This window comes from Centropristis striata, chromosome 7 (genome assembly GCF_030273125.1).
Source record: "Centropristis striata isolate RG_2023a ecotype Rhode Island chromosome 7, C.striata_1.0, whole genome shotgun sequence".
Taxonomy (NCBI): Eukaryota; Metazoa; Chordata; class Actinopteri; order Perciformes; family Serranidae; genus Centropristis; species Centropristis striata.
Genome location: NC_081523.1, coordinates 5,077,496 through 5,148,894, shown reverse-complemented (window position 1 = coordinate 5,148,894; position 71,399 = coordinate 5,077,496). Strand labels below are relative to the sequence as shown.

Below are 71,399 nucleotides of genomic sequence, written 5' to 3'. Positions count from 1 at the left end.
AATGAGGGGGTCGCCAAAGTTTACAATGGTAAAAATGTGGGTCCCTAAAGAAAAGGGTTGGGAACCACTCTAGTCAATAGTTGGTCAATCCACAAAAACAAAGAAAAACCTTCTAGTAGTCATATATTTCACCCTAGCAGGCTGGAATATGGTTGAGTTTGTGCATGAGAAGGTGTGAGTTTGTTTTCTCTCTGAAAGTGTTAACAGAGGAAAGAGTGTCAAATAAGCTCCACTTAACGTGACAAAACGAGACTTTTATTTCATCCTTCAGCCTCTCGTGTTGTATTTCCAGCTTCAGGAAACGGTGCACTCTTTGTAGCTTCAATTGCTCTTTTCACTCACCACTGAATTGGTTTGAAGAGTCATGAATGAGTGTCAATCTGCTTCTCTCATCACATCCACAAACTCCTCTCAGCTCCGGTCTTGTTTAGTCACGATCTGTGCAATTTTGCATTTTACTCAGCACTTCTTTTCCTGTTTTTCTGATCTGTATACATCACACACACAAAGTCCGCCCTTACTGTAAGTCACTGTGTGTCTGTGACTCACTGTAGTCGCAGCGTCTCACCCGCTGACACACAGAAACTCGTCTCGTCTGCACACTATAAATGTCTTCCTGCACCACAACGTACGGTGCAATGTTTGCCTTCTCAGCCACCTTCTGAATCTGCTTCATACATATTTATTTTGCTGCAAACTGTGTGCACAGTTCTGCTCAAGTATCCAAGAAAAACTATAAAGATATGGATCTGTGGTGCTTCAGTGTGAGTGTTTTGGAAAGTTTTTAACACACAGTACAGAAATAGAGCTCAGAGCAGCCACCTTTTAGTTCTGGGTTTTGCTCACTGTCAGCACAATTACTCCAAAGTGTGCAGTTGTTGCATCACTTGACCTCAGGACCATAAACAGAAACAATATCTGATGTTGCATTATAACAGGGAAGTTGGACTCTAACCACCAGAGTGTAACACTTTATATTAGGGAACACATATTTAACATTAATTAGTTGCTTATTAGCATGCAAATAAGTAACATATTGGCTCTTAATTAGTCATTATTAAGTAGTTATTAATGCATTATTCTGCATGGCCTTATTATACAACCAGTAAGACATTAACTAAGAGTTTTCCCTCAATAACCTCAGAATTATTGCTAATTAGTAGTAAGTAAGGAAGTTATTATATATGAGTTATGATCTTAATATGCTTTACTTTGTATTGACTTTATAAGTCTCTACATGAACGAAACCGTCGAAACGCCAAATAGCTGTAAAGTCCATACAAAGTAAAGCATATTAAGATCATAACTCATATACAACACCTTCCTTACTTACTACTAATTAGCAATAATTCTGAGGTTATTGAGGGAAAACTCGTAGTTAATGTCTTACTGGTTGTATAATAAGGCATTAATAACTACTTAATAATGACTAATTAAGAGCCAATATGTTACTTATTTGCATGCTAATAAGCAACTAATTCATGTTGAGTATGTGTTGCCTAATATAAAGTGTTACCAGCTTTTTTGTTCTTCACACAACTTGGGCCTCATTTATCAAAGAATGTCTCTATGCAGAAGAAAGTTATTAAACATGCACAGACACCTGCAGGCAGTAAACAAGGATCATCTGTAATACACACATCTGGTTTTGTGTGAAGTGGCTTTTTTACAGAGAAAAATTACCCCAAAATGTCAAATATATATGGTGTGTCGTTCATTGAAAATGATATTTGTTGTGAGAAACAGAGACGTTAAGAACACAATTATAACTGACAATAATATTTAGGATGTGTTGCATTACTGTCAGCTAAACTAAAATGTTTAAATTGGGAAAATGTTGCAAAAAATGTTACAATTTAATTTTTTTAAAGCAGAATTTCTTGCTGAATCTGATTCTGTGCATGGAAAAAAGTTTTGTACTCACAGTTATAGGAAAATAAGGCTTATACATTAAGTCTGTATGTGTGCAAATGGCTGTATTTATTCATATTTGATTATGTTTAATTTGTTAATCACAGCTGAGATAATTATTCACAGTTTTTAATATACATATAGGCAACATTTCTTTGTCTTGTTTATATTAAATGCAATCTCGTCACAGGAGTGAAGTGATTGACCTGGTTTATTTTACCAAAATATTACAAAACTAAATATATATATATGTGAATTATTTTGGCTTAATTGTTTCTTTTTAAAATTTCTTTTTCAAAATCACATTATTTATATTGTCTTTAATGGCCTTTTTGATTGTTAAATGGTTATTTATCATGCAAACTTGCAAACAAAAGGTATTGTATTGTATTCAAATGAAACACTATTTATTTTCCTTTGGGGGAGAATGCATTCTGACCTTACTACTTGATTTAGGCTTTATCTTTTTGTTTGCAGGTTTGCAGGTTTGCAGGTCTGATAACACGAAGTTTCCTTTTCACTGAGAGGGTAGATTAGATAAAAACACATTGAAAACAGGGATAAAACACCAAAACCAGGGAAAAGATTAACTGAATGTGATCTGTCTCCAGAACTGCATCAAGTCTACGTTTCAGCTTTCAGCTGTAATTGCAGCTGTTTAAAACTGAACATAAAGTCTCTAAATAACCTGTTATCTCTTTCCTCTTGTTCGTGTGTGTGTGTGTGTGTGTGTGTGTGTGTGTGTGTGTGTGTGTGTGTGTGTGTACTGTAGCTGGATACAGAGGCAGCTGACATCCTCAACGACCTGCAGGTGAAGCTCAACACCTACCTGGACAACTTCAGCATGGTGTTTGCAAAGAGGTAACACACACACACACACATGCATATATACATATATATATATACATATATATATATATATATATATATAATATGAGAGAGAGAGAGAGATGTCAAATGGTGTAACCACAAAAAAATGATAAATATTAAATATTTCATCCACCAACATTGTATTTAAGTGGACTTATACATATCACTACTTAATTCTAAAAAAACATCAATTACCTTTTTTTTTTTTGGAGTATTTCTACATTTACACATTTCATCAATATTGAGCAGAACATATTCTAAAAACAACCATTTTTCAAGTTTTGACAAATTATATAAAATTTATTGCATACCATATTGTTGTAATGTAAACGTGGATTGTATTTTTTCCTCTTTGTAGTTCACATTTATTTTCCTGTATATAATCAGATTTTTATGGGGAAAAAATTACTGTTTATACCAATTGACACTGGGTTAGATCACGTCATCAATGACGTGATATATATATATATATATATATATATATATATATATATATATATATATATATATATATGCAGAATGCTCCACTCCTGTCAGCCCTGCAGAAGTTTTCTTTCTTATCTAAGTTTTTCCGTGCCTCCGTCTCGTCTCCCTGCAGTTTCCAGGCGCGTATCAACGGCTGCATGCGTCAGATGGCTGAGATCCTCTACCAGATCAAAGGCCCGCCCAACCACAACACTGCAGAGGCAGATGCTGACAACATGCTGCGGCCCCTCATGGAGTTCCTGGATGGGAAGTAAGTGAAAAGTGTGACACAGACGCAGGAACTCCTGGTGTTAGAATCAAGCAGACGACTGCAGGGGGGGTTAATCATTGTTACACATGAAACTACTGATTTCATTTTTATTATTAGCAGCAACCAGCAGCTCTAGTCCAGGGGTCTGTAACCTTTACTAAAAGAAAGTAAGAGAAAAACAGTCGCAATGGAGCCGCAAACCTTATTTTTGAGCCTTAGAATGAAGATAAAACAGCCTACTGAGTCTAAATTAGCCTGCCAACATTACTCATATACTACAGGCCAAAAGTTTGGAAGCAAGATCAAATTTGTACAAAAAAAGATCATACTTTGCAACAAAATAAACATGAATATTAAGAGTCACTTATTAGAACTATAATTATCAGGTCTTTGGGTTTGTATTGCTTAGACTTTGTGTATCCTTCTTTCTTTCATGTATAAATCTGAACTCTTGTTTTCTTTACTCAGCTGCTTCAGTTTTAGCCATTTATGTGGTAGAATTACAAAAAAAGACAAAATTATTAAAAAAAGACACAGAATTACCAAAAAAGACACAAAATTATTTTAAAAAAGACACAAAAATATCAAAAAAAGACACAAAATGACCAAAAAAACTAATTAAAGGGACCTTCCACACACAACACGGTAAAGTGTCATTCATATAAAACTCACATTAAACTTTCATATCAAGGTGAGGGCCACAAAATATCATCACGAGGGCCACAATTGGCCCGCGGGCCGCGAGTTTGAGACCCATGCAGTAGAGAGTGTTTTTAATCTGTGACCATCAGCTCTATAACTCACTCTGTTGTTTGGTCAGTCAACAAAGATTTTCTCGCCCTTTGGCGCCCAAAGTTTTCACCCTAAGAGGCTGAAATCCAAGTCCAAGGGTTTGTGTGGTTGTGTGTGGTGTGGTTGCATATACTGAAGTTGTTGCAGTTGTTCTGAACGTGTGTTTTCTGTGTGTGATCCAGTCTCAGTATCTTTGCTGACATCTGTGAGAAGACGGTGCTGAAGAGGATCCTGAAGGATCTGTGGAAGATCGTGCTGAGCAGCCTGGAGAAGACCATCGTCCTGCCTCAGAGCAACGACAGCCTGGTGAGAACAGCCTTCATCTAGACCCTGAAGCTGATACAAACCTAACTCTAAACATCAAAGAGTACACTGCAAAAAAGGTGTGTCTAAAAACAAGATAAAAACACTAAATCTGAGGGAAATGATCTTGCTGCATGGACAGATAATTTACCTTGACAAGATTTCTTAAATTAAGATTGTTAAATCTAGAAATAAGCATGTTGAACACTTAAAATAAGAAATACAATCTTAAAACAAGATAAGTAAGATAAGGTAAGTGTGTATGTGGTGAATATGGCATAGCTTGTCTACCTGCACTCTTCAATTAGTTTGTAATTGATTTTTTTTTTTAATTGTTTGTTTGTTTTTCTGTGTTTTGTTTTGTTTTTTAACTGTAATTATGTATATACATTGTGAAGCACATTGAGTCTGCCTTGTGCATGAAATGCGCTCTATAAATAAAGTTGAATTGAATTGAATTGAAATTAAAGCTTAGAGCAGAGTGCACTAACAATGATTTGTTTCTTACAAGTTAAAAAAAACTTTAGATTTGTTTTAAGAGTTAATTTCTTATTTTAAGTGTTCAACATGCTTATTTCTAGATTTAACAATCATAATTTAAGAAATCTTGTCAAGTGAAATTATCTGTCCATGCAGCAAGATCATTTCCCTCAGATTTAGTGTTTTTATCTTGTTTTTAGACACACCTTTTTTTGCAGTGTACTCCAACAATTAAAGGGTTGCATTACTAAAACATCGTCAGACTCAGAAGTGATGCAGCAGAACCAGAAATATCATTCTTCTTTGTCAAAAATCTGTCCTCTACAGCAAATAAGGTTTAAAACTAGTCCTCAATGAGAGCACAAACACAAGATCATGTTAAAACAGTCTCATTAAGGCCTGTCATGATAACCACATTTGGTTGGACGCAATATTTTTCATAATTAACAATATTATTGTCTATTTTTTGGACCATTTACTGCCACTGCTATATTGATAACAGCATGATACACCCAACCACATTAGGCCTTCTTTATTTTTTTTCTATATTATATATGTCAGATACCACTTATACACTACAGGCCAAACGTTTGGAAGAAACTTGAATTTTTTGTTCACAATGGCTTTCTTAAAAACCAGGATGGATTCTTTGGATTTTTGGATGTGTTTACTGCATGATCATACTTTATCTTTATTGAATTGAACAATTTTCCTCCATTGACCTTTCGGTATACATTGATGTTAGCAGACCATTGCTGAATAAATGTTAACAAAAGAAAAGAAGGGCTTAGTTTAAGTGTTGAGACGATTTGGAAGAGTCACAACTTCAGTGCAAAAAAAAAAAAGATAACTAACTGAAACTGTTTTTTGTGGTTACAAAACTAACTAAAATTATAGTGAAAATGCCCTTCATTTTCATCTTTGTCAACTTTTTTCATTCTTAAACCTTTTTGGTTGATATGAAATCTATTTCATCTATCTGGTTTTATGACTTAATAACCTTATTGGGGCTGAGATGGATCAGACAAAGGAAATAAAGGAAACATTTATTGTGACTTTTTTGAATCTGGCACCCAACAAATACCCCATTACAAAAACACTAAAACTGATAAAAACTAAACTAAAACTAAGCATCTTCCAAAATATAAAAACTAATTAAAACTAGTAAACTCACTCTAAAAACGAATTAAAACTAACTGATTTTGAAAACAAAAATTGACAACAAAATTAAAACTAAAACTAATGAAAAATCCAAAACTATTATAACCTTGCTGCATACCCTCAATAACTTTTGATGAACCAAGTGAGTCAATAATGTTATTACTGTGACAGGCCTAGTTTCATGATAACTAATCCATATTCTTTATTTCTTTTCTTCTGACAAACGTCTTTAAAGTCCTCACAAGTCGAGCTTTACACACTCTGAGGACACAAACTAACACACAGTTATTCAAGGGTAATATTTGTGCATGTTGTTGCCCATTCACTACTAAATCACTTACACTATGCTTATTATTGCCAATCCTTTTAGTCAATTATGGGATTTTTTTCTGTATTGATTTCCTTTTAATGTCTCGTTCAAAGTTATGTTTTTGTCCCTGTGGTAATGGAGCAGCAGAGAGGGCTGTTTTGGAAAATGACTGTGCTCTTTTTTTTGTTTTTTTTGGGTAACAACTGAAAATTGAGTGCCAAACAGCAAGTCATTACACACACAGAGACCAAAATCACATGCAATCACATTCAACATTCATGTGAATTGTTGTTTTTGTGTCTTATAATAACAAAAGCTCCTGAATTTAAAAAGCTAAATGCACTAAAACAGCTTCTACCTGCACATTACAAAAACGTTTGTGAACATGATGTTTACAGACTTTAATTTCAGATCTCAACAAAGTGTCTGCAGGTCGATTATAAAACAAGCCTGGAATAAATTAACAGACACTGTAGTAAATCTGCACATATATATACTGTGGTGGATTATGTTGGAGTATTCAGAGTATGTGCCACCAGAAACTGAATTTTAATTATTTATATTTTAATTTGAATTGCTTAACTTGAATAATTGCATTGAAAAACTGAATTTGGATCTCATAATTTGAATTTGTATTGTTCAATTTGAATCATTGCATTGAAAAACTGAATCTGAATTGTAATTGCAATCAGCCGAAACAGTATTTTTGCAGGGTTTTTTTTTTAAAAAATACATTACTCCACTGTAAAATACACTGGCACCGTGTTTGTAACAAAAATATACTGTAATATATATGCAAGCCATCACTGTAATTATTGCATTTATCTTTTGTAAATATACTTTTCCTCACTGTTAAATGTACTAAACACCATATCTCTATAACAGAAATATACTGTAATATTTAGTGGTAAAATCTTTAATTTATGCTTCATTTATAAAGTATTTTATTGTCAGTTATATGGCAAAACAGTGTTTCTTTTGATGGAAAAAACTTTTTATTTATACAGTAAAAAAATAGGAATAAAATGGCAATCTTAAACGTGAAATCAACAGTGCCAATATCATTTTATCATAATATTTTTAAAAAATTCTACCGTATTTATTACGGTAAAGTTCTGGCAACCACAGCTGCCGTTCTCTCTGCCGAATTAAACTCTTATGAGCTATTTTTGTTGTTATCATTATATTTGTACAAACAAATGTACCTTTAGTTGTACCATGCATTAAAATGAACAATAAATGAAAGAAAACAAGGGTGGTCTAATATTTTGTGAGTGTTTTATGAGTTGTTTTCTGCTGCCACCTAGTGGTGGATTCCAGCAGGTGCGGTACCTTAAAACGGATCTCTTCAGGAGTTTGTTGCTGTCTGATTCCTTCTGTAAACATGCAAATAAATGTATTCAATGACCGAATTTTGTCTGTTATAAGTATGATCCACAATGAAGCATGAAAATCTCACAATAATAGTCCTTCTAACTGTTTCTCTCTGCTCCTCCTCTCCTCCTCTCTGCAGGGCGCTCAGCTCCTCACAGCAGCTAAAGGACTGTCCAACCTCAAGGTAACACACACAGAGCCAAGAAAAAGGCTTGAATGTTATTGATGATACATTTGAAAACCTTGATTTTTGGATAATAAGTGGATAAATGTACCTTTGTGTATATTACATTTATAAAGTTTGGACACACCTTCTCATTCAATGCGTTTTTCTTTATTTTCATGACTATTTACATTGTAGATTCTCACTGAAGGCATCAAAACTATGAATGAACACATATGGAATTATGTACTTGACAAAAAAAGTGTGAAATAACTGAAAACATGTCTTGTATTTTAGATTCCTCAAAGTAACCACCCTTTGCTTACTAGAATATAAGACATGTTTTCAGTTATTTCACACTTTTTTGTGAAGTACATAATTCCACATGTGTTCATTAATAGTTTTGATGAATTTATAATGTAAATAGTCATGAAAATAAAGGAAACGCATTGAATGAGAAGGTGTGTTCAAACTTTTGGCCTGTACTGTAGTTAACGAAAACGAACGAAATAATGGAAACTAGAATTGAAAAAACATTTTCGTTAACTGAAATAAAAATAAAAACGAGAGTTTTAAAAAAAACGATAACTAACTAAAACTGTATTTTGTGGTTACAAAACTAACTAAAACTAACTAAAATTATAGTGAAAATGTCCTTCGTTTTCGTCTTTGTCAACTTTTTTCATATGTAAACCTTTTTGGTTGATATGAAATCTATTTCATCTATCTGGTTTTATGACTTAATAAACTTATTGGGGCTGAGATGGATCAGACAAAGGAAATAAAGGAAACATTTATTGTGACTTTTTTTAATCTGGCACCCAACAAATACCCCATTCCAAAAAAAATAACACTAATAAAAAACTAAATTAAAACTAAGCATTTTCCAAAAAAATAAAAACTAATTAAAACTAGCAAACTCACTCTAAAAACGAATTAAAACTAATTGAATTTGGAAACAAAAAATCACAACGAAATTAAAACTAATGAAAAATCCAAAACTATTATTATAACCTTGGGTTGGAGGTGTTAGGGAACATTCTCTGGAGGCGAACTGGTGTGTAATAAGTTTGGTGAAAAAATGTAAAGTTCTGTTCATGTATAGAGATGGAAGTACATTTAGGGAAAAATTCTGCTGCATATCTTATCCCAGTCTACAGAATTAAATGTCAGCTTTAGAGAGTCATAGCCTGAAGAATCAGAGTAAAGTAGCGAAGAATAGATCTTGAAATCAGTCCTTTGGGAGATTTGACCAGAACTATATTGTTTTCCAGCTCTGACAGTCTCATGCGGATATTATTGACTCTTTAATATTTTTTCCTGGTGACACATCTATGGAAGTAGCTTGTTGCAACTTCAGTAGTTGTTGTAGTTAGGAGGTTGCATCAAACTGTAACTTGAAGACTTGATAAAAGAAGTTAAATTGAGTTATAGAAAAGAAATTCAAGATATTTTCCACTCCTTTAACCCTTTGATGCACAACATGGGTCTGAAGTGGCCCGACTGAGTTTTTATATTCTATATCTTTGTAATAAATTATGTCATCATTCAGTATTCCAGGTTTTCCCTCAATTAACTTGTTTTTGATCATCATACATCCTAATTTTATGTTTTCATTTCTTACTTTTTGAATAAAAACCCTTTTTGTATCACTACGCTTCTAATGCACAACATGGGTCAAAATTTCATTATGGGGTATTGTGTGTATAATTTTAAGGAAAAATGAATTTAATCAATTTTGGAATAAGGCTGTAACATAACAAAATGTGGAAAAAGTGAAGCGCTGTTAAACCCTTCCAGATATGTTTGACAAAATGATACATAAACATGTTAAATATATTAAATATACGAGTGTTTGGCCCCTCTTACTGCTAAAGTAACTATTTGAAACAAATTACTATTGTTATAGTATTACCTCATTTAATTTTAAATCAATTTTGGATGAATGAGTAATTTTTGACCCATGTGTGTAAAATTGATGTAATAACACAAAAAATATTTTTCTCCATAAAGTATGAAAGGAAAAATGGATATAATGATCTGTTGTAATAAAAAAATATATTCAAAGAATACTTGGACTATTCAATTCATAAAATAAATTGATTTAAAAAGATAGAGCAAAGAAACACACAGCAGCATTAAATAACATGAGAAATGAATGAGAAGGCGTTTATATGTTGTGCATCAAAGGGTTAACAAGCTGTTCTGGAGCTTCTCACACAGAAGAAGAAAACACTAAATATCAAAACTTCACCGAACAACAAAGAGCTGAATTTTTTTAATGTGTTGAGAGAGTTTGTCTGATGTGTGTGATCTGTGGTTGCTGCAGGGAGGAGGAGAAGCCAAAACTTTGACGCCCAAACAGTGTGTGATCATCGACGCGGGGCTGGAGACCATCAAGGTGGGTGGAGATCTGCACAAACACCAGTCAGACAGGAAACAATGTGGGAAATATCAGCTGCATATGAGACATTTATACCATTCAGACAATTAGTGAAAATTTGTTGTGTTTTTTCTGTAACATTCATCTCTGGCAGCTTCCAACAAGACAAACTGACTTCTAACAGTTTGTCAAAAGGAAAAATGTTTTCTTAATGCCGGATACTTTTTCCACTTTTTCAACATTGACACCAGCTTTGACATGCTGTTTATGATTATTATTATTATTATTATTATTATTATTTATTTTATTTTTATTTTTATTTTTATTTTTACTTTTACTTTTACTTTTATTTTTATTTTTATTTTTACTTTTACTTTTACTTTTATTTTTATTTTTATTTTTATTTTTATTTTTATTTTTATTTTTAGGCCCCGAGCACTAACAGTGTGAGGACCCTATTGAAATTGGTCCGTTTATTATTATACCGGCAAATGAATCGTGTTTCTGAGGGCTTTATCATATTCCAAAACTCACCAAACTTGGGAAAAAATTTAATCCCATTAAAAATATTTACGTATTTCATTGGTTTCAGAAATGGGCGTGGCAAAATGTTTCACCTTCACCACGTTTGTTGTGTTTTCTTTCAGCAATACTTCCACGCAGGAGGAAACGGCCTGAAGAAAGCGTTTGTGGAGAAAAGTCCTGAGCTGGCTTCGCTGCGTTACGCTCTCTCCCTCTACTCCCAGAGCACCGACGCTCTCATCAAGACCTTCGTCACCACACAGCACTCACAAGGTGATCACACACACACACACACACACACACACACACACACACACACACACACATACACACACACACACCAATGTTATTAAATTAACGAAAACTAGAATTGAAAAAACATTTTCGTTCACAGAGATAAAAATAAAAACGAGAGTTTTTCAAAAAACGATAACTAACTGAAACTGTGTTTTGTGGTTACAAAACTAACTAAAATTATAGTGAAAATGTCCTTCGTTTTCGTCTTTGTCAACTTTTTTCATACGTAAACCTTTTTCAGACAAAGGAAATAAAGGAAACATTTATTGTGACTTTTTTTAATCTGGCACCCAACAAATACCCCATTACAAAAAAACTAACACTAACACTAAAACTAATACAAAATAAACTAAAACTAAGCATTTTCTAAAAAATAAAAATGTATTAAAACTAGCAAACTCACTCTAAAAACTCATTAAAACTAACTGAATTTGAAAACAAAAAATCACAACGGAATTAAAACTAAAACTAATGAAAAATCCAAAACTATTATAACCTTGATACACACACACACACACACACACACACACACTGAACATATATCATGTAATATATATTTTCTGTGGTTCTTAAAGTGTCTTAAACCTTTCTGCTCTTTCCTCCCAGTGCATGATGGGATGGGCATCAGAATCACCGGCAATGAGAAGATTCGACCTGACAGAGGTGAGTCTGCAACTCTCTGAAATACAAAAACCATCAAGCTTCTTTGTGTCGTTCCATGTAGAAAAATGCACCTCAGTGAGATCTGAGGGAACACACAAATATTTGAGGTTTATGAAACTATATTAAAACCTTCTAAATACTTCAGTGGACCTCACCTGTCACCTTAAAGTTGCTTTCATCTGTTGACTTACAGAGTTGTAGAAAAGTTTGCATATTTCTGTAATGTAGAGACATTTCTTAAGCATTGCAGAGTTTTCAGTTGCACCCTATAATTTAAAAAAAAGTGACTAAAATTTTCAAATTTTGGCATTTTTTCCTTGTGCAGCAAAGCACATGCTTAGTTCTGTGTTAGTAGGGTTTTAAAATGATACTGTAAAGAAGAAGGTTGCATCAGAAACTAACTATAAAGTGTAAGATATGGTGATGTGTCTCTGAGTTTTTAGTCTGTTCAAAGCTGAGCTGTAAGATAAGAAAGGCGGGTCGCTGCAGCAGCAACAAGAACAAGATAAGAATAAAAAAGCTGCTGTTAATGGTGTTAATGTGTGCTGTGGTGGTTTTGTTGTGCAGGCGCGGGGATAGAGAAGCCCATCGGAGAGGCCATGCTGCAGGTCGACATGATGCTCGGGAAGGAGCGCAAAGTCGGCGTCAGAGGTGAGACTCTGAGGAAGAGCCTCATGTTTGAACTGAAAACATAAAACTAGTTGGTGTTCAGACGGCCTGCTGGCCTGGTTTAGTGACAATAAGAGGGTTTCTCAGCAGTTTGTAGAACAGAAGTGCTCGTCATCCAATCACAGTAGCACATTAGCCGGCCGCAGTAGCCGTTCGGTTACATTAGCCGGTCACATTAGCTGGTCACATTAGCCGGTAGGTTACAATAGCCGGTCGGTTACATTAGCCAGTCACATAAGCCAGCCGGTTACAATAGCCGGTCGGTTACATTAGCCAGTCACATAAGCCAGCCGGTTACATTAGCCGGTCACATTAGCCAGTCAGTTACATTAGCCGGTCACATTAGCTGGTCGCATTAGCCAGCCGGTCACGATAGCTGGTCACATTAGCCAGCCGGTTACATAAGCCGGTCGCATTAGCCAGTCAGTTACATTAGCCGGTCACATTAGCCGGTCGGTTACAATAGCCGGTCGGTTACATTAGCCGGTCACATTAGCCGGTCGGTTACATTAGCCGGTCGGTTACATTAGCCGGTCACATTAGCCAGCCGGTTACATTAGCCGGTCACATTAGCCAGCCGGTCACATTAGCCAGCCGGTTACATTAGCCGGTCTCATTAGCCGCTCAGTTACATTAGCCGGTCACATTAGCTGGTCACATTAGCCAGCCGGTCACAGTAGCCGGTCGCATTAGCCAGTCGCATTACCTGGTCAGTTACATTAGCCGGTCACATTAGCAGGTCAGTAGTGACGGCACAGTGTCAAGTGTCGAACTGAGGTCAACAGAAAGGCGCCATATTAACCTGCTGAAACGACGCATATTGCCACCCAGTGTTGAGGAGGACGCATTCCCATCAGTTATTCGATTTTCTCACTTACATGTAAACTGGGACAAGGACAGAAGTCCGATTAGACGCAAAAATCGATTTTTAAGCATAGCTCAATTTAAACTGTGCATGTAAATGTAGTGAGTGTGTATCACAACCTTCGAAGAGACTTGAACAGCTGTTGGCCTGTCCATGTTATAGGTAACTAGCCAATAGAATTCGGTTTGCGTGTAAGTCCAACTTCTAGAGAAGATTAAATATGAATTATTATAGAAATCAGGGCTCATTCTGACTGGGATCCTACGAGAGCTGTGTCAGTCTGAGTCCAGCGCTGCATGTCTTTACCTGTGACCTAATAAAAGGCCTGCTGCATTGAGACCAGGCTTTTTCTCCAATCTACGAACCTGAGACCTTTACAAACTTTTGAAAACGAAGCAAGATTAACAGTGAATCTCTTCCTTTCTCTCCATGCAGTTATCGCAGTGAACGACATGAAGTGGCAGACCTCCGGGATGTTCCGGCCTTTCGTTGACGTCTCCATGATCGGTCCCTTCCTGGCCGACAAGAAGCGCAAGTTCACCACGAAATCCAAGAACAACAGCTGGTCCGCCAAGTTCAACGAGGCTTTCCAGTTGTGAGTTTGAAACCTAAACTCTTACAGATTAAAACAGCTCACAGCTGAGATGTGTTCTGTGAAATTCGAGGCTGATGTTTTTATTTCCTCTCCTGCTGTGTAGCGTCCTGGGTAAAGAGTCCCCAGACTGCTACGAGCTCCAGGTGACGGTGAAGGACTACTGCTTCGGCCGGGCGGACCGGGTGGTGGGCATGGCCGTGGTTCAGCTGCGCGACGTGGCCGACAGAAAGAGCTGCGTGTGCTGGTGTCCGCTCGGGCCGCGCATCCAGACGGACGAGACGGGCCTGACGGTGATGCGTATCCTGTCCCAGCGGCCCGCCGACGAGGTGGCCAAGGAGTTCGTCAAGCTGAAATCTGAAACTCGTCCGGTGGAGGAGGGCAGATGAGCAGAGACTCGAGATCAGAGACTTGAGGTGAAACTGACATTGATCACGGTCAGGGGTTCGAGTCTGCGGGGCTACGTGTCTGTTGTTTATGAGCTCTTATCATCATCTTCGTCAGTAAACACAGACCGTTACAGCCTCTGACGTAGAGGAGACCCTTCAAAAGACACAGTAGACAGAAGCAAGATGACTCTGTGTCAGAGTTACGAAAATAAAGAAATTAAAGGGGCAAATTTTGGAAATCAAAATGTTGCAAAAAAGGAACACAAATATCCTAACTATGAGGCGGTGTAAGGATTTTATCACCAACTCTTGAGATCTTCTACTTCTAATTCTGATGACGGAGTATTTCAATCGTCTGTAGCAAAACTAAGTCTGTCGTCTGTTGGCCATCAGAGCGGCTAATCCACAGCTTTTAACCAGACACATTCACTGGAATGAGTGGACTTATGTCTATCTGACAGTATGAACACGTTTTAAAACCGAATGGACCTGAGCAGTAGACTCTGCCTGCTTTACGTGACTGTTTAATGATGATAAATAACTATGACGTGAGGTGAGGGCGAGTTGGAGGAAGTAATCCCAGATTCTTGAGCTGTTTGAGGCCTTTTGACTGCGATCTTGTGACATTGGTACCACGGTTGACTCTGGTATCCCCAAACTGTTTCCCAAAAAGTCATTAATCAGTGTCACAAAAATACATTAAAACTAGAAGGGCAATGTGAGAGCGCAGACCTCCACCAAGGCCATGCTCGATGTCAAAATGTTGACAAAAGGGAAAAATAATTTGTGTATCCGTGATTCTAATCCACTCCTAAATGTAACGGGTTCTTCTTTGGCCCGTGCTTCACCCTTTCACCAAGTTTCATGAAAATCAATCCGGTAGTTTTTCCACAATCCTGCAAACAAACTGAAATGAAAATATAACCTCCTTGGCGGAGATAATGAACAAATACAACGTTTTTAAGAAAGATTTTATTTAACTGGAAACCTATGAAGACTGTTTGGAACTTGAGCAAAAGAACAAATATGAATCAGCTTATTGGTTGCTTTTTTTTCAGCAAACAAGGCAAAAAAGAATTAAGTGCAACACACATCAGCTGCATCACGTGTCACATCTTACAGATCAATCCAGAAAGTGAATGTTTTCAAATTGCAGCGTTTCTGAAGAGATTGTGCATGTGAACGCTCATTAGAAAAATGTTTACTGAGGTTAAAAAAAAAAAAAAAAATCAAGTGAGAAGTAGGGTAATTTCCTCACAGACTTCTATACAATTGGACTTCTTTTTGCAGCCGGTCGAGTCGCCCCCTGCTGGCCATGAGAAAGAATGCAGGTTTAAGGCACTCCGGCATTGGACAAGATGCTGTTAAAATGTGTTGCCCTTTAGTAATGAACATTACAACATATAACACATTAAAAATAAAGAAAAGATGGCATACTGAGGTAGGATTTTTTAATTTAAATCTACAGTCAGCCTTAAAGAAAAGCCAGTGGGACTCATAGAAACAACACTGACCCATAAAGTAAAAGTTTTTTTTTTTCCAGAAGCAAAGAATTATGGTAGTTTAAAGTACCTGACAGACCTGTAGACTGTGGTCTGCCGAACAAAGTGCAGCTTCTTTGCACTGTTGAGAAAATGCAGCGTCAGAAGTTTTAAATTTAGCTCTTCTGTTTTTTTGTGTCAAACTACGACTGTGGACACTGTTTACCCGTCAACCTGCTCTGAATAGAAAGTTGACAACCTGTTTTTTAGGGGTTAAATAGTGAGAACACCTTTAACGGAGGACCAGAAATGAAAATTTTCATTTTATCTGTTTTAATTGAATGAGAACAAAAGTCTTTCAGCCTTGCCATGCATGCACAGTCACATCCTGCACCAATCACATGTTTATGAATATCTGATTGGTGTTTCTGCACTACAAACTTGGACCTGGGTGGAAAATAAAACATGCAGACAGGTTGTTGACTGACACACACTCTTGTATGTTTACTTATGTGCCAAGGAACGCAAGTGTTCAGCGAGCCATGTCCAGCTAGCTCTTTTCATGTATTTCGGGTTGTTTTTCGGACAGATGTGGCCATTGCAGACGTCCCGATTCTTACTGCATGTTTGCCAAAACTAGCTGCACTTTGGCTCCAAACTAGAGAGGACCTGTTTGGTAGAATGTCGAGTCTGGAAACTAGTTTAGAGTTTTGTCTTTGATTCCGCTGTATTAAACTGACAAACATTTGCCTGCAGTATCAGTTATTTTTACAATGGCCACAGCTGTACCGAGGGGACAACTGAACTCTTGCACTCTGTTTAAAACTAACTGTAAGTTTGTAAAAAATAAATAAATAAATAAAAGCCTACGACCAGAGCATGTATTTATTGTATACAGAGTCAACTAGAAATTGTGACCTTTTTTCATGTATGTACTGTGAAATATGAAGATTGATCAAATGTATGTAAAGTAGTTATCATTATTCTAATGTGACATATGTTGAATATACTTGTAACAATATTTTGTATATAAAATATTTATGAATCAATGCAGTGGGTCTTGTCCTTTGTCTGTTTACTTGCCGTATTTTCCCGAAATACTCTGGATACATCAATCAATAATCAGTGTGTTTTTATTGAATAGAACAACCCTGATCTATGAATTTGACTGCATATAAAAACATTTAAAAAAAACACATATTAGACCTTTTTCACAGCATGCATTTTAACTTAACTAAAATGTTTTCCTGCTTAAATGTCGCAGATTTGCAGCATGTCCTCCAGATAAGTTTTCTGCTTTTAATGGGGAAAAAATGCCTTGAAAATAGCATCTACACTATCATAGAGGTTGTGTAACAGGTCCAAAATCATTTTTGGGGCACCCACTTTTGTTACATGTCACTACATTTCAGTATGTAGCCACATTTTTTGCATGTGTCTGCTGAATTACAATGTAAATTGCTGTTTGGTCGTGTGAATAAACACATTAATTTAGGTGTAGGACTGGACTATATAAAACATATTTTGGATTTTTTTTTAGTCCCATACAAGCTTGGATGCAGGGCTGGAGGTAACACATTTTTGTATACTATAATTGTATTTTTTTTAATTTAACTGTAACTTAGGTGTTCTTTAAAGTAAAGTCTTTAATTGTAATTTTTTGTTATTAAAAAATATAATCTTAAATGAATAATTCTGAATTACTTTAAAATCGAACATTATTGACATGACAGTTTAGATGATGTGACGTAGTATTGGGGCCACATTTTGGGAAAAAAATGAATTACGAGATTAAAGTCGTAAATATTTAATTAATTACGAGAATAAAGTCGTAAATATTTAATTAATTACGAGAATAAAGTCGAAAATATTTAATTAATTACGAGAATAAAGTGAAAAAAAAACACAATACAAAACAAAAAACTGTTTCAGACAGTATACAATTACAATAAAAGTAATATTCCTTTTTTATGTATGTAGGTTCATGTAATAATAATTGCACTTTGGTATAAATAAAATAAAATAATAAGATTATACATCATCCGGTCAGCACAGGTGACGCAAATTAAATACACCTACGTTGCGTCACCAACAGGTGGACGTTGGATGTGGCTAACATGCTAAATGCTAACATGATCATCGTGGTTTCCCCTGCAGTGATTTACACATTCACTTAAGAACGGTTATCTCAAATCAAGCAATCTGATTGGTTGTTGGCTGCCGCATAACAACGGCGATAATCCCTTAACGACGTATCACCCGTCTGAGAAAAAAAACGTTACTGATCAAATGATACAAAGTAGTTTGACAGCTAGTCAGCTCGCTAAAATACCTAAAAGTTGTTTTTTTAAAGTTAAATATAATGGGGTTTTTTTTTTACCTGCTAGTGCTACTTAACTAAATTAAAGTATTGCCTATTTCTTTGTAAGAAAATTGCTTTATTATCATATAGCATAACTGTATCCCAATTCGGACACCGTTCGGCTAAAACTTCTATCAAAATTTAACATTAAATACTAGTATAAATGATCATGTTATGCTTCCAATTAATTAAATGGTGTGAAACTAAAGTCTCACTTTTTTTTTATCTTTCGAACCGTATATTGTTTTAACCGTATACGTTAGCCTCGGGTTTACCAGGGTCGGCTAAAGCAGCTATTCTCAACCTTGGGGTCGGGACCCCAATTGGGGTCGTGAGATTATTTCTGGGGGTCGCCAAATCATTTTGGAAGTCAGCTCTGTCTCCACTGTGTTAAAGTGTTCATGTAGTTAGTCTTTTTTGGTCATTTAATGTCTTTTTCTGGTCATTTTGTGTCTTTTTTTGGTCATTTCATGTCTTTCTTTGGTCATTTTGTGTCTTTTTTTGGTCATTTTGTTCCATTATTTGGTCATTTTGTGTCTGTTTTGGTCAATTTGTGTCTTTTTGTGGTGATTTTTTGCCATTTTGTGTCAATTTGAGTCCTTTTTTGCTTAATTTTATGTAATTTTTTGATCATTCTGTGTCTGTTTTTGATCATTTTGTGTCATTTTGTGGTCAATTTGATTCTTTTTGGGGTAATTTTGTGTCTTTTCTGACAAATCCCAAAGTATCAAGTTTCCAAGGAGTCTCTGGCTTGAAGCTGACTGTTACACACTCAGTAGGTCAGAATGGACCTTTAAACTGATAGCACAGGACTTAGATTAAAAGTAACAATAAAATATAAAGTGAGCGGGGGTCGCGGACAACATGCATGTTAAATTGGGGGTCGCGACTCAAAAAGGTTGAGAACTACTGGGCTAAAGGACGCTAACACCGGTGTTGTGTCCTTACTGGTTTCCGAACTAACTGGTGCCCGTAATGATGTGTGCAGCTGTTTTCTGCCTCATTTAGCAGATTCGTCACATATTTAATAAACATAAACAGTCATGGAAAAAAATATTAGACCACCCTTATTTTCTCCTCGCTTTCTTGTTCATTGTAATGCCTGGTACAACTAAAGGTACATTTAAGAGCTGATACGCTGAACAACGCCCCCTAGCTGTCATCTAACCTCATCACAACAAACGGCCTTTTGCTTTATTAGAAACTTTTTACTTTCAAGAAGGAGCACCACCACAGTGGGACAGAGAGGCTGAATGGACTGGTGATACTGGGACCAGAGAGGCTGAATGGACTGGTGATACTGGGACCAGAGAGGCTGAGTGGACTGGTGATACTGGGACCAGAGAGGCTGAATGGACTGGTGATACTGGGACCAGAGAGGCTGAGTGGACTGGTGATACCGGGACCAGAGAGGCTGAGTGGACTGGTGATACTGGGACCAGAGAGGCTGAGTGGACTCCTTTATACTGGGACCAGAGAGGCTTAGTGGACTGGTGATACTGGGACCGGAGAGGCTGAGTGGACTGGTGATACTGGGACCAGAGAGGCTGAGTGGACTCCTTCATACTGGGACCAGAGAGAGGCTGAGTGGACTCATTTATACTGGGACCAGAGACCGAGTGGACTGGTTATACTGGGACTGGAGGACTTAGCTCTTCAGACAGGTGAGTAGGTTGCAAAAAATGTCTGTCTTTGCCTAAATATGTGTTTTGGCTGCTGCAGCTGTGGAGTTTGCATTGTTTACATGTCAGGTTTTTTTTTTTACCTTTCTAAAGGGTGGCACTAGTGGTTGTGGATATAATGAAATGTTAGACCTTCTCACTGTTTTGCTAACTAGCATGATTAAGAACACCTTCTGGGCTTCAGGTGCAGCACCTGTTTTGTTGTCTTGCTGGGAATTAATAGGTGGAGCTGTTACATTAGTACAGCACCTGAGTCTGAGCTCATTACATTTAGTTTTTGCTTTTTTTCCTCAACAACTTAGTTGGTTTGGCAGTTTAAATAAGACAGGAGAATGTGAAGAAGATGTGTCAATGTCAATAAAAAGTATGGAGAAAGAAAAAAACGTATTCAGCCGGCAATTTAAGTTGTCAACAAATTTATTTTTTTCTTTTACAATATTTTGCATATATGAAAAGATCTTCATCAACACAATTTGTACTTTCCAGACATTTCAAGGCCATAACTGTAATCTGTTTTTCTTTCCTTAGGATTTACCAGATTGTTGCAAAAAAGTTTCTCAGTACCGCTTCCAATATATAAATACGAAAACAATGTGAATTATAGCCATTCTGTCCATCTGCCACAATCTACATTCAGTAATTGCCTGGTGAGAGTAACATGTTGTGTATTCACTGCAAATAAGTTAACATTGATATAATGTAATACTGTATCTGATAAATTTGATATAGAGAATTTAACATTTTGCTAGAATAAAATAAATATAATCTCAACCCGTTTTTTTTGGAAATAAATTAGAAATGAAGACATGAATATTCAAAGGAATGTTAACCACAAATATGAAAGTTTGTTGTTTATCAGTCAAGTTGGGAAGAGACAAAAAGATGAATAAAACTTCATTTAGATAGACCTTAATTGTTACATAGGATGTCATGTGTGTGACTAGGAGGAATGTTTAGTGTGTGTGAAGCGTGGTGGTAAATTTTCAACATTTTCTTTCTTCTTTTCAAAATGACAACAAAACGTATTCTGATATAAATTAACTAAAATGCTTGTACTGTTGCAGACCTGGCAAATATTTACGCCATATACATGGGGGGGGAGACATCTAAAGAATATATTTATTTTGTGTTTTTGTGCATAAAAAACCCTACTATTTCTCTCTTGTGCCACTTTTCTATTTCACTATTTCCTTAAGTGACCTTATACTGTGCATAGGAACATTGTCCTATTGAAACACAATCTTTCCACAAGCTGATGGACGCACACTGTTGTCTAAAATATTGTTGTGTGTTGTATCAATAACATTTATTTGGAACTAGACCAAACCATGAAAAACTGTACCAAAAAGGTGTGTGTGGGGTGTCTGCATACATCGTATTATGTGTTCCTCCATCAATTCATCATACCTGTTCACCTCACATTTGTAACTCAAACTCAAAACTCAATAAGGAAATATTGAAACCATGAGGAAACAGATGAAAATTGCACAAAATTATGTGTATATGTTTGTCAACATATGCTGCAGAGGAAAATTCAAGGAAATATTCAAACCATAAAAAACAAGCAGAGAGCAAAAGTGGACAAAATTATGCATTTAGGTGTGTCTGCATACTTTTTGCCATATCCTGTTTCCCTCCTTTTTGTTTCATAAGTGTTTCTGAACAGACAGCACATGAATGAGGTCATTGAAGATGATTGGTGGGTTAAATACTGTGTGTTTTTGGCAGCATGTTGCAGCTCTGTTCAGCTCAAGTCTCTCAGGCTGTGCGTACTAGTGGCAGCTAAACATTTCTGATCTGACGACATGGACGTGGCACGTTGTGTCATCTTGGTTATGATTGGCTGGCGGCCTCAGCTTGCACGTGGTTTTTGGACCCTCCGTTGGTCTGTGGGGACTGTAAGCGGTCCGGGAGCAGCACTTCAACACTAAAGCTGATTCTCTTGGCCTGGAAGATGCTGTAAGTGTTGTCAAATCTCAGAACGTCTGGGGAAGACAATCAGAACAGAATATTTACTACACTGACTGTGGATGTAATATTGATCTTAAAGCCTCCTGAGCCTTTGGTTACTCACACACTCCTGGGCGTTCACAGGTCAGTGATCCGTCCTCGGGGACTAAGTGTGAGTTGTAGCGCTGGGTGGGCACGACTTCCTCCATCTGACCTGCTTTCTTCCATTCGCCCTTTTTAGCCTTCATAAACACCCCAAAACCGATATCTGCACTCTCAGAGGCAAACTGCCACCTACAGAGACAGAAAAAAACATTTTTAAATAAATTACTTTTCTAATGTATTTCTGTGAATTTAATTTATTACAAAAAGTATGGCAAAATTCCAATCATGATTATTTTAGTTGACATTTATATCCTGAATATTTATCACAATTACTCATTGACTTGGAAACATCATGTCATTATTCATTTTAGTGCATTTTCCTGAACTGTGAAATATAATTCAACTAAAACACAAAAAATATATATTTAAATTAACAATATAAAAATATATAAAAAATACATTTAATTTAAATAAAATATTAATAAATTAATAAAAAATAATATTAAATTACATTAATAAAATCCACTGTCTTACTATTAGTGCATTTCCAAGCCTTCTAAAAATGACAAAAACATGGAAATATAATATATTTCCACTTTTCCAATTATTTTATAGTATAAAATAATTCATTGCATCACAATAAATTACATTAAATATGTTGTAATGCACTGCCAAACAAACTGAAAAAAAAGACCTGAATAACTTTTAACACAATTTAATATTACTGTCTCTGTGAGAAACCCTCCAACTGACCTGAGAACGCAACCCGGGAACAAGATCTCATAGTCCAGCTGCTGCGTGGATCCTCTACTGACGCTCACACACTGGTCATAGTTCACCTTCACATGGTCCCGTACGTAGTAGGAGGGGGGAACTGGGCCGACGTGGTTTATCTGCAGCAGGGATCGTGCATAAACAAAGTTATAGATATGGGTAAAAAGTTACTTATATGAAATGTTAAAAGGTCTGGGGTGGAAAGGGAGGAATGAGGAAAAAGAGAAAGACATCACTTACTGTGTCTTTGTGTCGGAATGCTTGTCATTTTACATATTTTGCACAAAAGATTTTTTTATCTCTTCAAGTTTATTCACATAAATAAAATAAATAACAAACGAATCAAATGTACTGCATAGTGCAGTACGGGAAGCAACCAACAGAGGGCAGCAGAGTGGGGAGAGTTTAATCCAGAGTGTTGTTTAAAACCAGCAGGTGAACATTTTCATCTCTATCATAAATAATGATAGACACAGCTCAGAGAGCAGTTTCAGACCTGTCTTGGAGCGTTTCTACAAGGGAAGTTCAACACCTCCAACAAACCACTTCTCTAAAAGTCTTGCAGAAATGTCGAACTTAACAGAACCGTTATTGGGAAACTGTCAACGAAAAACAGAAAAAAGATGCAGAAAGAAAGGCATAGCTAAAAGAACAAAAACACACATCGTCAAATAGTCCATGAGACGTTAAAGAGCAAAACTTCATTACATAAATTGTGCAGATTTGACAAAACCTGAAGGAGGAAAAAGTAAGAAAAATCTCACAAGATGCGTAAGGCTCCAAAGTTTAAAGGAAGCAGAACATTAATGATAAAAGTACACTTTCCTCCGCACACTCCTGATATCTTCCTACAACACTAAAAACTCAGAAAATGTTTACTATAAAACCGACAATAATGAGCCCTAAAGATGCAGAAAAAAATTCACACACAGATCAGTGTTTCATGGACCTTTACAAAAAAGTTTTTGCATTCCTAAGCGTCCATGCGTGATTCTCAAATCTTTAAGGAATAATTCACATTTTAAAAAGCCTATGTGTTTAACAAAATATAAATGCAACACTTTTGAAAAAAAACCTTTTCCTGTGCACACAAGGCTCATTTCTCCCAAATGGTGGTCACAAATTAGTTAAAATCCATGTCAGTCAGTATTTCTCCTTTCTCAAGATAATGCATCCAGCTGACAGGTGTGGCATGGCACATTTAATCCATAATCACGCTGTTCAGTCAACAATCAACACGCCACACCTGCCAGGTGGATGGACTGTTTTGGCAATGTACTCACAAACAAGGATTAAACACATTTGTGCACAAAATTTTATTTTCTGTGCATAGAAAAATGTAAGCAGGAGCATTCATATATATTTTTTTCTTCTGTTTGATTAAAAAAAATCTTTGCATTGAGACTGGAAACAAGGAAAATGGCTATCCTGCCTCTGTCCAATAGTAACAAAATCAACTGTTTGATCATTATTTTTTTTCTGATTAATTAATCTCTTATTTCTATTTGATTGTTTAGTTTCTAAACTGTCAGAAAACGGCCCTTTACAATTTTCCAGATCTTAAGGTCACATCTTTAAACTGCTTGTTGACTTGCAAACTGACAAGCTAATTTAAGTGTAAACATTATTATTAATTTATAGTTTTATAGGGAGTTACATGCTGGACTACTTCTTGGCCATGCACACTTCCTTCCTCCTGCTTCCAGTCTTTATGCTAAGCTAAACCAGTCAGCAGACTCGTAGAAAAAGGTCTCAATCTTCTCATCTAATTCTCAGCAAAAAAGCAAATAATAGCAGTTACCAAAATGCTGAACTAGTCCTTTAGTAAGTTGACCGAGTTCCAATGACCTACCCAAAGTAATACAGTACAACGTCAAGGACACACAGGTAGCTAAACTAAAAATAAAAAAAAGACAACACTTTGAGGCTGAACATCTCAATACGTTGAATCTTGAATGCAGCCGCAATGAATTTCTCTCTTCCTGTTCCTCATCTCTCCTGGGCCCAATTATTTATCTACAGAAACAAACGCACGGTCAGTTTTCTTTTCTAGATTTTTATCTTTACGTGCAACTACTCAAGCTGCATGTGTTGCTCGACACACTACGCTGCCAGGTCTGGTTTCTGCTGGTTCTATGCAGCGAGGCGGGGTGCAGCGGGGATAAAGCTTTTCTTGATCAGTTTAAATCATTTATTTCTCATCTGCAAGTTCCTGTGAATTGTCTGCAAATACAGGAAATGTCTGTCATTAACGGCTATAACTCTCACAGAAAACCATCTGGCCAACCCACAAATTGAATCCTTTTAGCATCATCTGTACACGTACAGCAGAGAGAAAGGGTATTCAGCGTGTGTGCAGCTGTATTGATTCAGTCTGCCGGTCCAGAATCGTCCTTGCATTGTCATTGACCTGCTGCGATCAAACCTGCTCATTCATGTGTAACAGGATCTTTGCCACTGCCAGTGTTGGCAGTGTTAACATTTTATAGAGAACATCTCATCCACTGTGTTCCAGTTTGAGTCTGAGTGAGACACTGCATTATTCCTGTTTAGGCAAATTATTTTCTTAATATTTTTTTTGTTTGGTCATGACAAACAGGAAAAACTGGTGGGGGCGTGCATAAAACATAGTTTGCAAGTCAAATGTAAACCCACAATGTGTCAGGTGCACAGCATGTATACTCAAAGCAGAGCTGCAAAACTACAGGAGCTACAGGATGCAAATCAGTGAAAAAAAATCATAGAGCACAGGTTTTCATCTATATATGAAACTACTCCAAAGCAAGCATACTGTCGCCTTTTATTTACTAGAGGGATGACCAGCTGTTGTTGGAATCAGACTTGTATCCATTGCAGGAATCTCTTCAGTCGTCATGCCAATAGTTCTTCAGAATAACGAGTAATTTTTGTATTTGGCAATAATTACTGTACATTATATTGACTTTTGTATCGTGATAACACAGTTATACAATTCTAGTGATTGCAAGAAATTTGCAATCAAAAGTAACCCTTCATGAATCAGTTTATATGAAGGGTTATGTCTTGCATTCAACTGTTTATGACATTGAACATTAGTTTTCTCACTTCATGTTTTTTAGCCAGATAATAATGAATAACACTACCTGAAATTGCAAGCAGGAAGTATATGAAAGTATCTGTGGTTTCAGCAAACCGCAGATACTCTGATATGAAACTTATGCCGTATGACTTATCCCATATGCTCAGTGTTTGCTATGTCAACAGACAAAAACTTCTGTCTGTGCTGTGTTCATTTTATGAATGGGTGTATTTGTGTATGTTTTTGGACACAAATGAAACAGAGCAGACAGCTTCTACTTTTCATCCTGGTTCAACTCTCAATCAAGTCAATAATATTAAAAAAATAGTAAGAAACATAAAATAATAATAATCTAAGAGTTAAAAAGGAAGAGGTCAACAGGGCAGACTTTAAAAAAAATTAAGATTTCAGTGGTTATGGAAAGGAAATTAAAGACTTCAAATGTTGACTTCCGTTACTACCATTTGCAGAAAAATGATTTGAAGGCTTGATATCAACTACACATTATAAAACCACTGATTCAAGTCTTAGATAAACTATTTTGAGTAACAGAATTCAACCTGGTTTTAAATAAAATGCCAACATCTAGTAGCAGATTACTGTTAATTTAGGACTGTCTTTAAGGTCTATCTTCATTAATAAGTCCTTTCAGCTCATTTGCAATTAATCTTCAGGCATATCTCCTCAAGAACGTGTCAATAAGCGCATATCCAAGTATTTCTAGCAGCATCTGCAACAGATACTCGTCTCCTCCAACTCATCATCAGCGCTCCTTTATAACAAAAACAGCCAGCACCCATGGGTGTGCTGATTGACTGACTCACCCTGGTCCTACAGCGAGGATCTCCATCAGGATCCGTCAGTTTTCCTCCGTATATCACCGGCAGCTCCTCTGCATCGATGTACTTCAGTAAAACCTCCTGCCAGTTCCCTGTATAAACAACAACAACAGTCATTTGGTTAGGAAGGAGGGAGCTCAAAGTGTTTTGATTGGAGTGACATTAACTCTATCGTAAGATGCTGTGTTGTTAAGTGTCTCACCCCCCAGGATATGGATCTTTTGTCTTGTGTTCTCACTCAGGAAATGCTTGACGAGGTTGTAGGCAACAGGAAAGAGTTTAGGTGCTGCAGGAGATAAAGTAAAAAGTGGTGACCAAGTGAAACTCTGTAAAAGAACAAGATAATAATAATAACAAAACAAAGATAAATACAGAAATGCAGGTTGGATGAGGGGCAAAGTTACCTTTAATGACAAACAGCCTTTTCAAGCCTTCTGGGTAGTTGTCTTCAAACATCTGGAGGATCTGATCACACAGAGAGACATGTTCTGTATTTGTAAATGGGCGACAAACCAACTGGGCAGTTTAATTTCAGTTTTACACCGTGTATCATATTACCTCTCCATATGTTTCTATAGCAGGCTTCCATAAGTGCTTCAGACCCAGACCTTCTACGTCGTAGATCATGGTGATTGCCTCGACGTTGGTGCCAAGCTGGGGACAGAAAGACGGGGTCATTTAATCTATGAAATTATACAAAATGTGTGAAATAAAATGAAAATTTGTAGTTCAGTTGATAGAGTAGGTTGGCCATTACTTATAGGGTCGTTTTAATAGTTTTTTCTTGCTTTTTGTGAATTTGACAAGGAGCCAAGAACCCTTAATTGCTTCCCAATTGTAAGTCACATTAGAGAAGTTTCAGCAGGGCATCATATGGATCTCTGTCCTGAGGTCTGGAGCTCTCTCACCCTCTGCGTCTGCAGGTTACACTCCAACCGCAGCAGCTCACAGTCTTTGATCTTGGACTTGATGAAGTCCTGCTTGGACGCAGACAGGAAGAGGCCTTTAGGGTCCACAGGTCCGATGACATCATACCAGATAGGACTGCCCTCACGGTCGTAACCACACATCCCTCCTGACAGATACTTCTCTATCACCTGCAAATCAGTCGTGCAATTGGGATATTTTAAGCATTTATTTGACAAAAATATTTCCTAAAATTACACAGAAAACACACAAAGCAGCAGCAAAGTGCAGCTCACTGCAATAAATATTTTTTTCTGCAGCAGGATGGTGTCTTTAAGTATTTGGGGCACGAAAAATCTATGGCCATGGCTTGCCACAACTTGCTGCACTTTGCCGCTGCTTGGTGTGTTTTTGCTCTAAGTACAATGAGCTTACAGTAGGTTATAGTTTATAATGTTTAGCCTGTTTTTACCTCTGGTGGACGCCAGTCGCTCAGTATTGTGTCTACTTTCATGTGTTTCCTGAACTCTATATGCTGGAAGAAAAGATGAAAAAACTATTAATCATAGTATACTACATTAAAACATGGTATTTCTTTTCTACTTCCTTGATGATAGACTGTTTGTGGTGTGGCAGATCCACATCCGCCTGCACAATGTGGAGATTTAAGTGGCTTAGGAGGTTTCAGACAGTAGATGATGTAAAACCTGCCCCATCAGCAGGAGGAGGATCAGTTATGTACCGCCGTGTGAACACATGAGCATGCAGCGGCACCCGAATGAGTTTGAAGTGTGTGGAGGGAGGAGCATCCAGCTTTGGATGAAGTAAAAGTTTTTCATGTCAAGTTCCTTTTATGTAGTTATCCTCCAACAACAGAGCTTGCAGTGAGCATTGTTAATCCTGTCCAATTGGGTCAAGTAGTGGCTAAAGAGACAGAATTTTTTTTCGGGAGTTGGAGAAAAAGCAGCTATAAGGAGAGAGAATTTATGACAGAAACATGACTTAAAATAAATGCTACTGTTGCTCTGTGAGTGCCGAATCATGGAAGTTTGACAGCTTTATAAGACGACGATATGTGACAGTATATGTCTGTCAGTATGTTGCATAGTTTTTCTGCCACTTGCTGCTTTAAGTTGGGTGGCTGTGAATCTCATGATGACATCCTGAGAACTTATTTAATCCCTTTTATCTACATTATATCTTATCTCCTTAGGCTGCTGTGATGACTCAGTTTGCCCACAGCGTACCGTTACCACACGGCTCCTCTCTAATCTGCAGCCACTCCTGAGCTGATGAACAGTCTGTGCTGGTGTTAACTGGACTTTCACACATTACGTCAGTGAAAAAGCAGGCATTGTGTCTGTACTTCTGCTTTCATTTCACTACTGCTTTTCCATAAGATCCTGATCATGTTCATACCTTTCGTATCATTGCCTCCGACTTCTGGACATTGAAGTTTCGGGCTGAAAAAGAGAAAGGAAAGTGAAAAAAGAGGCTGATTATCATAAATACAGACATCCAAGATCCATTGATGGTTATAAAATGAAGGTCTTTATCCAGAATGCATTTACTATTATAGTATATTCTATTTTTTAGAACTTCAATTGTAAAGCAAGCAAACTTAATTTTTAAAGCATATCAGTTGCAAAGTTTAGTAAGACAAAAAATATACAAAGAAGAATACATCTAATATTTTATTTAGCCTTTACTTAATTTCTCATTTAGATCAAAGATGTATTTGACAAGGGAGACCTGGCCAAGATTAGCAGCAGCACAGAGTTTCGAAAAATAACATAAAAGCACAAAGATTTAAGTAAAATTTTGAACATGTACACACACAGCATAGTTTTAAGACTCATTCAGGGTTGGTAGTCTGGAGTTTGTTTCATGGAGTAGGTGCAAAAAAAACCTCAAAGCTTTCTTTTCCAGTTCAGTTCTGACTGTCCAAGGAAATTGGAGTCTTTACAAATTATAAAGACAAAAAAAGCCATATTAAACAGCATGTTTTACATTCAAAGGTTGATATTACTAAATGTTTGATTAAATGTTTGCAAGCTTGTTTTAATTGATTTTTCAAAGTTTAATCAGGATCTGGTTTGTCCAAATGGATTATTTTTTGGCAAAGTTTTAAATGTGACATGTACATAATTAAGTGATTTTGAAGAAAAATCACAATTTTTAGCTTTGTTTTTGTTACTTTTTCTTCAGGACTGTGAGAACGTTCAAACTCTGATGATAATGCCCGTTTTTACCGTTTCTTTCTATCATAAAGGGTTGATTGATAATTCTTGTTAACACCTTCTGTGAATAAACCTGTGCAACATCCAAAAGGCCCCACTGCTCCACTCTAAAAAAATTAAAACCACTGTGTCAGTACAGAGTGGACACACAGTTCACCGTCCTAATACTCTGTCTATAAGGTGATTAGCTCTGCAGCTGACAGTCTGGTGAAGAGGCACAACAGCGCTGTTGAAGTTAAAGTGAGACTTACTCCAGTAGTGGATTACACCGTTCCTAATGCTCCCGTCTGGCACCAGAACTAGGTGGACTTAAAATTACTAAAGCACAAAGCAGATTCTGGCAAATGACCGGGCTGTATGTTATTCTGAGTAATAAGTGTTATGCTACGATTACCTCTCCGTACAGGGTAATAACAGGCTAACTACTAATAATATACACAGCACCTGGAAGATAGATAGGTACTGCATTATAATGTTGTGTGTAATTATTTAGTAGACATTTATTTTGTTTTTAAGGTGTTATAAGACCAGATTCCTTATTCTGCTACTTAATACTTCTTCTCCACCACATATTTGATGCCTTAAGTAACTTGTTACCTTACAAATTAAAATTCTTAATACAAAATACACATCAACTAATAAAACCTGTTGTATAATTATGGTTTAAGCTACCCAACAGTAATTTAAGTAATAGAAATAAGTTGTACCAGTACCAGCTGTAACTTTAAAGTGATAATTAATAAATAAACAATCATCCAAATGAATGATTTTGAATTTTTACTTTAAGTATGTTGTGAAGCTGCTACTTTTACTTAAGTAAATTTTGACTGCAGGACTTGTTACAGAGTATTTCTACATTGTGGTATTGGTACTTTTACTTAAGTAGAATATCCGAGTAATTTGTCCACGACTGTATAAGACCCAGTGTTCCTTCTCACATAACTGACAAACTGGTTTTATTTATGTAGCCCAAAATAACTAATCTTGATTTTCCTCAGGGGGCTTTCAATCAGTACGACATTCAACACGCTCTGTCCTCGATTTGGATAATAAAATAATGGATCAAGTGGAAGGAAATCTCTTGAGTCCACAAAAGACCAATTTAGAGTTCAAGTGCATTCATCTGAAACGTTATCTTAAGCTTTGATAGAGGTTCATAATGTAGCTGATACGAGGACGAACCCAGTCATCGTGTTATCTGATAACATTTCATGATACCTCCGGTCCAGGTTTAATAAAACATGCAGGGAAGGTGCATTTGTGACTCTGTTCTGGGATTTAAAATCCCAGACTTTCAGAAGGATTTAGATAACATGTATTTCAGATATGTCTTGTTATGTGACATATCAGGTGAAGGTGTCATTCCTGGAAACTCAGTTTCAATATCAGCAACCATCAGATGATGGTTTAGCCTCTGGGGGAAAGGGGCAATATTTCTCGGGTTTCGGTGTAGCTCGCAGATTTTCAAAAATGGAAAACGCATATTTGATTGATTTTTCCAACACTGTTTTTATTTATTAAAATGAAAAGCCCAATTTTGGGGCGTCCCGGTGGATCACCAGTAGATCATATACCACTAAGGCTTAGTACTTGTTGCAGTGGACCCGGTTTAGAATCTGGCTCTGAGCCCTTTCCTGCACGTCTTCCCCTTTTCACTCTGTGTCTCTGCCATTATCAAATAAAGCTGTATAATGGCCCAAAATAAAAGCTGATTTTGATCTAATTCTGTCATAAGAATTCAACTCATGACCACCTAATGTCTACAGATCCGGAGAGAACACAGATTAAAGTCAAAGAAGGCAGAAGTTGCAAAAAAAAAAAGTGTCAAACAGCATCAAGACCAAATCAAAATGTGTGCATGTGACCACGGTGTCTAAAAACATCTGCCTTGTGACTCAAACCAGACTTCAGTGGGTTTCAGAAAAAGCTGTTTCATTAAACTCTGGAACCAATCGTAGACTAAATACATTGTCCTAATGTAATCCAGTATAAAGCATAAAGTCAGCCTGAGATGATGTCATTTACCTCCGGCTTATCCTTTTATTTGTCTCTTAAGGTGGAGCTCCTCAGAGATAATTACCTTATGCTCCCTCAGAGAGAGACTTCAGAATCATGTGTTTGCTTGGTTCTGTTAAGAGGAGGAGGGTCATTGGCCTTTGAGTGCAGAAGGCTCCTCTTCTGTTATCTGATGGAAACAAGTTCTAACTGACTAGACAACTCTGTGATCTCTGTTACTTTTCCCACAACATGAGGAGAAATATAAAACCTAGACACAATAGAGGAACACCCTGGGGACCTTATGGCCATACACCTTGCTCTAAAAGAAACTACTAGAATTACAATAATCTCAGGATGTAAAGGAGCCACATATAGGTCTCTGAGACGTTTTGTAGTCACTATGGGTGGTGGGCGTGTCTACAGAAGTGGGTGATAATGATAGCGTCTTTATCTGGTTCTATTCAGCTTTTCACCTGGTTTTCAGCATTGACACAGAGAGGGGCTGAGCCTGGGGGCAAATATCTTCTGTTGACTGCACTTACACACGCTGAATTACGATAAGATACCGATTGTGCTTGTGGAAAATAAATGGTTAAACATATCAAGAAGTGGAACTGAATTATTGGATGTGCATTGCAGTGTTTCTCCCAGTGTTTAGTCCCTCATTAGCGAAAAAGCCTCCTTTTCCTGTCTAGATTGTTCTAAGGTCAATGGTTCACTGTGTACCACCTCAGGCTTCACATGAATGAACTGAGCTGTCCTCCCACAGCTTGAATGGTAATCTTTACATTCATGTTGAAAGGAAAATAACTTGAAACACTCAGAGCGTACACTGACCACACAGACACCTCATTGTCCGTGTTCGGGGCTGTGACGCTGACCTTTAGTAAGGCTTCGTTAGAGCCAACAATACGCCTTCACTGCAACTTCTTATGAAATGATTTTGGAGGAAACTTTGAGGGAATTTGAACGCAGGAGGAACAAACAGGAGCACAGCAGCAGAGCGTCTCCTGGCAGACGGGCTGTTGTCCGTCATAGTGCATCTTTAATGCGATTAGCTGTGGATTAGCCTGAAACACAGAGTGCTACACCTCTGCTGCAGAACTAATGAGAACAAGGCCTCCTCTAATCACTCGCTCTCCATTCACTCCAGAGTCTGAATGTAAACTCAACCGGAGTTTCTGTAGCATTAAGTTAAATTAAAAACTTTTAAAAGACATTTTTATTACTACATAGAACACAATTTGATACCAGTATTATGGTTCAAACTGGCCAAAAATGTACTTATCATATCAAATTTTTTCAGTGTTTCCCAGCAGTTTATACCAATAATTATTTTTGTTTATTGTTCTTAATTAAATGAATATAACCCGGCTCAAATTACCCACTTGACACTACACATGTGCAACACTACTATTTATTTACCACCTAAACTATTAAACTGTTTGGCATTGTATAAATGTGGATTGCATCCTTTAATGTCCTCTTTTTTTAAATATTGTTCAACTTCTTTGTGTTATTTTAGTATTCTTTTGTATATTTGCACTTTTTATCTGCACTCTTCTAACTTTGTATTGTAACTGCTGCACAGCAATTTACCTCTGGATAAAGTTTTATCTCATATCTTAAAAGCCTCCTGCAGAGAAAATCCACTTTCACTGCAATCCAACTGCTAGTTTTACAGGTAATTCATGTTTCCTGGACAGCTCACAATCAAACAAAAGCATTTTAGAACTTGGATTACTGGCTATGACAAGAGACAAGACTTAATTATAGTAAATGCAGGACTTGTCAAGACCTGTAGATACACTATGGAGGACAAAAGCTGCCAAAAGAAAAAAAAAAAAAAAATGAATATGCACTTTAATGTACCAAAATAAATGTAAGCATTACATTGATAAAAATTCACAAAATATTTTGTTTTAAATATATTTTTTTATTTAAAACATTTTCTTTTCATTTTCTTATTTAATTTTTATTTCACAGATTTATTTAGGTATTTTTCTTTTTAAATGGCTTTATGCATTTGTTCTTTATAAACAACTGACCATCCTTCCAAGTATGTGATATTTTGATCAATAAATACTTTTTTTTTTTTTTACTTTATTTTTGGTATATTGATTTATTTGGCAGATTTGTTCTCCATAATACCGTGCCTGTATTTCGCTGGAGGAAAATTAGAATCTGGGAATTGGTCGCATTTAGTTTTAAAAGTAAAAACAAAAACAACCCTCCTCCCCCTGATGTTTTCCTGATTTATTTTAAATGTTGCTGAGTAACGAGTCACAGAGAAGTCTTAGTTTTTAAGCTGCGGTTTGAACTTCATGTTTAGGCGTGAAAACCATGTGAGTCTCTTTCTCAACCCTGAGTGTTTACATGTTGCTTCATGTCTCGTAATGTAATAAACCACTGCAGCTTCTGCTTTTTACACCAGTATATAATTGACTGATTTTCCCCTTTGAATGCATGCAAATGATTATAGGAAAATAACCATAGCAAATCAGCATAATGGAGGAGGATTATAGGAGAGGGTTTGTTGTGTTTTTCTGAGTTCAAACTGTGGTCAGTTTAAAAAAAGCAGCAGGTGCTTCTTAACTCTCAACTCACCTCTGAGCCAACGTAACAGGAAGTGGTCATGCTGTGCAGGAAGTTGAGGAAGAATGTCTTGTATCCTCTCTCGAAACTGTAGCCAGAGGAAGGAGAGAAGAAGAGACACATGATGGACACATTGTGCATTAGAGCCACAAACGGGATTCGATACTGGGAAGACAGTTCCAGGGAAATGTTTTACCTAATCCTTAAAGTTACAGTTTGCAACCGTGGGGTAAAAAACTACAGTACCTCTTTGTTTAAAGCTTTTCAGTCATTTCAGATTAGTGGGTTTTATTTCCTAATGCTGCTGAAACTAATTGTTTACCACACTTAAATGGTGATGTTGGGTAATGTTTAACAAAGGAGGCCTGTAAACATTTTTATATGGGAAGAAAAACTTCACCACATGGCCAAAGCATGTGGACACTTGAGCATTAGGGCTGCAAAATAAGCCTTTTATTATTTGTTTTGATTCATAAGCTGGCTTGGCACAAAATAGACATGATTGCATTGCGTGTTTTGTTGGACCAAAAGTAAAAAACTCAAAGATATTCAGGTAACTACAATTTTTCAAAAAAATTGATTGATTGATTTTCCAAATCTTTGTACTGTCTTCAATTGAAAATATGCCACAAAGACAGTATATTTTATGTTCAAACAGAAACTTTTTTGTTACACACTCTGAATATTGGATTCAGTTTTATTTATATTTTACAAACTTTAATTAAATATATAACTATAATATATAATATATATATATAACTATAATTAAAGATGAAGAAAACTACAGCACTGTCTGTATCTGCAGAAATCCTTTCTTCTGCCTGTATTTCCTCTTTTTCTTTTGCTGTGTTAAGGATGTTTCAGGGTGTCACCCTTTAGGCATGCAGCTATGTGCATCCCAGAATCCATAAAAGGGATCACAAGTTGGGGCATTGTGACATATATTCAATTGAAAACTGTACAAAAACCAATATATTTACCTCTTTAATAAATCCACCTGCCAGCCAGCAGGCAGTGGTTAGGGTAAGACCAAAAAACTAGGGTAGTTTCAGTTGTGCTTTAGCCACATGCTAAACATGCTGAGTTGCAGGAAATAAAAGATGTCAACTTTCAAATGAAGCCTCACATGTGCATTTGGGCCTTACAGCTTTGGTGCAAAAAGTTATTTGGTCTATGAGTCTTAACTTCTTTGGAATCAGGGTTGTAAATAGTAAACACGGTGCCAAAAAAACACAACCTGTAGCGAGGTGGTTCATCAGTGTAAAATGAGAGTAAATCTGGGCTTTGCTATCACTTTTATTAAGCTGGGAGGAGGACCTGAGTTTGACTGCTGTGTTTACAAAAAGTGAGCAAACAATCCTGCATAGTATGACTTTAATTATGACATTTTGTTTTTTTGCCTTTGATAGGACAGCTGTAGATGGACAGGAGATGGGGAAGAAAGCCTTAGAAGAATAAGAATAACTCAAATAATTAGCAATAATCTGTTGCTCTAACAGCCTCTCCTCTTCTGGTTTTAGGCTCAACTTCCACAAGGTTTTGGAGGAGACACAAGAGCGTTAAGAAGATGTTGTGCAGCAACACGTGAGTATCACTCAACATTTCAATTCATCACAAAGGTGTCGGATGGGGGTGAAGTCAGGACTCAGAATGGGTGGATTTTTTTTTTTAATGGAGCTGGCTTTGTACACGGGGACTCTGTTGTGTTGAAACAGCTACAGGGTCTCTCACCAAACTGTTGCTTCAAAGTTGGAGCACATGTTGTCTAAAATATGTTTATCTTTGCATGGTTTAGCTTCAAGGCCTTCACCAAACCTTTAGAAGTAATGTGGACAGGTGCATTCTCATGGCGTTGACTATATACTGTAAATGCCTTTATATAACCTAAATGTGCAGCTAACAGACTTCCCGTTAAGTTTAGTACTCTTATTATGATGACTCAAGGTATATTTAACTATTTATAACGTATGAATAACATGAAAACTGATGTGGAAATGTATTGTCAGCAGAAAATATGTTCCTGTATTTCATTGTTACTGTGTCAAGAGTTTGCAGCTAATGACTCACCTAATGGCTAATGAAATGTGACTTAAATTTCTGTATTGCAATGCTGAAAATATAGTTTAATTCAACTGAGATAAGAGTGAATTTACATCTATAAAAATAAAAATTTACATATAAATACATTATGACAGAAACATATATCATAAAGTCGCCAAAATAAGGTTTTATCCTGTATTAAGTATATAAAATTAAGTAGATTTTTACTAAAACACTACTATTTTTTAGCTTAAAACAACAGTGGGCAGGAACACTATTGATACTTTTCATTATTTGCCATGTAAAAAGGCCAAAATATAAGTTGTTTTAACTCCTTAACTGAGTGATCATTTGTATCTATATTTTTTGTTGTTGTTGTGATTTATAGATCTGTTACAGGCCATTCGAAAGCACAGTTTAGAACTTCTGCATTTAATAAATTAGTCAATTACTCTATTAACAAACAATGAATCAATTATCAAAATATATTTCTCATAATTTTCAAGAACAGTTTGGGTGGTTTCGGTTGTGGAAATTTTTTTTAATTTATGAGTCGTTTTCTAGACAAAATGAATCGCTAAAGAGTTAATCATTTTGCTGGTCTACCTGTGGAAGAATCCCAAATTGCTCCCCATGCTGCGTCACAAGTGAATTAATTAATTAATTAATTAATGAGTGTGGTTAGTTACTGATACGCAGGTGGCACCAGTGTGTAAATGTGTGTGTGAATGATGATCTGTATTATAAAAAAGCGGTTTGACTAGAAAAGGGCAGTCCATTTACCATTTTACACCCAGAAAATAATGAAAATAAGGGTTAGTTGCAGTCGTATAAAAATCCAAAGTTGTTCTCAGTAATGGCTTATAACTGAGCTACAAAGCTTTTTTTTCATTTAAGCATTAAATAAGATGAAAATGAAGGTCGAGACAGGTTATTATATAACATTCACAGGGATAGCAACTACGAGAATAGTGGTAAATCCACACTAGGCTGCAGATTCATGCACAATGATTAATGATATTAATATGATTGTAGTAAAACTTACCTGCTCCAGTGCTTCAGCCTGTTTAGGGCTGAGGTCCCCGACTCTTCCGCTCATATCTGCAGCCAGGAGGTGAACACCGATAAGGACGGAGCTCCTTCAAAGTCAAATTAACGGAGCGAAAGAGAAACAGCCCCGTCACAGCTCCCCGTGACACGCGTGTTTCTGTCTCTGACGCTCCCCGGTGATGCTCTTCGCTCCTCGGCTGCAGTGTCCGCTTCTCCTCGCTGTCAGCTGCCTGCAAGGTGGAAAAAAACTGTCAGAGGATGAAAAAAATGTAAACACGGCAACGACCAACCGGCTGACTCGGCCAAAGATAGCAGACATGACAGGAGGATCACTCGAGTCAGGAAGAGAGGACAAGCCCCGCCCCCTCTCACAGCTAGCTTATAGTCCACTAGCATTTGTAGTTCTACAATGGCAGAAATAATATTTCGGGTGTGTTATTGTAGTGTACAGCCTTTTTTTATTTTTTATTTTTTTATTTTTTTTAATGTTTTTGTTTTTCTACAACCTGCTTGAGGGGAGGGGGAGGGAAGAAGGGGGTAATTGTTCGGGTTGTTATGTACCTTGATGTTCTGAAAACAAATAAATAAAGTATTGAAAAAAAAACTATTTCGGGTGGGCCAGTACAAAAGTGGATGGGCCACCTTTTCCAAGAAAAAGGACTCGTAAAAATGTAGAATTATAAAAATGACAAATATAGACAAACTGGAAAAACAGTGACTATTTTACTTTCCAATATTATGCATTACAAAGGAAATTACAGCAAAACACTGCCTATAAAACAAGCTCTCCCAACAGAACTCTATAAAGGCTGCACACAATACAACAGTAAAGACAAAACATGCGTATCGGCTCTATCACACAGCACAATAAATCATTTTATTGCACAAAGTGCCGACTACAGATGAACCCAAACAGTAGATAAGGTGTTAACGCACAACCTAAAATATGTCTGCATCAGACAGAATTCTCACATTAACGGTAAGTGTTGTTTCAGTACCACGGACAGCTCACGCGTAACAGAAAATAAGCAGATCATAGCTTACGGCAACCAGTTATCTCGGGAAAACCACAGTTGTTATTTCGAGATAATGGCATAATTTTCTCGAGATCTTGAGAAAACAAATGAAATTAACTAATATCATGAGAAAACGGAGGGAAATAAATATATGAATGCATGGCCGTTTAGGGCTTCCGTAGAAATCAGTAATTACTTGTAATTATTTTGTCACAGCCACAGGGAGCCACTGCAGACGGCCTGAGCCACATGTGGCACATGTCCGGAGCTGCAGGTTGCCTACCCTTTTACACATTTTTGTCAATAAAATGACAAGAAAGGAAGAACTACTGGTTAAATAAATCATGGCAGTTGTTGAAATGAAATTGAAACTTGCTGTAAAAGCAAGCACTAGGTTAATGTTTAGTACATTTGACAAAATTGTGGACAAACTATGCAGTGTTCGAAAATAGACAATCTTTGGTGTTAATCCGAAAATCTCGCACATGCGCATATATAACAAAAAGTATTTAAAATTATTTTTTTTATGTCGTTTGATTTAGTGATTGAGTTGTTCCTATCAGCTAATACCGGTACTGTTTACTTTTCAAAGTTCAGCCAAATTTAAAAAAAAAAAAAAAAAAAAAAAAAACAGGCGACATTATGTTGTCACACTGCGCAAGTGTAAATTCAAACAGGTGCCGGTCATTTGATTTTTCCCTTTCAGGGCTCACTGACAAAAACAATCGGACTGTAACGGTAATAATTACATACTCCCTGTACTAATACACGTGAAACGCCACTGTGGAGGTTTTATACACCGCTCTAGTTGTACTTACAGCCGGTCTGAAGCTGTAAACCGAAGAAGGAAGTTCTGCAGGTTACTCTCTCGAACTGCTACTGTCGTCTTTGGTCAACGGTCAAAAACTAACCGTTAACAGAAAAAAAACACTCTAAAGTTAATTATTATTTCTCTTTGCGTGGTATATAGTGGTCCAAAACACCTTTTAAAAGAAAAAATATTTGGATTTGATATAATTTCTAGTAATTTTGCTGTCGTTTCGGTTTGTACCAAAGACGTGTAGTCAAGATGATAATCCTCGTCTTCTTCCGGTCCGGACCGGAAGCTGCCCTTCGTTGTTTACATTCTTTGACGGGTCCAGCTGGCTGACTGGCGAACAAAAATGTTTGCAGTTTAAATAAAATGAAGGGTAACAGCTGATGGTATTTATGTATTTATAACAGTTTATCTGTGTGTTTTCTCTGTTCGGGTCATGGCCTCGGCCCGCTGCTGCTACTCTCTCTGGGTAACGGTGCCGCTCGTCCTGCTGCGGTGGCCCGGGCTGCTGGTCGCGGCTGAGCAGGTCGCTCTGGTGGAGGTTTTCTTGGAGCAGCGGCCCGCTGTCAGCGCTCTGCTGCAGGGGGAGGTGGTGGAGGCCGGCAGGGCCAGCAGCAAGAGCACCGAGGACCGGGACGAGGAGCGAGAAGAGCTGCAGGGAGAGCTGGTCCTGGTGAGTCGCTCAGGGGGGAGTGATTTATGGATTCTTGGCCGTCAATTAAGTGGCAAATTTGTGTGACAGTCGAGGGATTTGATGCTTTAAAAGAGCACCAAGGCAGTAACTAAATGTTACTGTCATTTACCGTTATTTTTTTAAATGATTGATTAACCCTCCTGTCGTCCTTCCGGGTCAAATTGACCCAATCTGTTTTGACTATTCCTTCTTTCCTCCCTCCTCCTGCCTTCCTCTCTTCTTTCCTTCCTCCTCTATCCTCCTTCCTTCTTTCCTCTATCCTTTCTTTCTTTCTTTCCTTCCTTTCCTCCTTCTTCCCTTCTTTTCTTTCCTCCTTCAGCTATCTCCTTTACTTTCTCTCTTCTTTCCTTCCTCCTGATTTCCTCTCCTTTCCTCCTTCCTTCCTTCCTTCCTTCTTTCATCCCTCCCGCCTCCATTCCTTCCTCTATCCTCCTTCCTTCTTCCCTTCCCTCGCCCCCCCTTTCCTTCCCTTCTTTCTTTCTTTCTTTCTTTCTTTCTTTCCTTCCTCCTTCCTTTCTGCCCTCTTTCCTACCTGCCTCCCTCCTTTTCTCCCTCCTTCCTTCTTTATTTTTTCCTTCCTTTCTTCTCCTCCTCCCCTTTCTTTCTCTCTCCTTTCCATTCTTTCTCCTTTTCCTCCTCTCTTCTTTCCTTCCTCCATCCTTCTTTCTTTCCTTCCTTCTTTCCTCCATCCTTTTTTTACTTCCCTTTGCGTCCTTCCCTCTTCTTCCTTCCTTGACCCGAGGACAACAGGAGGGTTAATCATGTAGTCTAGAAAATGCCAAAACGTTCCCAGAATAAGATACTAGAGCCCATTAATGACCTCTATTCTTCCTGACCAATAGTGAATAAACCAACAGTATTCAACAATGTGATATGATTATTGTGACATTTAAATATACAAGTTAATGTCAAACACTGTGGGAAAAAAACTGCAAAAATCACAGTAAGTATTTTCTCAAGATTTACAGAATGACGTAAACAGCAATGTGAGATATTATATATTTATAAAATACAGTGATTTTTCATTAGCATAAACAATAATGAAAGCATCTATATATTGGCTAATATGACTGTTAAAAACAGCCATGCTGGTATTTTTTGTTTTTTTCTTCATTTTTTTTTCTCAAAAAGCAAACATACTAACGTAAGATGCGTCCATAAAAATAGAAAAGTAAAGAAATAAAGCATAGCCTTTACATAAAGAGACACAATATGGTGAAACTAAACAATAATTGGATCCAGCATTTTTTTATGATGAGTCCCTCCATTGATATAGTGTCTTATTTATTAGAGATTTCCACATGGAAGTAAAGAGAGAGTCGTCCCCGACCCACTGCACCATGATTTCTTTAAATTAGTTATGATTTAATGGTGTGAATTTAAGTGGTTTTGTTTGAAATTAAGGTCACAAATATTTGTGGAAAAGTAAACCAATATAATTCTTGCCTCCCTAAACGACCCTTGCCGAGGAGTCCTTTGACAAGACAGCTTCCAGTACAAATGTTCAGATAGATAGATAGATAGATAGATAGATAGATAGATAGATAGATAGATAGATAGATAGATATAGATAGATTGATAGACATAGGATACATAAAGACACCATGGCACAACAAAAATATACACTTAATCTGGCGCATTTATCAAATTTACCCTCCAGCATAGCAGCCAGAGGTGGAAAAAGTATTCAGATCTCTTACTTAAGTAAAAGTACTAATACCACACTGTGAAATTACTCCACTACAAGTAAAAGTCCTGCATTCAAAATGTACTTAAGTGAAAGTACAAAAGTATCAGCATCAAAATGTACTTAAAGTATCAAAAGTAAAAGTACTTGTTATGCAGAATAGAGCCACTTAGATTGTTTTATATATTCCAAATATCATATTATATTATTATTATTGATGCATTTATGTATACAGCGTTTTAATTTTCTCAAGGTAGGGCTCATATTGACTATTTAATATTCTGTTATGAAGTTTATTTAAAAAAGTGTCTAATCACCTAAATTTATTGTGTTTTTTATGTTAAACCTCAAGTGAAAAGTAACTAAAGCTGTCAGCTAAATGTAGTGGAGTAAAAAGTACAATATTTGCCTCAAAATGTAGTGAAGTAGAAGTATAAAGTGACATAAAATGGAAATACTCAAGTAAAGTACAAGTACCTCAAAATTGTACTTAAGTACAGTACTTGAGTAAATGTACTTAGTTACTTTCCACAACTGATAGCAGCCCCTCCGGTGGTTCCCGGGGTGCTGTGTTTAAAGCTGATAGGGAGCACGTTTACAGGCCAGGGTCCTGTATCTGCGGCCAGATGGTAACAGCACAAATGATGAGTTGAGGGGTGGCTGGGGTCGTGTGCTAGGCTAATAGCTCTGCGTGTGATGGCTGTGTTGTTGAGGTCAGAGAGGTTGGGGGTAGGGACCAAGGTTATAATAGTTTTGGATTTTTCATTAGTTTTAGTTTTAATTTCGTTGTGAATTTTTGTTTTCAAATTCAGTTAGTTTTAGTTAGTTTTTAGAGTGAGTTTTCTAGTTTTAGTTTAGTTTTTATTTTTTGAAAATGCTTAGTTTTAGTTTAGTTTTTATTAGTTTTAGTGTTAGTTTTAGTTTTTTTGTAATGGGCTATGTGTTGGGTGCCAGATTCAAAGAGGTCATAATAAATGTTTCCTTTATTTCCTTTGGTTTATCATCTCAGCCCCAATAAGGTTATTAACTGTTTTGAATTTTGGTTCTAGTGTAAACATCCCAGTCTCAGTAAACATATTCACCATGTGTTGCATGTTCAAATAGAAACACTGAAATATGAATGAAAAAAGTTGACAAAAATGAAAACTAAGGACATTTCCACTATAATTTTAGTTAGTTTTAGTTAGTTTTGTAACCACGAAATACAGTTTCAGTTAGTTATCGTTTTTTTAAAAACTCTAGTTTTAATTTTTATTTCAGTTTTTCAATTCTAGTTTTCGTTATTTCGTTAGTTTTCGTTAACTATAATAACCTTGGTAGGGAGGCCAATGATTTTGGAGGTGTGATGTGTAATGTGTGCTAGTGTATTCCTGTTTGAGGTGGTTAACATGTTAAAGCATATTCAGCTTGTTTTGTGTCCTCAGGTTGAGAATGAGGAGACGCAGGTCAGCGGAGGAAAAGGCGAGGAGGACACCAAAGAGCAGGAGCCGTGGATCGGGGTGGTGCCTGTGGAGATGGACGACAGCAAAGCGTCCACCGGGAACCAGGAGTCCTTCGCTGATACGATGGTCAACAAAGTAAGAAGTTCAATTTACTCTAAATCTGTAGTGATGTTTCCCCCTCCGGCATGGACTTCTAGGACAAACTTAACATTTATCCTCTCTGTTAAAGATGAAGCGAGCGTTGGTCCTCGGAGCTTCTGCCCTGATCATTCTGGCTCTCAACCAAAATACTGTCAGTGAGGTAAACCTGCACAAACTCAGCATCAGATTCACAGCTAAGGGTGTGTATGCACAAAGGCAGTAATAAACATAAAATATAAAGCTGTATGCTGATGTATGCTGGATTCATTTTAATTAGATTATTAATAATCCCTTTCTTGTTCAGCGTAAATATGTTTTACATAACCAACGTATATCCAGTCAGAAATGTTTTAAACTAAATGCTCAGATATATTGATTTGGGCTCGTAACATTTGATATGAAAATGATAGATGCCTGGCTGTAAACTGAAGCTTAGACATTTTGTCAGGTGGTATTTATAACCTAAATATGTGTTTGTGTTGCAGATGGATCTGTCTCAGGTGCTGTCCAAGCCCATCATTGTGATCCAGACGTCTGAAAACGTCACCAAGCTGATCGGAGCTCTGCTCAGGTACACAACATTAAACATGGAAACAGTTTAAGGCAATATTTCAGCTCCAGCTGTGTACTGAGGCTCACTACTGTTTGAATTGTGTCTGTATGAAGTTGAGGAAATTATTTATTCATACTTTGACCTCATTTAGAAGTTTTAAGGTGTATGGATGCGTCTGTGAAGTCAAAGGCAAATTTCCACACAAGTAGACAATAAAGATGTTTATTGTATTTCAAGGCTCAAATTATAAAATGCATCTATTGAGCTTCAGCTGATTGTTGTTGCACCATGTGAGGAAAAATAAATCGTCTCTATGTTAAGATATCATGTTTCTAACTGGAAATTATTCACTGAAATCATACATGTTAATATAGTGATGAAATACACTTAATATATTTTTAATGGATTCCTTCAAAGTAGGGCTGCAACTAACGATTATTTTCATTATCGATTAATATGTCGGTTATTAAAACAATTAATCGATTAGTTGTTTGGTCAATAAAATGTTGAAAAATATCAATCAGTGTTTCCCAAACCACAAGATGACGTCCTCAAATCTCTTGTTTTGTCCACAAACCAAAGAGATATTCAGTTTATTGTCATAAAGGAACAAAGAAACCAGAAATATTCACATTGAAGAAGCTGAAATCAGAGAATTTGGACTTTTGTCTTTTAAAAAACTGCTCAAAACAATTATTTGATTATCAAAATAGTTGACAATTAATTTAATAATTATTATTGTTCGATTAATCGATGAATTGTTGCAGCTCTACTTCAAAGTCTTAATTACATATATATATATATATATATATATATTATGTCTGAACAGACATGGACGTAAACTGCAACTTGACTAGTTGGTGGTAATTCTAGTTTTCATGTGTATTGAATCAACATATTAGCAGCAAAGGTAACAAACTAAACTTGATGAAGAAAATTACTTGAAATTCCATGTGTTTATAGTGACAGAAATGCCACTAAATTCCTGCATTTTATTGTATTTTGTGGTAGTAATAAGACGATTCCTGTAGTCAAACACACAAGTTGTCATGCATTAATCTTAAACATCAAAGAATCAAAATGTGAAAAGAATGCCATTATTAAATTGTGTCTGTAAATGTAGTGATGGATCTAAATGGCGGTTCTGTCTCTTCAGGGGTCTTCATGCAACGGCAAGAATCACATACAAGACGATCCTGCAGGACAACCTGGTGAGCTCCTCATTCTCTCAGCTGACTGTGTGTTTCTCAGTTGTTAGCACCCTCCAGTGGTGAGTGAACAGATGACAGGCTGAGCTGACAGTGAGCTGCTGTGTGTTCGGGCAGGGAGCCACGCTCACGCTGTGGTCCAGCTGCGGCCGGTCCAGAGGGGGGCGCTACGGGGAGTGGCAGGGGGTCATCTGCACGGGAGAGACCAACTCTCAGGTCCAGGTGGGCGAGCCGAGCACACACAACATCACACGTTTACAGCTGCATCTCAATATATTATGATGGAAAAGTCCATTTCTACTAGTTCAAGTCAAACAGCCCAAACCAAGTATTGAGTCATAAAGATGGACATACTTTTTAGATTCCAACATTTCCATATTAAATATACTTTTAAAATTGGTCTTTTGTAATATTATTTTTTTTGGAGACACTGAATTTTAGGTCTTCATTAAATGCAAGCCATAATCATTATAATTAGAAGAAATTAAATAAATGAAGACTAATGTTTCATTCTGCATGTAATGGATCTATATAATGTGTTATTTCCACTTTTTGAATTGAATTACTGACATAAATAAACTTTTCTATGATATTCTAATTTATTGAGATGCACTTGTAGAAAACAGTATTTTATTATATTTTTGTTAAAGATTTAAGTAAAGACATGTCTAATTTATCTATAAAGCACATTTTAAAACAACTCAAGTTGACCAAAGTGCTGCACAGACCAGAGCAGGAAGTTAAAGTTCACAAATAAAAGGATATTTATAATATAATGTATCTATATAATGTGTTATTTCCACTTTTTGAATTGAAATACTGACATGAATAAACTTTTCTATGATATTTTAATTTATTGAGATGCACCTGTACTTAAAGTTGTTTTGTGGCTCCAGAGGGAGCTGCTGTATGATGTCTGATGAATAACAAAAAATGCTTAATTTTAGCCGGTTTATTTTCAAGGTTAGGAATATGCTTGATTTTAAATATATACTCCTTGAAAATGCTTTGTTTTCAACATTATCTGGTATTTCCTTTACAAAATCAAACCCTTTTTTTTTATATATTTGAGACAAAACAATCCTGTCTTAATTTTTTTTAAATTCTATAAGTCCTCCAAAAAGTCCTAATTTGATCTTTTATTTTGAAATGAACAAGCATGAAATAAACATGACATCAAAACATACAAAGTTAGTCATAAACAAAGTTAATATAAACAGCTGGTAAAGTAAACAGTGTCACTATATATTTATTGCTGTGGGTATAAATTAATTCATAGTAGCAATAAACAGGAGTGTCCTCAACAATTTTTGAAAAAAATCAACATACTATAATATGACTTTTTTTTGGAGAGGGCCATTCTTGGACATCCCATAATATGGTGTTTTTTCGCTACTTTTGGACAAACTATACTACCACATCAACAGACTATAATTGACCCATTTTAAGTGTTTTTAGGCATTTTAAAATTATACAGTACAGTGTCACTATATATTTATTGCTGTGGGTATAAATGAATTCATAGTAGCAATAAACAGGAGTGTCCTCAACTGGAAAAAATGTCAGTCAACTAACATTTATATGATTTAACAACTCATCGATAAGATGATTTAATCTACAAAGCTGTAAAACTTCTCCACTGAGGATCATAAAAAGCACCACTTTTAAATCTGGTCTTCAGCAGAGATCTGCTCATAAGCTTCTCAGAAATAAGTCCTAGAGAGAAAACCTTTAGTCTATTAGTCTGCTTTTGGTTCTGGTCCAGTGAATAAGGCCTGTTTCTCTTCTCTGTATCTGTAGAAATACCTGCAGCAGCTGTGGGACACCGTCCTCCTGGTGGCTCTGATCCTCAGCACCGGAGTCATCGTTCAGGCTCGCTGGCATTACCAGGACCGCCAGCTCAACGACAACCTGGAGGTAAACCTCTTTACTTTCTCTTTACTGCTGATATTATCACAGCTCTCACCACTCACGGCATGTTACAGTGTTTTCTCAGTCGCTTTGGTGCATTTCTCACATCACCATTAACATTTGCACAACAGTTAGTTCAACCTCCTCAACATTTAGTCATTTGTGTTCATCATAGTAACAGTTTCTCCTTACAACACATTACAAATACTTTTGGACAGTCATCAAGTGCTTTCATACAACTCTCTGCTGTTTTGTAACTTTATTATTTGCTTATGTCATGTCAGTCAAAATTAACTATACTAGTGAATGCTGGATAGTCATTCCATATAAAAGTAATAGTCCTCATTACATTGCTTGAGTCATTACATACAAAAATGTTGAACTAGTTGTCAAAATCTGTCAGGCAAATTTTATAAATTTTTTTTAAATTGTTATTTTTTACTGAAAATGTCTCAGGAATTGAATAATTTCTCTCAGGTGAACCTCATTGTTCACTGATGAGAAGGCTGTGTGAAGCATTAGTTGAACCAATGATAAGCTTCTCTACAATCACTCAGAGCTGAATCAATAAACCATAAACATTTACAACAAATATAAACCAGCAGGACATAGTGGGGACCATTTCTACAACACTGTGACTCTGTAACAGCTCGACCCAAAGGGACTTTAAGTTTGTTGAAGATAAGGGTTTTTTTTTCCTTTTGCACAATGCTGTAAACAAATTAGAATTGAAAAGAGCATATGCAGTAAAAATGTGAAACATACATATTGAGTGTGTTGTACTCAGTTACCTCACTAAATACAGTAATGTGTAACTTTACTGTAGTTTTCAAATGGCTGTGTAAATAGTATATAGTCTGTCTGGAGCATTTTCAGGTAGCGTCACCAACATCTGACTTTTTTGCATTGAAAACATTTCCTGAGTAAACTGTCATAATGAAAACATGACAGAGACATTTGACTATCTTGTTCATAAACTTGGTGTCAGGACTTTTCATCTCGATGACACTTTCATTGACATGAATACTTGCTTTTAAGGAATGAGCTATGACTCCATTTTGAGCAAGTGACACGCAGGTTATCAACTAGGTTTTGCAGTTTGTACTAATTGTTTTGAGAAATGTATTAACTGTTGTGCAAATGTAAATAGTGATGTGAGAAATGCACCAAAGCGACTGAGAAACACTGTATCATAGATGACGCTCTGCTGTGTTTTCTTCTTCAGCTCTTTCCCAAACAGGACGTCCTGAAGAGAATGTCCTCCCTGAAGACCAAAACGTATCGTCAGCCCAAACCGTGGTGCGACCCGTCCCAGCCGCTGGAGACGGACAACTGTGCGGTCTGTCTGGAGCCGTTCAACAACAACCAGGTCAGACAATATCCTTCACACACATGTTGTTTTATTTAGACTTGGCTGTGTCCTTTCTCTGGTTCAATTCATGCAGGAAAGTGGAGAAGTGGTGCTGAGAAATACTCTTACACCCGAATATTGTAACCCTCTGAACCCCAAGCAGTTTCAGGGCGTTTTTTTGTGGCCTTGTATTTCACTGTTATATATAAACTATATATATCAAAAGTCCTGAAGCTCTATGGAATCAGTACAGTCATGGCTAGAAGTGGGAACAACTCAAAAATGTTTTTTGTGCAGAATCACACAGTTATAATGACATAAATCATGCAAAAAAGAAACAACTCAAGTTGAATTTCTCTGATTTTTTTTTTTTAAGTGGAATAAAATGTAATTTATACATATACAACACTTTTCGATGAGTATTGGGGGGAAATTGTCTCCGCATGTTATACATATTTCACTATTTGCAGTTTTTACAACCTCTACTTGCAGCCTCTCCTGTCCTCACCTCTCAGCTCTGTGTAAACAGATTTTCAGTGAATATTTTCTCACATGACCATTCTTCTCATCAGAATCAATCAGGGCTTCAGTGTCGCTGAAGAGCAGAGTTTAATGTTTTAAATGACACATGTAAAATAAAGTGATTTTAACAGAAATATCACAATTTTAATCTTGGTTTTGGTTACTTTTTCTGATGGAAACTTTTGTACAGTATGATTGGGTTCAAGGACAGTCTGAAAGTTCTAATTTCAACAATAATGCCTGTTTTTGCGGTGTACTTTTGGTGTTGAATTAAAGAAGACATCCATGTGGTGTTTGTGCAGTGTTGTGATCTCAAGTGTTGTTGTCTCAGTGTCTGCGGGTGCTGCCGTGTCTCCATGAGTACCACAGAGACTGTGTGGACCCCTGGCTGCTGCTGCATCACACCTGTCCTCTGTGTAAACGCAGCATCCTCGGTGAGTTCTCCTCAAATCACACCAGCCTCTTAAACACCTTTTATCAAATTTGAAATTTTACAACATACTATACTATGACTTTTTTTCAAATCCCATTTTGGACGACATGTTAAACTATAACTTTTTTGTTAAATTTTGGCCGACATACCATACTATGACCTTTTTTTTTTTTAAATCCCATTTTGGATGCCATACAATACTGTCGATATAATTTCTGGCCATTATGCTCTAATATGTATCAACAGATTATAATTGACCCATTTCAAGCATTTTTAGGCATTTTAAAATCTGACCCTTTTTGACAAAAATCGACATACTATAGTATGACTTTTTTTTGAGAGGGCCATTTTTGGACATCCCATAATATGGTGTTTTTCTGTCATTCCTGGCCATATTATGCTCTAATATGTGGCCATTTCAAGCTTTTTTGGGCATTTTAAAATTTGACCTTTTCTAACAAAAATCAACATACTATAGTATGACTTTTTTTTTTATGGGGTCATTTTTGGACATCACATAATATGGTGTTTTTTCGCTATTTTGGGACAAACAATACTACTACATGTATCAACAGACTATAATTGGTCTGTGTCAAGCATTTTTGGGCATTTTAAAATCTGACCCTTTTTGACAAAAATCGACATACTATAGTATGACTTTTTTTTGACAGGGGCATTTTTGGACATCCCATAATATGGTGTTTTTCTGTCATTTCTGGCCATATTATGCTCTAATATGTATCAACAGGCTATAATTGGGCCATTTCAAGCTTTTTGGGCATTTTAAAATTTGACAATTTTTGACAAAAATCGACATGCTATAGTATGACTTTTTTTTTTTTAGAGGGCCATTTTTGGACATCCCATAATATGGTATTTTTTCGATATTTTTGGACAAACAATACTACTACCGGTACATGTATCAACAGACTATAATTGGACCATTTTAAGCTTTTTTGGGCATTTTAAAATTTGACAATTTTTGACAAAAATCGACATGCTATAGTATGACTTTTTTTTGAGAGGGCCATTTTTGGACATCCCATAATATGTTTTTTTGTCATTTCTGACGCACTTATAAAAAGTCATACTATAGTATGTTGATGACTGACTTTTTTTTAATTAAATTTTGTCTTTTTTCAGGAAATTGCACAACTGTTTTTCAACACACACATGTACATAATACCCATACACGCAGATACATTTATAAACATGTAGAACATACATACTCATTCAATACAACTCAACAAAATGTCCAATTTAAAAACAGTAACCATGTACAGCAGGCTTTCAAAAAGCAACACAGATAATCATTTAAAGTTGGAGCAGGAAGAAGTAACATGCTTGTCAAAAATGTCATAGTTTAGCTAATAATAGACTTCATTTGTAACGCACCGTTCATACATGAAATGCAACACAAAGGCGGGAAAACGTTTTTAACAGCATACTACAATTACATTTAAGCTGTTAAACTAAAGGAGAGAAAAGGAAAAATAACAGTAAGTCAAACATCATGACATCAGAAGTCAGTGTTGTGAACTTCAAAAACTTCATAAATAAGTATAATAATGTTTTAATTGATGTCATGTTTCAACTTTAAATTCAAAAGCCTTTCATTCTCCACACTTGTGCAGGCAGCGTCCGCAGAGACAGTTAACGGACGCCTCCGCCGCAGCAGCAGCTCCGGGATCCAAGTCTCGTCTCTTCCTCAGTGACACTCCAGTAGCCGTCTTTTTCTCCTGACCTCACCGCTTCCTCCTTCCACCAGTGGATTGTGGGAGCAGATATGAACTCATTGCAGCAGCTGGCCGGCCGCCTGTAGACTGTGGAGCGTGTTGCAGCAAGTCTCACAGACAAACAGTGGTTAGTGTAAACACAATGCTATGAAGTACTGTACCGGTACTGTTGTGTGTTAACAGTACTTCTTCCTGGGATCATGTTACTGTACAACTGTGGAAAATGTTTGTTTGTATGTTTGGTCTTCAGCGGTGAAGATGTGACGAAAACATTCAGCTTTTAATCGGTAAACACTGAGAACCTGAGCCAAAACTCACCAGTCCCTCATTTCTCCAAAACGCTTTATGGTTTTTAAAGCAGGGACGTATCGATCGACTGGTCAGTAAAAACTTTCACTTTCGGTCCAAATGATGTCAATAACCAACGTATCCACTGACAGTTTTATCGTGACTGACTTTATCTCGTGTCAAAGCTTTGTAATTAATGTTAGTAGTTGAGGTTCTGTCGTCGTAAACAGAAATAACTGTGCTGCAGATGTGAGAGAAGTGTTCACACTTAACATGCCTTATGACTTCAGAGTGAGAGAATCCACAAACACACCTCCTAAATGAATTATACTTTAGTTGTGTATGTTACAGAAGCTCATTTAGTTTCACCATTTCAACCTGTTAGTGATAGAAATGTAAACATTTTGTAGAGTCTGGAGCCACAGCTCAGTTGGATTTTTATCCCACTTTCATTATATTTATCTGCTTCGTTCCTGTGAAGAAGGAGTGTGTGAAGAAGTCCAAAACCGTTCAGAAGGTCATCTCATACATCATGTGAAAACCGCTTACTCCTCTAAAGTACGACTGCACAGGTTAGAACAGACTTACTTACCAATTCTGTGCTTAAAAAGAAAAATAATCAGCCTACTTTTAGTGCTTTACCATTTAAAGAATTAGTTTAACATTTTGGGAAACAAACTTTTTCACTTTCTTGTTGAGAGTAAATGTAAAGGGTGTCACAATTTCAATTTCAATTTAAAAAAAAAAAACGAATCCCCATCGCCCTCGATTTGCATGTGAAAGAAAAAAAAAACAACATACAGCGGAGCTTATCGGTCGCCTGCAGCTGCACTTTCTCCAGACATCTCAGCCAGTCAAAGTCACAGACTTTCTGCCATCTAGTGGCTTTTCTTTTTGTTGTTTGGTGAAATAAGTTGCTGCAAAAAAATTATGCTGGTTATAATCACACTTAATACCATGTAGATCACAGTAGTTAAACCAATGATTTGTCAGAAGTTACAAATGAATAGTTGATCATCTAACAATGGTACAGTTTAAGTTTGAAATCTAAAATTGAATCATGACATCCTTAACAAATATGAAGCATCAGCCAGCAGCGGATTTACATAAAGACTGAAAACCAGGAAACATAAAGGCAAAAAGTAAGATGAAAACCTTATTTGGAAAAAAAAAAAGTGTTATAAGTATCTTTAAAATAATATTCTATTAAAGACAGGATCTTTTTTTCCCAACGAGCTTGTCTCTCTCCAAAAATAACAAAAACTGTCTCCCAGCAACTCTAAAGCTTTAACACCTTATATCAGTGTCAAAATCACAAGTTGTGGTTTTAAAGTGCATTCCCCTTAAAATCTAAAAACATGCTAATCACTGAGCTTTAGAGGTGCTTGTGCTTTGGATGAGCAAGTCTGTTGATACATATTACAGCATAATATTCCCAGAAATGACAGAAAAACACATTATGAGATGTCCAAAAAATGTCATGTTGATTTTTGTCAAAAATGATCAAATTCTAAAATGCCTAAAATGCTTGAAACAGCCCAATTATAGTCTGTTGATACATGTAGTATTATAGTTTGTCATACTATACTATGACATTGTTTGGCTTTATCCATAGCATCATATTATAGTATTTTGTCAAAATTTCACAGACTTCCTGTTTTCAGTCTTTAAGCAAAGATAACCAGCTTCATACGCAAGACTGAGTGAAATCAGTCAATCAATAAAGTGAACTAGCATGTTTCTCTAAATGTCCAATTATTCCTTCAAATAGAACTAAACATGTAAAAGCTGTTACTTATTAAATAAAGTCTAATTTGATCCCTAACTGTGCAGCCGTACTGAAGCATCTCAAACACAAACTCATTGTTCTGTGTGAAGAAAAAGCATTTATGTCAGAGAAGACTCACAATGGAAGGATGTCAAAAACAGTATTATTATATTTATTTTGTTTTCCTTTTTTGAAATGTCAACTCCAAAAAGCCATTATATGTGCTTTCTTTTGTTACAAAATGCTCTGATAGATCTGTTCTCTTCTTAGAAAATAGTCTGTGCATGGCAACATGTCGGAGGGGCGTGAGGCACCTCTGTACAGCACGTGCTTCCAAACAACGGCTTCATTCTGAGTTGATTCATGTTTAATAAGGCTGGACAGCAGTGGTGTGAACTGGGTGGGTGGCAGCTTTAAGACGAGCTGCTCACACAGGAGCAGTAGTGAGAGCAGCACAGGCCGCCACTGATGTCCAGACTTGATCACCAGGTCAGTAATTGTTCTTCCAGCTACACAAGGAACCACAGACGTGGCTTCCTTTTAATTCCTATGTTGTCTATTTGATGATGATGTCAAAGAAACTTCATTCGATCACTCTGAATCTGATTAATAAACTGATTTGTTACTTGGCAAAAATAAACCTTTGTCTCCTCTATTCTTTGTCCTCAGGACTTTGGTTTTTAAAGAGCTATAAAACAAAATCGTTTGAGCCAAAGAGCTGAACGTCCTTTAGACTCGAACTCTAAAAGTATCTGTTCAACAAGCTGCTTGGCAACTTCTCATCTCAAAGTACCTTTTCACCAACAACTCAACCCCTTCGGTGGTTTCTCCTTCAACAGAGACGGAGGCTGTCGGGGCCGAGGTGTGATGTTCTCTCTCTTCACTGTCTCACACCTCAGCCGCTAGCCGCCCTCCGTCCTCCGACCATCAGTCCGTGGTGTGACGCCGTGAGGTCAGGAGGGGATCATGCCTTTGTTCCTCTTGCGGTCGGCCATGTTGCGCCGGTTGTGGTTCGCCCCGCGGCTCTTGTTGGCCTCCTTCTTGCGTCGGTCCAGGAATGTCTCCGTGGTCTGTCCTTGGCCTTTGGGTTGGCCAACCACGTTGCTGGCACGATCCGGTCGGAAACTGACAGAGAGGGAAGACGGGAAGTTAACAGACGTTTGACCATGAACGAGTTCTGAAGCCCTGATCTGAGAAAACTGAGACCACGTCAGACTTCTGTTTACTTTCTTCTTCAGGTTCGGTGCGTTTTTGGAGCGTCGTTTGACTAAACTACCAGACAAACTGATCACATTACACCGACTTTAATGAAGAATGTGAAAACATTGTTGCTGTAAATAAGGCAAGCGAGAATACAGGAGTTAATATTTATTTTACTACTCCATACGCTCTCAGTGCTTACCACTTATTTATAACCTTAAAACCAAAAATGTTTTAATCTGCTGCATCAAGTTTTTAGTGAAATGAATTCATTAAATATTGTCTGTGATAAATATTTAAAGACATTTTCTTAATCAGTATCAGCTGTAATATCACAGATTCTATACAACAGAATTAAGTGAGTTTTTAAGAGTTAAAAACAGAATCCAAAGTGGTTATTTTATGGTTTGAAGGAATTACAGGCTACTGTATTCACAAGCAAGTAAAGGTCACAGTAGTTAATAATATATTGAACGTTTAATGTTTGCTACCTGAGGTTTTATAGGATGTCATTTAGAGTTCAAAGAAAAACATTTTCTGATTTATAAAAAAAAAAAAATAGAATTTTTTTGTTCTTATTTATTTTTTAACATTGGATTTCAGCTTTTATCATTTTATTTATCCATATTTCTTTCTATGAAAATAATTGTCTCAGACTGATCATATTAGTCTCAACAGGTTTTACAGTGTGAACATCCTCCGTCCTGAAAACCTCTTAAGAACAAAATCTTTTTGGATAGAAACCATGTGGACAGATTTGACAAAGTTGACAAAGTGAACATTAATTTCTTACCCTCTCCTTTGTTGCATGGCAGCTCTTCTAGCTTCAGCTCTCTCTCTCAGCACAGCCGGGTCCTGCACAAACTGGTCCCTGTTTACATTGTTCTGAAAATAACAACAGACTCATGTTAACACACATAAAAACAAACCAGGAGATTGTTTACTCAAACCCTGGTGCCGACCAAAAGCTTCACACCAACACAAACGAACCGTATCAACCAGAGAAATGGATCTGAATGAGTTTAAACCAAACAGGTGAGGTGTTCAAGCAAAACCTCATCACTGAGCTTTAAAATGGGTCAAAAGATTTTTTCTTCTGCAGTGTTTTGAAATGATTTCAGCACCTGTTCTTCCTCCTCTTCATCATCATCCTCCTCCTCCAACTCTGGTTTGTTTCCTTTCCTCAGGATCTGTGGCACCGTGAACGGCCTGCAGGAAACAGAAAGAAAACACTTTTTAGCATCAACATATTTCACATTTAGAAAGCATCTTGTCACAATTAAAAGTGCTTTTAAAATTGTAAAATTCTCACCTTCTGTTCAGTAAACTGTCTCCGTCCAGGTCGTTGGCTCCCACCTGGTTCATGTCGTAGGTGTCGTCGTACTCGTCGTCGTAGTTGTCGAGGCCGTAGCTCTCTGCGCTCTCTCCGGGCTCGATGATGACCTCGTCCACCACCGTCTCGTAGGCCTGATAACGAGCTTTCTGCTCCGCTATGTGCTGCTTGTCGTTCAGCATCTCCCGAGCGTTTTCACCTTTCCTGCAAGGGAAAGAAAACATGAGGACAAATGTATTAATACAAGTATATGTTCAGAATGTAAATGGTTTTCCAGAAGTAGTAACATCTGGACTTGGCTTTAATTGAACAGTTTAAACAGGATTTTGTAGATAAAAGGGGTCATGTGTAGTCTTACCTCCGGCCTTTCCAGATGCGGGACATGTCCACCTGCTCTCTGCGGAAAATGTCAAACTCATCGTCGTCAAACACGTTGGATCTGCTGTTGAGAACGTCTGGAAGAATCTCCTTTACAGGCCTGAGAGGACGAAGAACAGGGTCAAACACGGCCTTTACTTCAGCATCAAACAATACTTGCCATTTTCGATGAACTGACTAAGCAAAAATGCCAAAGATTCACAGATTGTAGCCTCTTAAATCAGAAGATGTGCTGCTTTTCAATTTAAAGTGACTCTTTTAGGTTTAAACTCTTTGTTGGACAAAACAACCCATTTTAAAATGTCATTTGGGCTCAGGGATCTTACATGATAAACAATGATCCACCAGTAACTTTAATCCATAAATAAATATATTAGTTGCAGCCATTTGGGACACATTACTGAGCATTAATATTGTAATAATCATATTATAGTACAATATTCAAATTCTCTGCATTACTTTGCAGCTAAATGTAAGGAAGAGTGATGAAATAAAACTTGATACTATTTCAGTGTTTGTATGAAGTCTCATGTTTTAAAAATGTAGAAATGTGTATCGTGATCATGTCAAATTCAAATGAAAGGAACAACAGTTTGTGCCTTCTTTTGAACAGGCAGTACTCTCCATATATATGATTTATTGCTAAATAAAATGGCAACAATGTTGGCTGGCTCATCTTTATCATCAGGTTTAAACCCAAAACATGGAGAGAGTATTGTTTTAGCTTTAAAAGTCGTCACATTTCTAACTAAGCTGCAGAGAGCCTGCCCTCTGGTGGCGGCTGCTGGGCATTACACACAAACAGCAGGATGGCCAGTTTACATAAAGGAGCATCTCAATAAATTAAAATATCATAGAAAAGTTTATTTATGTCAGTAATTCATTCAAAAAAGTGGAAATAACACATTATATAGATCAATTTCACACAGAATGAAACATTTAATCTCTTAATTTATTTAATTTCTTCTAATTATAATGATTATGGCTTACATTTAATGACGACCTAAAATTCAGTGTCTCAAAAAATGTGAATATTACAAAAGACCAATTTTAAAATGTACGTTTAATGTGTAAATGTTGGCCTCTGAAAAATATTTATCAGCATCCATTTGAATCAATACTTGGTTGGGGCTGTTTGACTTGAACTACTGGAAATGGACTTTTCCATCATATTCTAATGTATTGAGATGCTCCTGTAGACTGGAAGAGCAGTATGTTTATTTCTGACTGAATTGACAATCGTTCCATCAGGATATGTTAAATACCGTAATCCTTCCGGCCTTGTGTTTGGCCTCAGTGTGTGGTTACCTGGGCATGGCTCGGTCCAGTTTGTCCAGGTTGGGGGCCAGCCGGTCCTCCAGGATGTTGTTGATGACCAGCTCTGAGTTGTAGCCGTACTCCTGCAGGCAGGCGAGCAGGAAGCCTTCTCCCAGATCAGGCAGCAGGTCCTTGATACACGACAGCAGAGACTCCAGCTCCGCCTCGCTCACCGGACACGCTGCGCCCTGACCACAAACAGACCACAGAGACAATAAAGTACACCAAAAACATCTGGTTGGATGATACAGATGGATGATAAAATCGTAGCTACAAATGTGGAGAAAAGATTAAATGTATGGCTAGTTATTGCTGCACTGAATACCCTCTACTAATTATATTCTTTCATCTTTTATTCATTCACTCTTTCATGTTTTTAACCACTTACTATTCAGGGTCCTTTTTCTTTTTTTTTTTAGAATTGGTGGTTGTGGGCAGTGGATGTTTAGGGGGAGACAGCAGGTCAACAATAAATGCCACATAGAAGTGGTGAACATCATCTGAAAGTTGTGAACCTGAAGATTAATTTGAGATGCTGGTCAAAATATCAAATTAAAATGACTTAATGAATTAATTAATTATTTATTGAAGCCTATTGTGGTGATTAAAGGGTCATAACATTAGTGGTCACTTTCTAAAGTCCAGTCCAGGTTCAACTGTGTCCCAGAAGTTGTTGCAGCAATTTTGGGGTTGATACCATTTGTTACACACATTTGGTGCTGAATAATGCAATTTTATTCATGTGATTATGGATAAAAATTGTCTGAAAAACCCTCCAGAATATAACATCAATATGCCAAGACCTTTGGAACAACAGAGAAGAATCCATGCTGAGATTTGGGTTCAAAAACTTTTTTTCAGCAAAATTTTCAGTGATTGGATGACGAGCACTTCTGTTCTTCAAACTGCTGAGGAACCCTCTTACTGTCAATAAAGGAAAGCTGCACATCTTCTGAATGCTCCAGGTCTCTAGTTTGTGGTTGTAAAGTTTCATAAGGCTGTGATCATCCTAGAGGTCACAGCAGCTCATTTTATACACTGAGGTCCAGACTCAAGAAATGTCCTCACTGCAATGAAGTGGCTACTACTGATGACCAGGAGCCTATTTTCATTGAGACAGCATGACATCAGAGGTCACATGACTGCTTTGAATATTGCCAAAATAGCCTAACTTTGCCACAATCTTATGACAACAATCACTATCTTTAGTATACTAGGAAAATTGAGCCCGCTACGCCCCACAGAAGAAAAAAACGGCAAGTTTGCATTAAATATCTGAAATAAAAACAGAACTCACGTTGTCTCCTTTGCGGGACACGTCCAGCATGGCCTCTGCTCCCCTCAGGCCGTCTCCTCCTTCTGACTCCGGAGCCTCTTCAGGTTTGAAGGCAGCTGAAGCAGCAGCAGCGCCGCCCGCTGCGCCCTGAGGACCACTCTGGCTGTGGGGTCTCCGTCGGCCCACACAGTCCCAGGCGCTCTGCACCCCCTGGAGCAGGTAGGAGGTCCGGGTCTCATCACTGGGAGGAGCGGGAGGTTATGGAAACAAAACAACTGAAACACATTTATTCCATTTAATTTTATTTATTGACTTTTAACATTTGATTGTTTTAATTCTCAGAAATGTTTATTTATTATTGGTTATTTTTTATAATTTTTTGTCTGTGTTGTTCAATTACTTCTATGTGAAACACACTGGGTTGCATGTTTGTATGAAAGGTGTTATGATATATGAATAAAGTTTAACTGATTATGGCTGCAACTAATAAAGATATCATTATTTATCTGCTGATTATTTTCTGGATGAATCCATTAAAAGACTTCTAGAGCAGAGAATGAGCTCATGAAATGTCCTTTTTGTCCAGCCAACAGTCTAAAACCTAAAAATGTCAAATATAATACAATGTGTAGATGTCACCAACTGGAAACATCAAATGCATGTTGAATTATCAACATAGTAATTAATTATTCATCTTACTTATTTGTTGCCATCATGCTAATTATACTGTCCTGATGCCGTTTTATTTCTCCAACAGCACAATTTTAAGTTGTGAAATTAAATTTGACCATTAACTCAAAGACCCACAGATGTTTTAAAGTGTAATAAATTATGCAGATGTTTAAAAAGACATTTCTGCTTTAAGAAAATATTTAAATCTACTTTTTTAAAAATCTGTAAAGAGATAACTGTCCATCTTTGTCCTCAATCAGAGTTCGTACACCTTTTCCAAGGTCAAATTCAAGCACTTTAAAGGTTCATTTTCAAGCTTTTCCAGCATCTTACAGCTGTGGTAAATTACATATTTCTTCAAATACATACATACGGAAAATGATTATTTTACGTTTTCATTTCAGGTTCTCCAACTAATAATATGTCTATTCTATAGGATTTTGTTGTTAAAGAAATGCAGATCAATTTAAGCACTTCATCCAAAATTCAAGCACTTTTCAAACCTTGAAAACAACATTAAAATGCAAGCATTTTCAAGGGTTTCAAGCACCTGTACCAACCCTGAAATAGATATAAGGATACATGACGGGGAGCGCCTGCTGCAGGAGGCTGATGTCGTCTGCGATGGGGAACAGTTCATCATAGTCCGACAAGAACCTGAGAGGACAAAGAACCAAAGAACACTTTGTCATTTAACAGACCACTTCTGACATCTAATGTGGACCAACGATGGAGCAGAGCCTCGGAGGGGACCCCTGATTTCAACCAGTAATTTTACCTTTTCTCAGGTAAAAAAGATGTGAAATGTTGTAGGAGCTCCTCTGCAAATGATTGCATGTTTTCTCCCCTGCAAGGCAACAAAATCCAGCAGAATTACTTTGTGTTTGTGTGGTTTTAAATCTGCTAAGAGGTGTGTTGAGAGTGTGGACGTCTCACCCCTCCAGGATGGGCTGCAGGCAGGTGTGATGCAGCAGCAGGTGAGCCATCTCCACTATCTTACGACAGGAGTGGGACAAGCGCTTCCACAGGTCCTGCTGGAGACTGAGGGAGGGGTTGGGAGATTAATCACTATCATTCATTCTTTTATTCAATATTTAAGCTCTTTTTAAAAGTATTAAACGCAGCAGAAACTCACCCTTTATCATCAAAGTTTCTCTTCCTCACCGCCTTCTCCAGGTCAGGCACCGCGGTCTCATAAAACGAGGTCAGTCTGCAGCGAGAGAAGATAGAATGATGATTAGAACATTTCTAAAGAAATTGAGTGTGCTCGACTCTGGCCCGTGACTCTCTCCCATACATTATTAGATTACTAACTGTTTTCAAAACGGAAAAAGGTTGCGGCCACCAATCAGAGCAGAGCAATCAACTGAAATCAACTGCTCCTGTGAAGCCACTGACGGAGGGCGAAAAACAGCAAAAAGTCCTCCTCGAACAGAAAGTGTTTTTGGCAAAACCGTAGCTCCTATCAGTGAACCGAATTCACTTTGAGCATCTTGAGTTCTTCCTGAACGTCTACATATGTGTTTTTCTCTCCTTTTTACCATAGCAGTCTATGAGGCTGTGGGTGCGTGTTGGTGGCGCATCACCTACGCCCAAACTATAACTCTGACACCTTTAGCAGACAAATGTGATTTCTCCTATGTTTCTATGTATAAATTATTTCTGTAGAGTGGTATCTGCGCCCTCGAGCACAGCTTCCAAAATGTATGTTTTGACAAATTTTTCTCTCCCTCTGCACTCTAGCGATGATATCAACCACTCTAGCCTCTCCATAAGGTAACATTGGGTTGTTTTTTTTGCCGTGATTTTGCCAAATAATTTGAAAAAAGTCATAGCACACTTGTCGTGGCCGAGCCGGTCGATTTGATACCTTTTTGGTGTATGTGCGACCAAAACTCTGGGAGGAGTAGTCGACCAGAAAAAAACACGGAAGAAACAGAAGGATAAAATCCAGGATTAAGCCCGGTGGAGAACATATAGTGTGCTTTTTCACGCACATTCAATTAGAGGCTTTTGCTAAAGTGTAGCAGCAATGATGTAGCTTCACTCCGTCTGCCTACCTGCTGAGGAAGCCGTTGGAGTGGAAGGTAGAGCAGGCGGCGGGGAAGATGTCTAGGAAGGCATGGATGGTGGTGGTGGAGTCACACAGGTACAGAATAAGATCTAGGAGCTCCTGGACAGAAAGAAAACACGTAGATCATCAGTGACTAGAGCAGTAGTGTCTTTCTCTGTATCCATCATCCATAATCAGGTTAAAGCCTTAAAACATTCAATATGAAACACTGGCTGCTTGTAAAATCTTCCTTTTTACCAATAATCAATCAAGTTTAATCTGAATTATCACTTGTCAGAGATGTTTCCATGCCAGAACAGACTTTTTAATACTGTGTGATGCAAGGTTATTATAATTAACTTATTTTAAAACAATAACTAACTGAAACTGCTCCAAAAATCTCCTCCAAAGAATCGCCACCTTATCGTGGTGGAGGGGTTTGTGTGCTCCAGTGATCCTGGGAGCTGTGTTGTCGGGAGCAATAGCTCCTGGTAGGGTTTCCCATGGCAAAGTGGTCCCAGGGGAGGGGCCAGACTAAGAGCGATTCAAAAGACCTCTATGAAGCGGATCACGAAAAATCTGTGTACCTCGCCCGGCACGGGTAAACCGGGGCCCCCTCCTGGAGCCAGACCCGGGAGGGGAGCACGCAGGCGAGCGTCTGGTGGCCGGGCTCAGCCCGAAGAAGCGACGTGGATCCGCCGACCTGTGGGCCCACCCCCCGCAGAGTAGGGCATAGGGGTCGGGTGCAGTGGGAGTCGGGCGGCAGGCGAAGGCGGGTACCTGGGCGTGCTGACCCCCGGCTCCAGCGGCTAGCTCTGGGGACGTGGAACGTCACCTCGCTGGCGGGGAAGGAGCCCGAGCTTGTGCGGGAGGTGGAGCGTTACCAGCTAGAAATAGTTGGGCTCACCTCCACACATAGCTTGGGCTCTGGAACCAAACTCCTGGAGAGAGGCTGGACTCTCTCCTTTTCCGGAGTTGCCCAGGGTGAGAGGCGCCGGGCGGGTGTGGGGATACTCACAAGCCCCCGGCTGAGCGACGCTGTGTTGGGGTTCTCCCCGAGGAACGAGAGGGTCGTCTCCTTGCGGCTGCAAGTCGCGAGGAGAAGGTCTCTGACTGTTGTCTGTGCCTACGCACCGAACAGCAGTTCGGAGTACCCGGCCTTCTTGGAGTCTCTGGGTGGCGTCCTGGAAGGGGTACCGCCTGGAGACTCTGTAGTTCTTCTGGGAGACTTCAACGCTCACGTGGGCAACGATGACGGTACCTGGAGGGGGGTGATTGGGAGGAACGGCCTGCCCGATCTGAACCCGAGCGGTGTTTTGTTATTGGACTTCTGTGCTAGTCATGGATTGTCCATAACGAACACCATGTTCGAACATAGAGTGGCTCATAAGTGTACCTGGTACCAGAGCACTCTAGGCCAAAGATCGATGATCGATTTCATTATCGTATCGTCAGATCTGCGGCCGCATGTTCTGGACACTCGGGTGAAGAGAGGAGCAGAGCTGTCAACTGATCACCACCTGGTGGTGAGTTGGATCAGGTGGCGGGGGAGGATGCTGGACAGACCTGGCAAACCCAAACGGGTAGTGAGGGTGAACTGGGAACGTCTAGCGGAGGCCCCTGTCCGCAGGGTCTTCAACTCACACCTCTGGAAGAATTTCTCCAACATCCCGGGTGAGGTTGGGAACATGGAGTCCGAATGGGCCATGTTCAAAGCCTCAATTGTTGATGCGGCTGGTAGGAGCTGTGGCCTGAAGGCCGTCGGTGCCTGTCGTGGCGGCAACCCAAGAACCCGCTGGTGGACACCAGCGGTGAGGGAGGCCGTCAAGCTGAAGAAGGAGGCCTTTCGGTCTTGGCTGGCTGAGGGGTCTCTGGAATCAGCAGACAGGTACCGTTCGGCCAGAAGGGCTGCAGCTGCGGCAGTCGCGGAAGCAAAAACTCGGGTATGGGAGGAATTCGGGGAGGCCATGGAGGAGGACTTTCGGTCGGCCTCAAAGAGGTTCTGGAAAACCGTCGGGCGTCTCAGGAAGGGAAAGCAGGGCTTGGCCCAAGCTGTGTTCAGCGGGGGCGGAGACCTGCTGACCCGACCTGTGGATGTCGTCGGACGGTGGAAAGAACACTTTGAGGAACTCCTTAATCCAGCCAACACGTCCTCTGTAGAGGAGGCAGAGTCTGAAGACTCAGGGGAAGACTCACCAGTAACCCTGGCAGAGGTCGCCGAGGTAGTCAAAAAGCTACCCGGCGGCAAGGCGCCAGGGTTGGATGAGATTCGCCCTGAGATGCTGAAGGCTCTGGACACTGTTGGGCTGTCATGGTTGACACGCCTCTTCAGTGTCGCGTGGAGGTCTGGGACAGTGCCAGTGGAGTGGCAGACTGGGGTGGTGGTTCCCATTTTCAAAAAGGGGGACCGGAGGGTGTGTTCCAATTACCGTGGAATCACACTCCTCAGCCTCCCCGGAAAAGTCTACTCCAGGGTGCTGGAAAGGAGGCTCCGGCCGATTGTCGAACCTCGGATTCAGGAGGAACAATGCGGCTTCCGTCCTGGCCGTGGAACAACGGATCAGCTCTTTACCCTTGCGAGACTTCTGGAGGGGGCATGGGAGTTTGCCCATCCAGTCTACATGTGTTTTGTGGACTTGGAGAAGGCCTACGACCGTGTCCCTCGGGGAGTCTTGTGGGGGGTACTGCGGGAATATGGGGCACCGGGCTCGTTGCTACGAGCTATCCGGTCCCTATATAACCAAAGTGAGAGCTGTGTCCGCATACTCGGCACAACGTCAAACACGTTCCCAGTGGGTGTTGGCCTCCGCCAGGGTTGCCCCTTGTCTCCGATTCTGTTTGTGGTTTTCATGGACAGGATCTCAAGGCGCAGCCGGGGGGAGGAAGGGATTCGGTTTGGTGACCTAAGAATTGCATCTCTGCTTTTTGCAGATGATGTGGTTCTTTTGGCTTCATCAAGCCGGGACCTCCAGCACTCATTGGGGCGGTTTGCAGCCGAGTGCGAAGCGGTTGGGATGAGAGTTAGCACCTCCAAGTCTGAGGCCATGGTTCTCTGCCGGAAAACGGTGGACTGCCCCCTCTGGGTGGGGAGAGAGGTACTGCCTCAAGCGAAGGAGTTCAAGTATCTCGGGGTCTTGTTCACGAGTGAGGGTAGAACGGAGCGTGAGATGGACAGGCGGTTTGGTGCAGCGTCAGCAGTGATGCGGGCGTTGTACCGGACCGTCGTGGTGAAGAAGGAGCTGAGCCGGAAGGCAAAGCTCTCGATTTACCGGTCCATCTACGTTCCAACCCTCACCTATGGTCACGAACTTTGGGTAGTGACCGAAAGAGCAAGATCGCGGATACAAGCGGCTGAAATGAGCTTCCTCCGTAGGGTGGCTGGGCTCAGCCTTAGAGATAGGGCGAGGAGCTCAGACATCCGGAGGGAGCTCGGAGTAGAGTCGCTGCTCCTTCGCGTCGAAAGGAGTCAGCTGAGGTGGTTTGGGCATCTGGTAAGGATGCCTCCCGGGCGCCTCCCGTTAGAGGTGTTCCGGGCACGTCCAACTGGTAGGAGGCCCCGGGGAAGACCCAGAACACGGTGGAGGGATTATATCTCTCTCCTGGCCTGGGAACGCCTCGGGGTCCCCCAGGAAGAGCTGGACGTTGTGGCTGGGGAGAGGGACGTCTGGAATGCCCTGCTTAGCCTGCTGCCCCCGCGACCCGGCCCCGGATAAGCGGAAGAAAATGGATGGATGGATGGATGAAACTGTATTTTGTGGTTACAAAACTAACTAAAATTATAGTGAAAATGTCCTTCGTTTTCGTCTGTTAACTTTTTTCATACATAAACCTTTTTGGTTGATATGAAATCTATTTCATCTATCTGGTTTTATGACTTAATAAACTTATTGGGGCTGAGATGGATCAGACAAAGGAAATAAAGGAAACATTAATTGTGACTTTTTTGAGTACTGCACCCAACAAATACCCCATTACAAAAAAACTAAAACTAATAAAAACTAAACTAAAACTAAGCATTTTCCAAAATATAAAAAATAATTAAAACTAACTGAATTTGAAAACAAAAAATCACAATGAAATTAAAACTAATGAAAAATCCAAAACTATTGGTATGATGTTTACATCGGAGAACAGGTTGTGATAACACAAACATACTAGATGCTTTCATGAGTTCATTCGTAGACTAATGCAGTGACTAATGGATGTGTGTGTGTCTGACCTGCTGGCTCATGGTTATGGCAGTGGGCTGTTGGTGTGCGTTCAGCTTCAGCGGCTCCATGGCGGTCGCTCCTTCACAGTGGAGACCACATTTATCCAGGATGGTGTCAAACACCTGAAGGTGACGGAGAAAAGGTGAAGATATTTACAATTTACTCTAAAATTTACTCTAAATCACATTGTTTGAAAACTTAAATAACCCTCAACATGTTTAACCAGTCCTTCATATAAATATACAGTTGTATTTTATTTATTTTTAAATCTGATCTAACCTGTAGCACAGTGGACACCGTCTCATCCAGGTCACTGTAGTAAGACGGCTGCTGGGTGAAGATGTTCTCTAAAACAGGACAAACATGAAGGTGAACACGACACATTTTAATCATAATGTGTTTAATTTAAATAATCAAACACCCATCAGTTCTGTGTACCGGTACATGCACAAGATTTTTACCTGTAACAAAAGAAAAAAATAGGGCACCATTTGGTGCAATTGTCCTTTTTTACTTATTCTATTTTTTTTTTCTTCTGCATTTTTTCTATTTCTATTCAGTTCAGTTTGGTGTGAGATAATAACACTGATTTAATTTATTTCTAATGTTGAACTGCCTTTATTGGTTCCACCTTTTTGATTTCATTTTGGGGTTTTTGTATTTTTATGAAAAGTCTCAATCTGCAGACTCTGTTTTATTATTATTAGTTATTATTATAGTTGGGGGCACTCTGGAGAGGACTCAGTAAACCTTTGTTTTTTCCAATAACAGTTCAAATATGAGAAATATGAACTCCAATCTTTGGAGTTTACATTATCTTCTATTGTAATGTGAGCTCCAATCTTCTTATAATAAAATAACTAAAAATCATACATGGTCACAGTCAGGGTCATTCCGAATGGTAATAGTTTAGTAAGGGAAACATTTATTGAGTTTAAAACATTACTACTTAGACATTTTCAATTACCAACAATATAATTTGAGATACTTTCTCCAAACTGAAATGTACAGTGAAACTTCTTATAGTCAGTCTGGAACATTCTTTTTTTGGCAAAAGGTTAATACATGAGAATTAGCAGCCTGCGGTTTAGTGCAGCGGTGCATGTGGAGCTTAAAATAACATGTCTGCACCTTAACAAAACAGCTCACCGATCATCTTGTGCAGCAGCTGGCCGTTGCCCTTTCCAAAGAGCACACACAGATCCAGGATTTTGGGAATGTCAAACAGGAAGTTCTCATAGATAATTTCTCCAAACACAGCCGGGGTGAGGAAGTTCTCCTGTGGGAGAGGAGCACAAACAGCCGAGCTAACAGGTTACACAGTGTGTCAGGACTGTGGACTTGGGAGTGGCAATAACAATATCTGATGTGCTGTCATAGCTGGTAACTAAGCAAACTCTAACTGGTATTTCTGGTGATGAGTAGAGTTCATATTTCTGCTCCTACCTTGGACTCTTTATGCGTGGCCATCCTGAGGAAGGTCAAGAAGACGGCCCTGTGGACGCTGCGCTGCATGTTGGCCACGGCAGTGGAGGAGGGCAGGGTGGCGAGGTCCAGGCCACGGGGAGCGTGACGCAGGTAAGAATCTAGGCAGCTCTGCAGAGACTCATCAAACACCACCTGACGGAGGAGACACAGAGGTGGGGGGGTTGAGAGGACATCAACGAAAAACTGTTCTTCAGCAACATTTCTCCAGCTGCCCTCCACCTCTGTGGCTCAGAGAGATGATACACATGAACAGTATGAAGGGATTATTGGTGCATACGATTTGAGTACAGTGAGTGTAGTTGTGTACAGTGATTGTGTATGTGTATCAGTAAATTTGAAGTCACATACTCTATGAGTTGTGTACTTGTAGATTTGTTTTTCTCCACAAATATAACAACACTTACACATTCACAAATTCTTAATTACAGGTGCACGAATCCTATTTTACAAGTCACAGATTAAAAAACTGACACACTCACATTTTTGCTCCTATTGTTGTAGTATATTTGGTGCAAAACATATTTGTGTACCTGTATCAAACAATGTCAAGTTGTGGACAAAATTTGAATATGTGCAAATCTGTATGTGAACTTGTGCAATAAATGTTCAATGTATGTGAAATCATTTCTCGCAAAAATATTTGTGTTCTTTTAATAAAACATAAACACAAATCGATAAGTACAACTGCTGGAATCTTCCCCACAAGTCACAGATTCTGTTTCCTTCAACTACAAATCACAAGTCGTGCCCCTCCACTGAGGTCTGTGGTGCAGAACTATCTGTGCATTCAGTCTATGGAGCAAAAGGCGGGTGCTGATCCGAGATTGACTGATCCCACAGCCAATAATACCTTCATAGAACAGTCCCTCACCTGACACCAGAACTTGTCATGTGGCAGTGCGAGCAGCCACTCCAGGTCCTCTGTGATGAATTTGGCATGTTCCAAGAACTCCTCCACCTCAGCGGGCGTGCCGTCTTCTGGCGGGGGTTTATAAGGCACAAAACAGCGATCCTCCTTCCTGTCTGGGTGCTGATGTGGAACAGAAAGCAGCAGGGTTTGATTCTAAGAAAACTCCAGGTTGTTCCTGCGGCTGTTTGAGTGTGTTTCAGTAGAAAACGAGGTGATATGTGACTCACCAGCGCAGCCAGTGTGTGCTCTTTTCCCAGCGGGCCTGGCACGGTCACCTGCTGTTCATCCAATGGCACTCGAGCACAGGCCATGGCTTCTCCCTCTCTAGTTCTCTACCAAACACACCAACACAAAGAAACAGAAAACACATTTTACTTCTATGCATTACTTATTTCAGCGCACCTTCACAATATTTTTATCGCAAAGTGAGAGCAAATGTTCAGTCAAAGTCAAATATGACATGTCACAAGTAGTTTTATTAAAACTGTTTATTTAAGTGGTAGGTAAGGTACAGTGGCGAGATGGTAATTATACTGATGGGACATGTTTGTTCAATGTATGTAATCCTCTGTTACGTTGAGAAAACAACAATAAAAAGAATGTTGGTGAAGAGACATCAAGGTAGTGGAATTGTTGGAGGATGTATGGTTCAGATGTGGCCGACCATTATAACTTATTTTGGGATTGTCCGAAACTTTCATCTTTCTAGTATGACATTCTTGATTGTCTGAAATACATATTTCAAATGACTATCCAATTTGATGTCAGCTCAATGTATATTTGTACCATGGCATTACATATTCAATCAATACCAGATAAATACCTAATGAAGATATTACTGACTGGAGCAAAGAAATCTATAACAAGGAAATGGCTGCAACCCAACGCACCGACACTGGAGGACTGGCAAGGAACTGTTCATGAAATCTACAGCATGGAGAGACTGACATTTGCTCTAAAACTGCAATCGGAGAAATTTAAAAGCTGGTGGTCAGAGTGGATCAGTTATATAAGATCACGGAGACCTGAACTGCTTTAAGTATCTCTATTACATGGCTTGGGGTGCCTGTTGGTCTTGGTGGAGGGATGAGTGAATGTGGCATCTGTTGTTCAGGTTTTTTCTATTTTGTGCATTGTAGAATGAAAGGGAATAACTGTATGAATATGTTAGCACAATTGTTTAAGTACATGGTTTTGTATGTGTGTAATGGTGCTGAAATGACTTTCTATGTTTCTCCTTGATAAAAAAATAAAAAAATAAAAATAAAAAAGAGCACTTCTTAAAAAGGTACCATAGTCAGATTTGTGTACACTAACTGCAGTAGACCTCACTCCCAGCAGATATTGTCACAGTAGCAAGGCGGATTAACCATATGGGCAACTGGGCAATTTCCCAGGGGCCCAAGACCTCTAAAGGGCCCAGGGCAGTGTGGGCACAAGCAAAAATATCTGATTATCTCTCGCTTATATGTTAAACTGTCCATCAGAGCCGTTGCTCAAAAATTAATTTTGAGGTGACAGGGTGATTTCTATTTAATATGAGCTGAGGACCAAAATGCTACTTGATTCTAGATTCTAGATTTTTGTTTGTGCCTCGTCTTTCTCTGTGATGGCTCCATCAATTCAATACATTAGTGCTGCTGGGAATAGGTGTTGTTAAATAAATAATGCATGCTTTGAAAGTGGTTGCTTACTTATTTTTTTGTGAAAAATGAGGACACTTCCTTCCCTATCTTTTTCTATCTTTTTGTATGGTATCCTTGAGTGCCAAGAAAGGTGCCTTCCAAATAAAATGTATTATTATTATTATTATTATTATTATCAATGCAGTGGGTCAATTTTGCCAGATTATACTGACGCTGATGTGTTTTGTTTTCATAACATCATATGTGAATGAGTGGCCTTGACAAGCGGACATAGTGGTGCATTTGTAGTTCTTTGAGCGTTTGCACATCTGTACATGAAAATGCACTTGACAGTTAGTTATTGTTGCAAGTATGATGTATGTATTGAGTATATTAACTGCATATTACTGAAATGTATTCTATATTTTGCCAGATTGTGGTGATTCTGGGGTCGTGATGATGGGGCCCTTGAATATTGTTGCCCAGGGTTACAGCAAAGTGTTAATCTGGCCCTGCACAGTAGGAAAACCAGCTCAGGTGGGACCAGTACCGGTGGCCCAGTTCCATTTAGTCTCCCAGTAAGCTATCCCAGTGGGCCAGCAGTCACATAACTGGGACCTCCCCTAATTGGAGCGCAGCCATCACTATTGTTGTGATACACCTGTGCTTTTCCTACTGTGACGTCAAAATGTCGCTGTGGAAAAAACGTCAGTTCTTCTTCTTTAAAGCCTCGTGACTGACCAGCAGCTCAGAGCTGTTTCAACGGCAGCCGTTAACAGCCGTTATAAGCTACTAACGGCTAGTTTAACGGCTAAATTAACTATAAATCAACGTAAGTTAGCAGTTAAAAGTAACGTCACCACCTGTTAGCTACTCATGTCACCATGACAGCACCACAGCTGTCGGATAACAACGCCCTAATGTATTTAATTAACCAACTTCCGGGTGATAAACGACGTTAGATAACTTTGACAGCTAACCGCTAATTGGTAGTTTGATTAAATGTAGCCGTTAATGAATGAGAAGCTAACGTTAGCGTAACGTGGCTAACCGGCTTTAGAGACTTTATCACTGTCCGCTTCTGACTCGTAACGTTTTATATAACAACTGAAACAGGAAATGTGTTGATAAATGTGCTCACCTGTTAATGTGGCTGTCTGTAACTCCTTCCAGCCATGTCATCAGAGCCCGACCTGCTCCAACTGTTTCAGTTTCCCAACGTTTTCTGATCACCTGTGTTATTTTAGCCCGGAAGTGACGTAGTTGTTTTATTTAGGGCATTATTTGAGTTCCGCCCCCTGGTGGGCGCCAGAGAACTGCACCACTGTGGATCAGGGTCTCTTTATCTAAAAATACAAATTTATTACTTTATCGAGATGAAAAGTAACTAAGTTTATTCAAATAATTTGTGTACTTAACTGCAGTTTAGAGGTATCTCAGTATTCCCATTTTATGATACTTTATACTGCCCTACAAAGCCTTACTGCAGTAACTACATTTTTGGTTGAAATTGAGTTATAACAAGAATGAACCCCTTGATGTCTGTTTTATCTTGTGACAAAGTTTTAGATTTCAATTTTGCTTTATTTCAGAAAAATAATGATATAAAAACTGCAGTAACTACAAAATCCAACTCAAAACCAAAGCAGACCGCAATAAGTTCACTTTGACTGTGAAACAGTGTAGCCTTTTATTTCTTCATTGTGTTGAATAGTGAAAACAAGAATAATAGAAATTCTAAGTTTATTCAATAGGGAAATGATTATCTAGATAGTGATTAAGTTTTTTTTTAAAAAGTGAGATAAAATT

General features: G+C 38.2%; 4 protein-coding genes across 4 annotated transcripts in view; 2 read left to right on the top strand and 2 right to left on the bottom strand.

Annotated features, from left to right (window-relative positions):
* LOC131974362 (protein unc-13 homolog B-like) overlaps window positions 1-15,837 on the top strand; it is a 297,247-nt gene extending 281,410 nt beyond the window's left edge. The window contains exons 33-42 of the mRNA XM_059336642.1: window positions 2,684-2,772; window positions 3,380-3,517; window positions 4,492-4,615; window positions 8,077-8,121; window positions 10,430-10,501; window positions 11,131-11,278; window positions 11,909-11,965; window positions 12,533-12,616; window positions 13,935-14,094; window positions 14,198-15,837. Of these exons, the coding sequence (XP_059192625.1) occupies window positions 2,684-2,772; window positions 3,380-3,517; window positions 4,492-4,615; window positions 8,077-8,121; window positions 10,430-10,501; window positions 11,131-11,278; window positions 11,909-11,965; window positions 12,533-12,616; window positions 13,935-14,094; window positions 14,198-14,480 (1,200 nt within the window). The 3' untranslated portion in view covers window positions 14,481-15,837. The remainder of the gene's footprint in view (window positions 1-2,683; window positions 2,773-3,379; window positions 3,518-4,491; window positions 4,616-8,076; window positions 8,122-10,429; window positions 10,502-11,130; window positions 11,279-11,908; window positions 11,966-12,532; window positions 12,617-13,934; window positions 14,095-14,197) is intronic.
* Window positions 15,838-21,438: 5,601 nt separating this feature from the next.
* LOC131974608 (SEC14-like protein 2) lies at window positions 21,439-37,839 on the bottom strand. Its single transcript, XM_059336988.1, has 12 exons — window positions 37,556-37,839; window positions 34,483-34,558; window positions 29,057-29,100; window positions 28,110-28,172; window positions 27,640-27,828; window positions 27,290-27,385; window positions 27,136-27,196; window positions 26,934-27,017; window positions 26,717-26,823; window positions 22,814-22,953; window positions 22,080-22,249; window positions 21,439-21,990 (listed from the first exon to the last, which is right to left on the bottom strand). The coding sequence occupies exons 1-12, from the start codon at window positions 37,607-37,609 to the stop codon at window positions 21,839-21,841; spliced, it is 1,236 nt and encodes a 411-aa protein (XP_059192971.1). The 5' UTR covers window positions 37,610-37,839; the 3' UTR covers window positions 21,439-21,838.
* A 1,713-nt stretch (window positions 37,840-39,552) lies between these two features.
* On the top strand, window positions 39,553-51,378 carry rnf215 (ring finger protein 215). The gene is made up of 10 exons (XM_059336990.1): window positions 39,553-40,066; window positions 43,199-43,351; window positions 43,446-43,517; window positions 43,843-43,928; window positions 45,067-45,121; window positions 45,236-45,340; window positions 46,919-47,035; window positions 48,255-48,398; window positions 49,234-49,336; window positions 50,970-51,378. The coding sequence occupies exons 1-10, from the start codon at window positions 39,830-39,832 to the stop codon at window positions 50,990-50,992; spliced, it is 1,095 nt and encodes a 364-aa protein (XP_059192973.1). The 5' UTR covers window positions 39,553-39,829; the 3' UTR covers window positions 50,993-51,378.
* Window positions 51,379-53,448: 2,070 nt separating this feature from the next.
* On the bottom strand, window positions 53,449-70,842 carry ascc2 (activating signal cointegrator 1 complex subunit 2). Its single transcript, XM_059336984.1, has 19 exons — window positions 70,732-70,842; window positions 68,193-68,297; window positions 67,927-68,085; window positions 67,014-67,187; window positions 66,717-66,846; window positions 65,847-65,914; window positions 65,576-65,689; window positions 61,364-61,476; window positions 60,439-60,513; window positions 60,240-60,344; window positions 60,082-60,150; window positions 59,886-59,960; window positions 58,653-58,872; window positions 57,347-57,543; window positions 56,019-56,138; window positions 55,640-55,864; window positions 55,452-55,536; window positions 55,121-55,212; window positions 53,449-54,252 (listed from the first exon to the last, which is right to left on the bottom strand). The coding sequence occupies exons 2-19, from the start codon at window positions 68,274-68,276 to the stop codon at window positions 54,081-54,083; spliced, it is 2,277 nt and encodes a 758-aa protein (XP_059192967.1). The 5' UTR covers window positions 68,277-68,297; window positions 70,732-70,842; the 3' UTR covers window positions 53,449-54,080.
* Window positions 70,843-71,399: the final 557 nt, after the last annotated feature.

What these genes read in the sequence shown, in the direction of transcription:
- LOC131974608 (XM_059336988.1), bottom strand. Translation starts at nt 37,609, where the DNA reads ATGAGCGGAAGAGTCGGGGACCTCAGCCCTAAACAGGCTGAAGCACTG. An exon ending in GCGACTGGCGTCCACCAGAG is followed by an intron (nt 27,829 to 28,109) that starts GTAAAAACAGGC and finishes ACTGATTTGCAG; the next exon opens with GTGATAGAGAAGTATCTGTC. An exon ending in CTATAGAAACATATGGAGAG is followed by an intron (nt 27,197 to 27,289) that starts GTAATATGATAC and finishes CTGTGTGATCAG; the next exon opens with ATCCTCCAGATGTTTGAAGA.
- rnf215 (XM_059336990.1), top strand. Translation starts at nt 39,830, where the DNA reads ATGGCCTCGGCCCGCTGCTGCTACTCTCTCTGGGTAACGGTGCCGCTC. An exon ending in TGCAGGGAGAGCTGGTCCTG is followed by an intron (nt 40,067 to 43,198) that starts GTGAGTCGCTCA and finishes TTGTGTCCTCAG; the next exon opens with GTTGAGAATGAGGAGACGCA. An exon ending in AGCTCAACGACAACCTGGAG is followed by an intron (nt 47,036 to 48,254) that starts GTAAACCTCTTT and finishes TTTCTTCTTCAG; the next exon opens with CTCTTTCCCAAACAGGACGT.
- ascc2 (XM_059336984.1), bottom strand. Translation starts at nt 68,276, where the DNA reads ATGGCCTGTGCTCGAGTGCCATTGGATGAACAGCAGGTGACCGTGCCA. An exon ending in CGCATCTGGAAAGGCCGGAG is followed by an intron (nt 55,865 to 56,018) that starts GTAAGACTACAC and finishes TTTCCCTTGCAG; the next exon opens with GAAAGGTGAAAACGCTCGGG. An exon ending in ATGAAGAGGAGGAAGAACAG is followed by an intron (nt 55,213 to 55,451) that starts GTGCTGAAATCA and finishes TGTTATTTTCAG; the next exon opens with AACAATGTAAACAGGGACCA.